Here is a 72,089-nt window from a genome sequence, read left to right on the forward strand (position 1 = left end):
CCAAATGTGCTCCTATACTGGCTGAACGAGACACAGCAGTCCCCATCGGATTCCGGTAAAATTTGTATTTTTGGTGAATATTTTAAAGAAAAAAGTGGCCCATTTTTTCAATAGCTTCCAGGTCTTTGGACCGATTGACTCGAAATCGCTCCCAAATGTGCTCCTATACTGGCTGAACGAGACACAGCAGTCCCCATCGGATTCCGGTGGAATTTGTATTTTTGGTGAATATTTTAGTGAAAGGGGACAATGTTTCATGAGACTGGCTTAAGGCTGGAGTTAGGGTTAGGGTTAGGGTTAGGGTTAGGGTTATGGGGCTAGGGTTAGGGTTAGGGTTAGGGTTAGGGTTCCGCTCGACCGATTGACTCGAAATTGACCACAAATGTCGCCGGTACTGGCGGAAAGAAGAAACAGCAGTTTTTATTGGATTCCGGTGGAATTTGTATTTTTGGTGAATATTTTAAAGAAAAAAGTGGCCATTTTTCATGAAAACCTCGGCCCATTTTTTCAATAGCTTCCAGGTCTTTGGACCGATTGACTCGAAATCGCTCCCAAATGTGCTCCTATACTGGCTGAACGAGACACAGCAGTCCCCATCGGATTCCGGTGGAATTTGTATTTTTGGTGAATATTTTAGTGAAAAGGGACAATGTTTCATGAGACTGGCTTAAGGCTGGAGTTAGGGTTAGGGTTAGGGTTAGGGTTATGGGGCTAGGGTTAGGGTTAGGGTTAGGGTTAGGGTTCCGCTTGACCGATTGACTCGAAATTGACCACAAATGTCGCCGGTACTGGCCGAAAGAAGAAACAGCAGTTTTTATTGGATTCCGGTGGAATTTGTATTTTTGGTGAATATTTTAAAGAAAAAAGTGGCCATTTTTCATGAAAACCTCTGCCCATTTTTTCAATAGCTTCCAGGTCTTTGGACCGATTGACTCGAAATCGCTCCCAAATGTGCTCCTATACTGGCTGAACGAGACACAGCAGTCCCCATCGGATTCCGGTGGAATTTGTATTTTTGGTGAATATTTTAGTGAAAAGGGACAATGTTTCATGAGACTGGCTTAAGGCTGGAGTTAGGGTTAGGGTTAGGGTTAGGGTTAGGGTTATGGAGCTGGGGTTAGGGTTACGGTCGTCTTTTGACCGATTGACTCGAAATTCGTCACGAATGTGGTCCTCTACTCGCTGAATGAGACACAGCAGTCCCCATCGGATTCCGGTGAAATTTGTATTTTTGGTGAATATTTTAGTGAAAAGAGACAATGTTTCATGAGACTGCCTTAAGGCTGGCATTAGGGTTAGGGTTAGGGTTAGGGTTATGGAGCTAGGGTTAGGGTTACGGTCGTCTTTTGACCGATTGACTCGAAATCGCTCCCAAATGTGCTCCTATACTGGCTGAACGAGACACAGCATTCCCCATCGGATTCCGGTGAAATTTGTATTTTTGGTGAATATTTTAGTGAAAAGAGACAATGTTTCATGAGACTGCCTTAAGGCTGGCATTAGGGTTAGGGTTAGGGTTAGGGTTATGGAGCTAGGGTTAGGGTTACGGTCGTCTTTTGACCGATTGACTCGAAATCGCTCCCAAATGTGCTCCTATACTGGCTGAACGAGACACAGCAGTCCCCATCGGATTCCGGTGAAATTTGTATTTTTGGTGAATATTTTAGTGAAAAGAGACAATGTTTCATGAGACTGCCTTAAGGCTGGCATTAGGGTTAGGGTTAGGGTTAGGGTTATGGAGCTAGGGTTAGGGTTACGGTCGTCTTTTGACCGATTGACTCGAAATTCGTCACGAATGTGGTCCTCTACTCGCTAAATGAGACACAGCAGTCCCCATCGGATTCCGGTGAAATTTGTATTTTTGGTGAATATTTTAAAGAAAAAAGTGGCCCATTTTTTCAATAGCTTCCAGGTCTTTGGACCGATTGACTCGAAATCGCTCCCAAATGTGCTCCTATACTGGCTGAACGAGACACAGCAGTCCCCATCGGATTCCGGTGAAATTTGTATTTTTGGTGAATATTTTAGTGAAAAGAGACAATGTTTCATGAGACTGCCTTAAGGCTGGCATTAGGGTTAGGGTTAGGGTTAGGGTTATGGAGCTAGGGTTAGGGTTACGGTCGTCTTTTGACCGATTGACTCAAAATTCGCCACAAATGCGGTCCTCTACTGGCTGAACGAGGCACAGCAGTTCCCATTGGATTCCGGTGGAATTTGTATTTTTGGTGAATATTTAAAAGAAAAAAGTGGCCATTTTTCATGAAAACCTCCGCCCATTTTTTCAATAGCTTCCAGGTCTTTGGACCGATTGACTCGATATCGCTCCCAAATGTGGTCCTATACTGGCTGAACGAGACACAGCAGTTCCCGTTGGATTCCGGTGGAATTTGTATTTTTGGTGAATATTTTAGTGAAAAGGGACAATGTTTCATGAGACTGGCTTAAGGCTGGGGTTAGGGTTAGGGTTAGGGTTATGTGGCTAGGGTTAGGGTTACGGTCGTCTTTTGAACGATTGACTCGAAATTCGCCACGAATGTGGTCCTCTACTGGCTGAACGAGGCACAGCAGTTCCCATGGATTCCGGTGGAATTTGAACCCCAACCCTAACCCCAGCCTTAACCCTCTAGGCGCCAAAGTCGCATTATTGCGACAGGCAACATTGCTCATTAAAACAGCCCATATCTTTAAATCTACTGCCTTGTGCTATTACTGCTTGCTACCACTAGATAGCCAATAGATTCAGCTTCAATCCTGACGTCATTTGGGGGTGTGTTTCTATGCAAAATACCTGAGAAAAAAAAGTTTGAAACCCGACACCGGCTGTCGGAGCGGCAGCGGCTAAGCGGGCAGAGTGGGAGAGGAGAGAGCCGCGGAGCGGTGGCGGAAGTGTGCTGGACAGATCGAGAGACAGATAGCGATTTTTGTAATAAAAAACAAAATGCCCAAAAGACTTTACAGTGTGGATGAGGTGCTTGCACAGATCTTTGCTGATCGTGATTCAGAAGGGGACGATTTGCCCTCTGATGACGATCGCTCGTCAGAGACGAGTGACTGACGATGCTGCAGCTGCGCACACTGTCACACAAGCAGCACACGCTGATCACGGCGAGAGTTTTCTTTTCTTTTTACAAGTTAGATTAGGACATTTACTCCTATCAGATTCCTGTTCATTTACTCTGAGGATGAGGATGAAAAAAAAAAAATACTGTGTAAATATGTTCAGAATTCCGTTTTACTGAATTTTACCTGGTGACATACAAATTAGATTAGTAAATTTACTCCAATCAAACTCCTTTTCCTTTATTTTGAGGATGAGATGACAATATAAATATTTTTTTTCTGTGTAAATATGTTCAAAAATCAGTTTTACTGAAAGTTACTTTCAGTCACCTGGTGACGTCACAATATGCAAATTAGATGATTAAATTTACTCCCATCACAAACTTTAGGTCATTATGAATATTTTTCTCATTTACACTATGAATTTATCTCTCACCACTTCCAAGCTACAGCCTTTTGAAATCTTACAATCCAAACGGAATATTTTCCTAAATAAACTCTGGCGCCTAGAGGGTTAAGCCAGTCTCATGAAACATTATCCCTTTTCACTAAAATATTCACCAAAAATACAAATTCCACCGGAATCCAATGGGAACTGTTGTGTCTCGTTCAGCCAACTGAATTATTTTATCCTCAGACATCGAACTGTACAACACTCTATTAACTAATGAGAGGGAATAATCCTGGTTTTAATAAACTAATAAAATGTAAACAGAAATACATGAATTAAATGATTCATTCATGGGAAATAGCAGCAGAATTACAGTATCTCAGTTCCGACTTTGTCCGTATATTTAAGACTAGTAATAAGCAATAATCTTAATGATGGATTTCACTGAACTCCAGTGACTCGGAAATGTTTTTGTATCCATCCCCTGACTTATACTTTTCAATAACCTTTTCACAGAGTTGCTTGGAGTGTTCTTTTGTCTTCATGGTGTAACTATAGCCAGGAATACTAATAAACCAGTGACACAGGTGTCTTTATACTACATTTACATTTAGCAGACACTTTTGTCCAAAGTGACTCATACATTCACTGATGGTGGTGGCTGTCAACCAGCACATCAACATGCAGACCATGGGAATTGAACCAACGACCTTCTGATAAGAAGACTCTGGCTCTACCCCTGCTCCATACTGTAATCACTTGAGACACATTCACTGCACTCAGGTGATCTCCATTTCACCTATTGTGAGACTATTAACACCAATTGACTGGACCACTGTTGGATTAGGTCAGTCACTATAAAGGGGACACTTATGCAGTCGCTTATTTTACATTATATATTTTTAATTACATTACTTTATAGAAATCTGTTTTCACTTTGACATTAAAGATGTTTGTAAATATTATGTTTTGTATATTTTTTTTGAATATATTTTTACCATGATTCCATTTATAAAAGCAATAAAATGGGAAAACAACAAAAATAGTAGATTTTAAAAAAAAAATTATCTGGATTTGTACTTTTCATTTGTGTTTTAACAAGAAATATATGATATAGTATGGATGGACAAACCTTTAATTTATTTTATTTTTTTAACAAAATATGCATTCATTACACTCCACATTAAACCTTTTTCCCCAAAAAAGATGTTGTGTTCTGGTTATCATCATTTGCAGTTCCTCCTGTGGCCTGCTGATGGCTGCAGAGCTCTAAATTCATCTGCATGTGGAGATCCCAGCTGAGGCACACAAGTGTTAGCCGTGACTAGTCATGCAATTACTGCAGGGCACTAATATTCTTTGTAATTATAGTTGTAAATAATGCATTGTCAGTGCTAACTGTTATTACCATAATAGGTTATAGTTTGTAGATTTCAGTCCACTTATGAAGTATTTTTTCCTGTGGATCTCAGGTCTCTGTGACCTCGCAGTAGCACCCCGGCCAGTAATTACTGGCTTTTGCCTTCATAATGAAACCACAAGCTGGCAACAATTTATGAACTGCTTCATTTCCTTTCACCCTTCATCATTACACTTCACCCTTTCTTATTCCTCTTCAAAATGTTACAGTGGTGATTCTCGCTCATGGTAACTTTGGTCCTCACCCCTCACCTCCCCTGTCCTCCCCCTCCTCTCTCCCCTCTCTGAGGCCGGCAGCGCTGAAGGACACAGGGAATCTCTCACCACCTCAGAGAAGAGGCTAATCCTCTTTGCCCCAACTTTAACTGGGCCACTAATCCTCCAGGTTTATCTAAGCAGTGAGCACCTAGCGCTGCTGACAACTTGGCCTGCCCTCCTCCCTGCAGCCTGTTAAGTAGGGCAGGGCTCGGTCCTGCAAGTGTCACTGTCAGCAACTCTGGAACCGCACACTTGCACAGGAAGTGTGAGCTGTTAACAAAATGGCTCACTCGCTTGCAGCATGTGTGTGCGCTCGCTGCCACAAATGTGTCTTAACAAACCAAGTGACAGCCGAGCAGGATCGTGTGGTAACGGCTCTCATTTAGAAACTACACATAAGGGAAAGTTGACAGCCTCAGCCAAAGGTCTTAAGTAAACTAACCAGCTTAGATATTGGCAGCACAAATTGTACAGCTATTGTCCATCCAGTTAGGCTTTAAGGTGTTTAGGCTGATGAGTCTCAAGCGGATACTGGGCTGGACTCGGGCCAACTCATTCTTTATTCACTAAACAACACTCCAGACTGTCTAATGGCTTCAAGAGCAACATTCATTGTCTGCCTGAGGTCCGGCAGAAAACCTCCCCACTCACAGGTCACACTCTCACTAATCATTTCAACAACTAATATTGCAAAAGAGGGGGATGATTCATTACTCTCTAGGCTAAGAGATAAAGTCAGATTAAGACTAAAAAAGACAAGTAGGTTTCTCACACTTTTAAGCCTGTGCTCATTTTCTGCATGGAAATATATTCCTTGAAAATACCTCCCATAATCCCCAGTGAAATATTTTCCACCAAGGTGTGGTATTTCTAAATGGAACGAGCAATCAGTGGAAGCACGGGGAGATGAGGGAGCCAGACATATATTGGTTAGGTGGCGTGTGAGATGACCTTTCAGTTCATCTAAGATGAAACGAGGCTGCTGAACCCGAAATGATTCAGAGTGTCTAAACTGACAGGCGAGGGCACGGCCGCGGCAGAGCGTCAGCATGCTGCCCGGCCTCTATAGGCATCTCTCATGATTTATTGTGAAATTGCCATGGACTCAATGTGGCGTGCAGGTGAATGAGTTTTGCTAATAAGAGAAGCATTTCTGCTCCACAGAGCTCTTTTTCTGTCTGAGCGAGCGTGTATGAAATCAGTGTGCAGTCTCCCAGTACCACACGCTCTGGTGGAGGCGGCTGGCTCATCAGTCTGCGGCTTATCTGATGTTTTAGGTGGGTGGAGGGGTTGGGAGTGAGGAGAGAACGGAGGAAAAGGCGTCAATATTGAGTTCTTGAAGGTATCTGTGTTGTTAAACATTCTAGATTTGCGTGCATGTTGCGTTCCTTATCTCCAGGAGGTGGACATGTAGTGAGACTATGTCGTACCGGCAAACTCCTGCTAATAAAACCATCAAGACTATTAATGATAATGCAAAACTAAAGCACTAGTTCATCTTTTCTTTTTTGGTTTTTGGGCTGCAGAAAGATTCAAAGATCAGCGGCTGGGCTTTGATTTGTAACAGAGAAATGATTACTTGAGGCAGCTGATGTTCCTTTGCTAGCTGGCTTGAACATCCAGGCCTCAGAGGAGGACACCTTGTCTTTGCCACTTTACTAAATTGCATGTAAAGAGACTTAGCTTGCCTTTGCCTCTGCTTAAGAGCCGTTTGTCCAAGTCCTTATCCAGGAAAATGTCAATCATTCCCACAGTATAAAAAGGGGACTGTCACCTTTATCTTTTCTTTCTTGATTGTTTGATTACCCAAGGTGAGGTTGATTTCCTGCAGTAGCACAAAGGACACTCAAACCCTCATAAACTGGGAAGCCTGAGCGATGCCACACACACTCCTGCAAAGGTGACAAAGGTCAAGTGAACAACAGGATTGTAAGGAGCTGGCATATGGCGGTGATGTGCAAAGTGAATCCGAAGACTAATATGCTTACCTTGGTAACAGTTAGGCCTCGTCCAGAGTCAAAATTATTTAAGAGGATTTTTTTACAGCGAGAGAGGAAGACAGAAAAACTGTGGACGATTACAGCAACACGACAGGCGTAGAAGTCATCTGCTTTATTTACTTATGTCAAACAATAATACATAAGAGAGGAGAGGTCAAATGAAAACCAACCATCTACATTGAAATAAAGAAATTTCAGTCCTGAGATTGACAAAAAGCAGGGAACAGACAAAATATCTACTGTGGTTGTTGGGATGGAAGGGGGACAGTGGCAGTTTCAGCAAATTGAAGATGATGGTTGTGGGGAGATTAGGGGGAGATTGCAGAACTGGAGAGGGGGTAGAAGGTAAGCAATCACTGGGATGCTTGGCTGTAGGCACATTCAAAAGTTGAAAACCCCACGACTAAAGGATTTTACAGCTTTTTTTAATATTCAGACTTCTTATTTCGAAATCTAAGACTCATATATTATCATTTTCAAAAAGAAAAGCAAGGTATTCTTTACATTTTTTCATCCTGAGGAGACAAAATCAATTCTTAAACATAAATACAACACTGCAGGGAGAACAATAAGAGAGATGCTTTATAGATTTCCCATTTCCATATATATGATTTTCTCAAGGTTGCGGCACCCTCAGACTTTGGCAGCGTTGGTGCATTTGAGATCATTCGGGGGGAAAAAAACAGCCCTGTTTGTCCACAGGAACATTCTGAGAGCCACACAAACAATAAAAAAAGGAAACAGGAAGAAAAAAAGCAAAATCCCCAGACTTTTGTGTTTAGATTGGATACACACATATACCCACCACGTAAACTAGATGAATATTTGGAGGCCATAAGCTTTTTCAGCTGAACATACATAGTCGAAATAAAAAGCTGTAAGCTCCTGGAATTACTACCGGCTGCATTGCCTTTTAGAAAAAAGGGCTCTGTGGCTGTGCCTTTGGAAAAAAAAGATCCTGACTTATTTTATGATCTGTGCTGATTTTTTTTATTTTTATCTTGTGTTGCATTTAATAAAAGCTCAAAACAATATTTAAATTGTATGGTGGCTCACATGTGACCCATCCAGTTGGATTCAGGAGCAACTAAAGCGGTGGCGATGTGCTCTAACACAACAAATCTTTAATGACATTGTGCAATACAGTTATAAGGCTGGTGGGGTTTACTATACAAGCCTCCTCAGGACCATCTGTATTATTGATTAAAGTATCTTCTTGCTAGGTAGGAGCCAAATGGAGAGGACTGGCCTCATGACTTTATCTTCTGCAGACGTTAAGGAGGGATGCTGGGAAGGACTCTGAGATGAGAGCCCCAGGGGCCCAAGGGCAGCCAGGGGACACGACTGAGGTTGACCAAAGCGGTGAAGGAAGGGACGTCAGCCCCCCCACCCTCAAACCACCTCCCTCTGTCATCTGTATGTTAGAGAAGCAGCGCCAAGACTCTACAGAGCGAGCAGCTGCCTTTATTTTCTCAATCCCTCCCATCCCCTCTGTTGTGAGAGTGAAATAGCTGACCCTGCTTAGAGCGGGGCCGTCCGCTCCCCTTCCTTCTCAGCAGTATTTAAGGTGCATAATATGCGACTAGACCTTTGCACTGGGTAAAGGTCTTCATGGACTTATTGGGATTTACTTAGGGATTTTTACAGCCAGCATAAGTCAATTCCCCCTCGACGCTGCCCTCGGGCCAACCTCGTGAATGTCTCATTGCCCTTGAAAACGTGTTAACAGTCGATAGTCTGTAGCCGTAGAGATATGTTATAGATCTATACGTCGTCATTTAGACGGTGTTTGGATGGTATAATTTGTCATTTCCTCGGCAACATAGCTAGAAATATTTTTCCATTCGTTGAAAACCTAACTACAAATGAAGCTTTCACTTAGTAGAATTGAGTAAAATGAGGCACAATAAGTCTTTGAGTAAGGAATGTGATTTCCTCAGAGCTTGAATCTGAATATGAGGCTGCAGAGCCAAAGAGGGGAGGCTGAAACCAGCACCAGGAACATGGCAATTATCCTGATTACTGATGCTTCGAGGCTTCTCTGACCCCAAATCCCTCCCTGTATCTCTCTCTCCCTCTTTCTGTCTTTTGCTGAGATCTGTCACATTGCACGGGGCCCCTCAGCCAGGCAGGGAGCAACCATGTATAATCCAACAGAAAACAAATCCCCTCGATCAAACACAGCCCAGCTTTTAAAGCAGGCCTCTGAGCCCAGGCGCCATGGTGCGGCGCTGAGGCCCTCTGAGACGCTGTGGACGCTGTGATTTAGCGACCCCCCATCCCCTCCCCTCCCCTCCCCTCCCCACCCTCGCAAAACCCTGCTGTCCTCCCCTTCAACGCCAGCCAGCCAGTCCTAACCTTCAGTTTGTTTAAGCACTGCTGAACCCTGTTGGCCCCGGACAGGGGGAGGGTGGGCTTAGATAATGACATGCCATATGCCACTCTGCCTCTGCAGCTGAGTGAGCCGCGCATGGATCAGCTCAGGCACAAATCTATTTAAAATTTAATTCTATTATCCTAATATGGCCTAAGCGTCCATTGTCCAAATCGGGAATAGTGGAATGGACCAGAGTTGCACGGCTAAGATGCATCCCATCAATAGGAGCTCATTAATGTGTGTAAAGGAGCAGGAGGGACAGACAGTTTGGAGCCTGTACAGTAGAAATGTAGCTACAAAGCAAAGATGGTAAAAGTAACTAAAAACCACCTCATATTCAATACAGTTCAATTGGAATGGATTTGACCTTAACATCTGTGCTAAATAACAAAAAAAAGCTTTATTTTGTGTCACTGTTTCCCTGTTTGATCCAGTTGAACTTGGCTCAAAATGGCCACATTCCTCTCAGTACCCTAATAGGAAATCCCTCGCTATTTGAAAAGGGTTTGATTTCAACCCTTTGAGCGAATGAATACTCTCCACTGGCAGTGTCCAGCAGCCAGGCGTCACCCAATATTCCCATTAGCAGAGAGGCCGGGTGCCTCAGACCTCCACTGGTGGGAAAGGCCAGACACCAGAAACTCTGCTGCCTCAAGTGTCTCCTCTTCACTTCAACATCATGTGACAGGGTTTAATGCTTGGATGCAAAAGCCAAACGGAGGGGATTTAGGGACGGGATGTATCTGTAAATCTGTCAAAATATTTCTACAAGACAGAAAATATGCTGGAATCACACTGTGGCTGGGGTATTAAGCTGTTGAAAACAACATGAAAAATTTTCACTGGAATGTTAAGGAGGCTTACTGTGCAAATTTAAGCCAAGGGGCTCGGTATTCTTTTCGACTGAAATCTTTGTCAGCCTTCAAACACAGTAGCGTGTCTACAAACACCATTAGCTCGCAATTTAAGGCTCATACTCGAGATTAAGCGAGGGTTATCTTAAGGGAAAAAACAGGTCTATTTATGGAGTGCAAAATGATCAAAGAAACATTATTTCCTGCTTTTCATCTCATCCTCAGTATTCACGGGTAAATCCTGCTGACTATCCTTTATCTCTGGATGGCCAAGGTGTGAACATTTAAAAAAAGATCATCAATTAAATATACCACCTTTCTCAATGGCAGAGGTTTTTTTTTCTGCTACAGGATCACACATCACGCCCCACTGTGGATCTCACAGAGCTGCAGAAAAAAAGGGGCCCAATTTCCCACTGACTTCTAGAGGACATACGTTAAAGAATAATGACAGACTTCAAAGCCAAGATGTGGCTTCTGAATATATTCTTAAAGAAATTTATTTTACACCTCAAAACAAAAAAAAGGATAGGGATTAGGGATGTGGTACATTGGAATGTATTGACAACTGTAGTTTACATTTTTTTGGTGTAAGCTCAGAGAAAAAATGTTAATACAGTCATAATAATTGCACTTCATAAATCTAGACTGATGCCAGTATTTCCCCACAACAAAGCTCCGTCTCTCTCTCTCTCCCGTTACTAAATTCAATTTACCATTGAAATTTGACGGACAAAAGAAATGCTAATTTAAGACCAGAGGACTGCTGCACTGATCCAATTTTTCTCTTTCACTTAAGTCCCACAAGGCAATAAAACATTGCAGTAATTTAAGTGCAGTACATTCAAGGGAATCTCACAGTCATGATAAATATTTCACTGCTCTGAATCATCAAGTTAAGACTGGCCCGGGCTAAATGTGTCCCAACCAGGGGGCTGAAATGGACAAGGGGAAAGCAGTGAGCCTCGTCTCATTTCATCTGATGCCAGAGGACAGGGCATGATTGTTTTCATTTTGTTTTGTTTGCAGTATTAGGGATGAACAGCACCCCCAAAATAGGACTTCCATTTGTTCCCACCTCTTTTCTGTCCTTATGATAACATGTGACAGAAGTCCGGGGATGTAGCATGTTAAGTACAGGAATCATGTGAGAAAACTTGATCTCTACTCGCGCTCCAGAGAATATCTAGAGCCTCCAATTGCAAAAAAATTATCCCCTGTACATTTACTCAGATATGATGTTCATGGGACTGGTGAATCAGCTGTTTTTTTCAGTCTTGGTGTTAGAAAATCTTGTAATGACACAATTGAAAAAAAAAAAAAAAAGTCTGAGGATTTTGAAGAACACAAACTAAATAAAAAGCACACACGCGCATGCACTCAGCCACATACACGCATAAACATACACGTAAGGTTACGTAGATAACCTCCCAATCACATTCTTCATTGTAACATTTCTTTTTCTTGTAATTTTTTTTTTTTTTTTGCGACATTTTCTTTTTAAATAAGTATTTCAAGATTTATTGTAGATTCCAGTGTTGGTTAGGAAAAAAGAGCTCTCCGACCGGGTTCTTACAGAACCAAAGCAGCGACTATGCCTTTACACCAGGACATAAGAGACTGCACATCAGCTTGAGGAGGAATTATTTAAAATCATGAAAACAAAAAGTGAAAAAAAAAAGCATTCGAGACACTTTTCCCCATAGCAGCCGATGCATATAATATACCTACAAATATATAAAACAACAAAAAATAGGTTCAAGTTTTTCAAGTTTCTTAAATATATCATATCCAAACTACCCAATTCCAAACTTCAAAGTTAACAAGATTCAAGCAGTGCAATTTATGTATCAATTATAACAGCAATAATAACTAATATTGTACTATCCTTTTAATTCAACCTTATGATCCTCGTACATATCCACCCGAGTACTGCCTATTATTTTAGTCTCCTTTACGTACCAGTACTTCTTGTATGTGTTTGTCTATGTGTGTGTTTACAGAGTTTTGGATTTTGAGAGCAGCCCTAAAACTTCGGCCCTTTTTTTTAAGACCATTTCAGTGACAACCTACACAGTAGCTTCATCCTTAGTATTTGGAAGGAGGGGGGGGGAGGGGGGGTACGAGTGGCATATGCACTTGATGTCAAAACCTATGATTCTCATCAAAAATGTTCAGGCAAGTAAAACAACAACGAAAAAAAAAAAACAGAAGAAAAACAAATAAATCAATCCAAAAATTCCTATTGGCAAACCACACAATGTAACATCTGGAGAATCTTGAAATCCCTTTTTCGCTCCCACTGGCAGTCACTACCACCTTTCATATTTGGGATTCCCACAGCCTGCCTCGAAGCCACCAAACCTAGGGGTCACACAGCACAACAACTGCTCCTCTCTAAGCTCCCACACTAGTTAAAGCAGTGCCACTCTCAACAATTTGTACCCAGAAAAAAACATTTGTGTTTCTTTAACTTTGATTTTCGTCACAAATTTAACAACTCTTGATTCTCCTCTTCTTCCTCCTCTATCTGTAAACAGGGAGGCGGATGTGTGCATGCTGGTGGTCTAACAGACGTGGCACAGACACAGTCTCGTAGCCTTTGCCAAGCATCTGCTCCTTGATGCAGGGCGGGTGGATGTCGTTGATCAGGTACTCCAGAGACTGCAAGCTGCTGCTCAGCACGGACGTGTTGCACATGCTCTTGCTGGGCAGGCTGCAGCACAAACCTCCCCCGCTGTCTATAGCAGGGTGATGATGATGGTGGTGGTGGTAGAGGTGATGGTGATGGGGGTAGCCCATCTCTCTGTGCCCCGTGGCTGGCCCTCCTGTGGAGGAGCCCAAAAGCTCCTGGGGGTTGTAGCAGTCACTGTCAGGTGTCACCAGCACACTGTTCCACGGTGGGGCAAAGTATTGACCCACTGAGAAATTCCCATGCATACCCACACAGTTCAACGGGGACGAGCTGACTTTGTCCAGCCCGTTTCCTCCGTTGGCGCTCACTGTCAGGTGGTAAGGTCTGGAGGAAGAGGAGGACACTGGGGCCGCCATAATCCCGCCCCCTGGAACACATGTTTCGGGGGACTTGCTGACGGCGCCCCCTCCTCCGCTACCTCCACTGTACATGCGGAGCTGTTGCTGTTGCTGCTGTTGCTGTTGTTGATGTTGTTGTTGCTGCTTCTGCCAAAGGATGTAGTCCATACCATCTGCGTACAAGCCGTTCTTCATCGCCTCTGCATTCTGAGTCGGCAGCCCGGGTCCTGTGTACACCATGTTAGCCTGGGGACCCATTCCAACCACGTAGCCTCCACCTGAGGAGCTAGAAGAAAGCCCCATGACAGTTGTGCCCTGTTTGGAGGGACTGGAATTTGAGGGTGCCGTGGCAGCTCCTTGGCACACCTGCTGCAGAGCCTGGGCCTGGCAATGCTGGTTGATCTGGTAGATGATGCTCTGGATGGAGGGGAGGTTGGACTGTGCAGGCAGGGCCAGGCCTCGGCCCCCTGTTACAGGAATCACTGAGCCAGCTACAGTGACATTTGGGGGAACCGAGAGTCCGGGGCCTTCAGGAGGCTTTGAGGGCCCAGTGTGGTATACCATTTGGCTGTGGCCACTGGCTAAAGTGCTACTACTAGGGGGTGGGTATGGGGCAACAGCTATGTGGGCTGGAGAGAGCTTAGTCCGTCTGCCTTCAGAGTTCTTGAGAACACCTTTGGATGGAATGAAGGTGGATGTTGATGACGACGACGATGAGGAGGAGGCCTTGACGATGGCAAGCAGGCCATGGTAGCCCCCTGTGTGGAGATGTGGGTAGGGACTGTAGCGTTGCCCTGTGGTGTCATATCCATTCACAGTCCGGTTAAGGTGCTTGTGCTGGGGAACCCTGATGTTGGTGGGGAAGATCTTGATGGACAGAGGATTGTTGGCCGTCTTCTGAGCAAAGGCATCAAGTTCTGCCGCGGTGGGGTATCGTGGGGAATGCGTGGGCACCACCAGCTCACCTGCAAGACAAACAGAGAGAGAAAAGTATGAGTGAAATGAATCATTGAGATGGAAAAAAAACAAAAAAACACAGATGGCTGCATGTGTTGAAGAACAGAACAGCAGACCAGGAGTGTAATTACCAGAAATATCGAAGGAGCCGACAGCAATGGCAGCCACAAAGTCAGAACAATCAATCAATTGCAATAACCACTACTCTGTGGCAACAGTGAAACCTGGCAGCATCACAGTGACTACATCCAAAGCAGACTGAGAAATGTCAGTATTCTGTAGGAGCTGGTGAATAAAACCAGGTGCGAGCAGCAGAAGAACCCAAACAGAGTCTACAAATTGTAAATCAGGGCTGACATTCATTTATGCTCCATCCCTCCCTCCTCCATTTGAGGCTTTCTTTCCATCTCATTTTCACACCCTCCTGTGGAAGTTCATCCCTAGACAAATGGATCTTTTTAAAAACTCATTCTGTCAAAGCCTGGTACCTTAGGCGCTGTTAAATCAGTCCATTGTGAAATTAATTCGGACTCTCTTTAGCATTGAATTGGGTTAGCCTTGGATACTAGGCAAGGAGGGATGGAGGGGAGGGGATAAAAGGCTTGTTTAATTGCACTGGCACATTTGAGATTTATAAGTGGTATCACTTACTAGGTCTCACTCTTGGCCACAGAAATTCCACATTTATTCTATCCAGGCGTACATGAAGAGGCCCTCACAAAAAAACAAAACAATTAAACATCCACAGGGAATAACTAGCCTGGTTAAGGTTAACTTAAGAGCCGAGTCAAGAATGCTGGAGAGCTGCTTTGCTTTCTGCAAACTTGGCCAAGGATAAAACTGAAAAAATTGTTTGCTGATGAACACATGCTGAAAGCATTTAAAAAGACAGAAAGGCATTATTGTTGTGATCAAATAATTCAAACATAAGACATGCCAATGGTTTGTCCTTGTTAGGCTAAGAAATGTTTCAATGATGAACACAGAGGAGCAAAAAGACGCCTTCTGAATTCATGCAGTGTTGTCTCTTATTACATATTTTTATTTAACATCTACAGGATAAAACATGGCAGAACAGACAAAAGGCAGGTACAAAGACGTTCCTATTAATATCGATGTAAATGCCTGCCATATATGTTCGCCACATGAAACCAATCCAATTCCAAAATTCAATTCAGCGGTGAACGTGGCGAGTGAGACTAGCAATGGCCCTCCGCTCAATGAGCCAAGGCTTGGCCATTGTGAATCGAGGTGGCAAACAGGAAAATGGCAATTTCTAAAAACCCCACCATGTGTCATTGTTTGGGGGCTGGGCATGGAGGTGAGGGGCCGCGGTGAGATTGGATTTAAACGACATTATTCAGGCAATTTCATGGCTACTTAGCTCAGTGTAACAAAAAGGGTGGGGGGGTTGGGAAAAGAACTCAATTTACAAGCAATATATCAGCTGCCACAAATGACTGCAACCCCTTCAAAAATGACATTTTTATGCAAAAGCTAACAAAACGCACAAAAATTAACTGCCCTAACTGTGCCGTCAGCAAATGTCCTGGCGACCCAAGAAGTCTGCATGGTGCAGGCTGTGACTAGGACTCACTCCATTTCCTTTGCGATTGCAAAATCATTTTAAAAGAGACTCCACAGCCAAGTAGTCACAATTCTCATTTCTTTGCTCCCATTACAGATAGCATGGGGAGTTCATTTCAGCAGCCCTATGGGTCTCCAACTGTGAAAATGATTAAAATCTACAAGATCCATATCATAAAAGAAATAAATTGGGAATTTAACAGCAGAATATCCCAAGTCACATTTTGCTGCAGACAACATGCTCTCTGAATCAGAAACTCTACACTTAAAATTAGAATTTGTAAAAAAAAAAAATATATATCTTGGCTTTAATGACTTCCTTTTAATCAGAGAGAGAGGGAACCTGGTGCCATCCTAATGGGCCGGGCTGAGTGTGCCAGGCCAGCCTATCTTAGATCTAACCAACCTTACTGAGGCAGAGCTCTGCTTCCCTGGTGACAGCAGTGCCATTTGCTTTGATGTTTTGACTTGCAGAGGAAAACTGACAGAAGACTTATTTCATTTGCTCAGAAGAGAAAAACATGCTCATTTCAAAGCACATTGCTGATCCACATGCAAATGGAATGGCAGCATTTTTTTCTGATCTTCTTTACATGAGGGCAAAAAAAAAAAACCCTGTCTTTGATCATCACATGGTCTAAATGAGGAAAGATACTTGGCTTTCAGGCATATCAAGGGCCTGTACCCTGCTGCCCCTACAAGCCCCCAGCTGCAATATGCCCATCAATCCACCTAATTACTGCCACATGAGAAAAAAAAACTATAAAAACAGCCAGGAAATTCATTAAAGGGTGGCTAATTCTATTCCTTCTCTCTGACTGAGTCCATATTTTCCATGCCTGAGCCTGCATTTCTTCTAAGAGACGAGAAAGCCCTCTCCCTCCGTCTTTTCCCAGCTTGGCCCTTGTTTGTCAATAGGCAGAGCCTTTGGCACACCAACCTGGCATCAAAGGGTTTCACACTTCACAGGCCACAGGGATTAGAGGCCTTTCAGGCCTACAAAACCCATCTCAGCTCCACAAAGGCTTCCGGTTATTAGAACCCACAGGCATAAAGGAAGAAGAGGAGGAGGAGGCAAATGAGCATCTGGATGCTTCTGATTCCAGCTTCCTCTTTAAAAAGTTCCATGGTATAAATTTTATAGCAAAGTTGATTACAGTTAGCATGGCCACAGACCGAGGTGTAATTTAACTCTCGTACACACACACACCGATATACACACTGTGTGTTTGATGGTCTCAACATCTCTCTCCTCCAGAGCAGTAAGTCTATAAGTGAGGACATGGAGGTTAAAGGAGAGAGTCTCTTTTTAGGCTGGCGCTCTGTGACTTATTGGTTTAGGCTGCAGTAGATCATAGCTACAGTATGAGCAGCAGCATACAGATGGTGCTGGCTGATAAACAGCTCTGAAGCAGCCAACTCTGTCTCCTTTGTGTGAGCCCTCACCTCCTCATAAGGTAGGGGGTTTCCTGCACCTGTGCACACTCTCCAGCGTGGTCGTGCATGCAAACACAATGCATGAAAACAACATTAAAAAAAAAAGCCAAAAACATACACACACACACACACACACACAAACCTGCATGTGCGGTTGTGTGTCTCATTTGCCATCAGTGGAGCATGTTGTTATCCTCTGCTCAGCGCTCTCTCATGAAATGTAGGGCAGGGACAACAACAGGTGCCTGTGCGGGCGACAGCCTGCAATGCCTCCTGGGCTAAATGCTTCACACTCGCTTCATTTCGACATGCGACAGCCTTGTAAGGATTAATTATTTCCCCTGGGGATGGAAGAATATGCTTTTTCCCTTCCCGAGAGCAGGAGGCTATGTGCACTCACATGCACATGAAACAGCTTATAGTAAATGAACAGGGGAACCTGGGCTGGTGCTGCTTTTACAATAAGTAAGAAAAAAAAAAACTTTCACATGAAAGGAATGTAAACAAACCAGGCATATGATTGAACTGCGTTGGAGATGAGATAAAAGCTCAGGCAAACACATGCATTAGTTCTGAGAGATCACGCGCCAGGGAGGGGAGATGGCAGGGAGGCAATTAATGGCTGACCTTCGTCCTTAATCACCCAGTGCCTGGCACACAATGCCCATGTGTCAGAGCAGCACATCTCTAAATGCCACCCCTCATTAGCACGATGCACGCAGTGAGAGAGGCTATCTGTGCGGTGTTACACTCTCCAGTGGTCAGACAGAGATAGCAAGGCTTGGATAGGATAACATGGCAGCGCAGAGCCGGACTGAGCTGCACTAGGCCATGATATGATCTAGAAATCCCATTTCACTTGGAGGATGGGCACTCTCCTTTCTCTCCATTTTTGATTGGCATGAAACTCCCCAAGCGCAACGTCCTTGGTGTACCCCGTGCTGTCACTGTGATTGCATGTGTGCTTCTGTGTATGCAGGCATGTGTGTGTCTCTGTGTGTGCATGTGTGTGAGAGTGTGTATCTGTGTGCGTTTGTTGAAGGGGGTACCCAATTCTGAACACTCAATTAACACTCCTTTAATTAGCCAGCAGTACATTTTGAATTCTGATGAACTAATTTTCTTGGTGCGAGGGTGGAGGAGGTGGTGGTGGTGCGGGTGGTGGTGGTGGCGGGGGGATGTCTGGTAAAGATGAGGTCCACTGGGTACAAAACAGCAATAAAGAGGGAACTGCTTAGATTAGACTGTAAAAAATCCATTAAATTCTGTGCACTTCTTCCAAGTGAGAGGTCAAATTGTGTTGATCACAAGAAGCAAAGGCAGTCGGAGAGAGTATGAGAGCAGGGAGTTAGGTGAGGTGGAAGGAGGAGGGGGTGGAGGGTAGCAGGGGAAGTGGAGAAAAAAGGAGAGGAGATAGGGAGTCAGAGGCTGTGCGAGGAGTGCAGTAGCAAATCCAGAGGACCATGAGAATGCTTTGCATTTTAATTAGAGGTTTAAATGAATAAGCAGAGGAAAAAAAATTGGAGAGAACTGCCTCGAATGCCCTTGCTCCCATTTATTAGCGTTCCAAGCGTTCTAAAATTATGAGCAGGTTGGAGAAGTTTCTTCTTATTAGTGGAGAAAACGCTCCGACACATCAAAAAGCCCTTGGCATTTTCTCACTCACTCCTGCGAGCCTGTATCCCCACTTACCGCACGCTTTGATCCCCTCTGACCACGTACACTGCTGAGCAGCGGGGGGAAAGAAAGTGCTTGTTTAAATGAAGGCAGAGGACCGTTAGGCCGAACTGCAATTAAGTTTCTGCAGAACAACGAGCGCATAGTACACATTAACTTCGGCCAAACAAACACAGCCGTCTGTGATGAGGTTAGGGCAAACAACAGGAGCAGATTAACCAGAAAGATGAAAGAAAACATGGGGTCAGATTCAGTCCAGCATCAACCTCCATCGCTGGGAGCCATTTCCCCTGAGAGGGACAGTTAGCCAAGAGAGGACATTAGCTTGCTGCACCGATCATGTGTCCTTTCAACCTGCATGCAGCTACAGTATGTGTGCTGGACCTTTGTTCCCAGACTCTTTTGTTTTTAGGGGGAAGTGCATGCAACAAAGGATTCAAATTGAGGGTGCTTCAATTATTCTGAGCGTTTTTGAGCAATGAGTACACACATTCTTTAGAAGAAGGTAGAAGTACTGATTCAACTTCAAGTGAAAGTGAGAAAGTACAGGTTTGGAAATGTACTCAAAGTATAAAAATATCCCTCGGAAGGACTTTTCTACCTGCCATTTCTGTGCAACTGGACCTCACGTCATAGTAACATAATTCAAAGACTGTTAAACTTAAACTGTCAAAAATAATCGATTATTCCCCTCAAATGCAATAAAACTAGTTACAGTTACAAGCACCGTAACAAAGTATTTGTTCTCCGTTACGTCCCAGGTCTGCCAGTGAGCCAGCAGGAAGCCCCTTTTTTTCCACAATCTTGTGCAACATTCCTGCACTAATGAAAACTTTGCCCCTCATTGTAATGAAGTTATTCAAATTAATAATTCATGGCTAAAAACAGTCCTTCATATCAGAATTCCTCAGCTTGGACAAAAGTTTGACCCGTCAGATGTGTTGCAGCCCAGAAAGGGCACATTCAGCTGCATTGTTCACACGGAGGAACCCTTGACCTGCAGCTATTGTTAAGCTCGTCACAGATAGGATCAGGGTCTATGACATCCTCTCCCCACCTCCGTTAGGCTGCTGCAAAAAGGTTGGGCAGGCGAAGGGGGGAGCCAGAGGCAGCTTCGCGTCCTGAACAATACCTGCCTTGTGCTAATGGAGGTGTCATCTGGCACAGGGCTGATTAGTCAGCGATTACAGCCAGGCCTCAATTGCCGTGACAACTGCTGCAAACACAATGGGCCCTGATAGAGCCAGCTGTTTGGTCCTCTGCAATTAACCCCACATCCCACTCGTCTCCGGCAGTGCGCTGCCTCTAATTGACTATTGGGCACACAAAGCAGGGGCTGTCGGCCAGACCCCCTGGACATAGCCCCCCGCCCCGCTGCAGAGGTAGAGATGATAATAATAGGGGCGTCCTGTGGACTCGGCCGCCAGTCAATCAAAGCCTCAGTGCCCCACAGGAGCTTCCTGAGGAGAGAGGGAGCAGAGGAGGCACATGTATGAGCCAGTGATCAACAGGATACAGCAGCCTTGCAGGGGGGCAGACATGTTGAATATGCCCTCAGCCAGAGTACTAATCAATTCAAGTGCACGTTAGGGGAAAAGGGAACCCTGCTGCTTGCTTGATATCAGAAAAGCCATTTTTAGGAACACTCATCTCCCTCTGTTCATCTCAAGGTTGATTTTCTGTGCAACAACACAGAGAGAGAGAAAAAAAAATCAAGGCAATTATTTGTCAGGCCTTTGCTATCTATAATTGCAAAGATAAAAATCAAACTGCAATGATTTCTCAGAGGATAGAGCCGTCTGAATTCGCGGCTGCCTGTGTCATCATAATCATCAAACAAATGCATATCGAAAGACGGCGGGGAAAGAAAATGTCTTCTTCACCAAACTCCGTCTTCTCTAAATCCTTCACGTTTAATTTTTGAGGAGGCTAACCTATTGATTGTAATTTTTTGAAAACTTCTTTAAATCAAACAATAAGTAAGAAGTAAACAAACCTTATATTTAAGTCACGCAGCGTTACTTGTGACTCAAATGTCAGACACTTTATAACGAGAAAAAATAATCAAATCGAATGAATCACAGTGGAAATAAAATCAGTAGTTGGACAACATTTTTCCAACGGGGGCTGCCATACTGCAATCACATATTGGGCTTTTAACCTGCCAACATGTTTCGCAAATAGCAAAGAGGATAATGAGAATGTTAAAGCAATCTGCACACTGATCCTTCACAGGCACGCAGACGTGGCACCATGTCAAAAATGGATTTAATCATTAAAAGAGATTTAAAAAAACTTGGACAAAACTCCCAAATCTAATCTTTCATTTCATTAAACCCAATCTCATCTAAGATTTAATCTATCTATTTCCTGCACAAGCAGATGGAAGAAATACCAAATTGAGAGCCTAATTTGGGCTTCCTCCTCACACAGACTGCAGCATGAGGTCATTTAGGTAGCCTGCAGTGAGGCGGTGCACGTGCGCGTTTGATAGAGTACACGGAGACGGAGATAAGAGGAAGACTGAGATCCGCTTTCACTTTCAGCGCAACATGTTTGTCTATTAATATTACAACTGTCACACATATGTGTGTATATAACCCCACAGTGGACAGCGTTTCAAATCAGAAAGAGCCAATTAGGTTTCCATTATCAAGGTTTTCTCACAAGAAAATTGAAATATTTTAGCACCAGGTCACTGTCATGTTTACATTTCCTCGTTAGAATTTATCTCTAAAGCCAGATGTTACTGGATCAGCCATGAAAATTAATTAGCTGGTTTGATGTGGCAACCTCATGCTCCTTCCAGACAGACCTGGCTTTTTATGGGCTGTGGGGGAAATTACTGAGAATTGATTGATCCTGAAGGACTCCTCTGTACACATGGCCTGCCTGCCAGACAGACACACACAGACATACACACACGGAAACACACACTCGCAGATCCCGCTAACAACAGTTGATTGTTTAGCCTTCGGTTGAACCTGACATCCTTTTTATTTAGCAGCCCAAACATTGATAAAGATTAATTATAAATCCAGAAATCTAACTAAGATGCATAAATCTTTTCTAATTTTTTAATACCAAGAAGTTTGTGATAAAACATGACACAGTTATAATTAGCTGGAGTCAAAAGGACAAAATCTCTGCGACATCTGAACACTGAGAAATTACAAACGGTTGAGTTTCCCTCTACATCTCGTCTCTTGCTCTTTTCGCCGCTTTCTCTGTTCTACCTCCTCTCCTCACTGTCTTTGCCTCGTCTTTTTTGCTTCATCTCTCTCTTCATCCTCCCTCACTATCTCATCGTACCCCTCTCAGTCTCTTCATCCCTCCTCTTCATCTCTTCTCCCCCTCTCTCTCTCTCTGTCTCTTCACCTCCCCCCCTCTGTCTCCTCCGTCTCTCTCTCTGAGTAAGTGAGTTTCATCTGGGGTGCTTGCCGGGCGAAATCACCTCAGGGCGAACACTTTATTATCTGTAGTCAAAGCGTCACCACAAATACCATTCTACACACACAAGTGTCACTTTCCATTTGTCTGCACTCTGGCTGCATTAGCAGAGCCTAGCCGGCCCAGAGCCTCGTCTCAAACGCGCCCGACAGAAGAAAACTAACAGCGTGGGAAAGCACTTGTCCTGCATTCCTGCCCCATTAACACCACAGGCATCACGACAGCAGACCTACTGCCTCTCTCTGGAATTAAAAACACTGTTATCAGCACTAAAGGTAAAGATATTCAGGCAGACATCTGATCGTCCTTGCCTTTTATTCTATTGCAAGAAATCAGAGCGTGCATGAAAGAGAATGTAACACACGATGGAGGAGATATCTGCACGTGTTAATTACTGATGATCCAGCTGACTGTCCAGGAAAAACAACACCAGCAGCAGGATAGTCTGTGCCCTCTTTGAGCCACAAAGGAATGCAGGCCAGCAGCAGCCATGTCAGGCCTTTTGTGGGACACCCGTGCACCAAACAAACACAGAAACTGGGGCAACATGTTTAACTCACCCTACAGACTGCGCTCCATAAACACAACGGCCAAACAAAAAAAGAACGAGCTCCATGTTTGTTCCCATGACAGCCAAAAAGAAAAAAAAAAAAGAAAAAAAGAAACGAGATGGCATTTCAATAGAAAAATATCAACCCTGAATATTTCACACTGTGAACGCAGCCACGACCTCATTTCAGGCGTTTCACCACCAGGCTCTTTTCCATTTGCAATAATTTATGGGGCCTGGATGGGCAACATAATAGATTATAAATGGAAAAAATAACTATATTCATCACAAAACCGCTCTCTGTTTAATAATCAAGTCTGGCCAAAGGGCTTAGCGAAGTGCACAGTTCTGTATAGATGGGGGGACCTAGCCCCCCGGTTTGTGGGCTGCCTGTGATGAGCCAGCCCTTGGGCCTGCCTGGGCCACCCTCATTGTGCATACAGCATGGTCTAGAAAGCAGAGCTTTATCAGCAAATACCCCGAGTCAGCACAAGCAGCGGGGTGGTTATGCGTTGCGACTGGCACACCAGCCGATATTGTCATGTGCGATTAGGCCTGTGCTCATGAGCCTGTGAACTCATTCCTATGGCATCAAAGTCAACCCCACCCCCAGCTCTCCTCCAGTTACATCCCTGCCTCTCTGCTGCCCTCTCCTCCTTCTCCAGGGTTTTCCATTTTACATCCAGCCCTGCCACTTCACAATATACCCCACTGAACCTTGTGGAAGGCTGTGCTCCAGAGCAAGCAGATAAAACGACGGGTTAGACAGCTCTGATTTCCAAAACAAATCTCCGCAGCTTAATTAACTCAGTCCAGAAAGGGTCATCCACAAGTTAGAGCCAGCCAGTCCAACAAAAAGCAGCTGCTGCCAGTTGTTTTGTCTCAGCACACCTCTCCAGATGACACGGCCGATAGAGGCGAACAAAGAGAGGCTCGCAGAAGAAAAACAGACAAACTGGGAGGTCGGTTATGGGAAAACATCAGGAAGAAGAAGCAGAGATTAAACCATTCGGTGATGAGGCAGAGAGCGACGCAGGACACAAAGCCAAGAAAGAAATACAACAAGCGAAAAATCCTGACCTGAAAGATTTATGTTGTGCGCTCCCTGTCCTGTCTTTGAGAGAATATGCCACGCTGTGACACTATTTTCTCAAAGGGCTGCATGTACAGCCGAGAGCAAGCGGCGTTCACAGTCATGCACAAACTCAAATGGACACGGCAACAACACAAACACACACACAGGTTTGGAGTAAAGGGCCCCAGAGGTAGAGATTGTAAGAGCACACAGAGAGATAAGAAAAGGAACCAGTGCAGAGAGCAGAGGAGGAGGAAGAAAAGGAGCGAGTGGGAGAGATGAGGGGAGGCTGGAGGCGCCTGGGCAGGCCTGTCAGACTGGAGGAAGTGCTGGTGCGCAGGCCTGCAGGTAAATGGAAGAAGAAAGGCGCCTGCAGGCTGCCTGAGGCAAGCCTGGGCCCTTCTGTTCTATCATTTAGGAGACAAGTCCTCCACTGATTCCCAATTAATATTTAACACTGCACAGACAACAAGGCACTCGGCTGCAGTACACATGCCAATGAGAGGAGAGGGGAGGAGAGAGAGGAGAGGAGAGGAGAGGAGAGAGGAGAGAGGAGAGGAGAGGAGAGAGGAGAGGAGAGGAGAGGAGAGAGGAGAGGAGAGGAGAGGAGAGGAGAGGAGAGGAGAGGAGAGGAGAGGAGAGGAAAGGAGAGGAGAGGAAAAAGGAAAGAGGAGAGGAGAGGAGAGGAGAGGAGAGGAGAGGAGAGGAGAGGAGAGGAGAGGAGAGGAGAGGAGAGGAGAGGAGAGGAGAGAAAAGGAAAAGTTTTCAGGAAGATGAAAAACATTTTGATGTCAGGGGAGTTGTGGAGGCTGCGATCTAACCGAAGCAATGTACTTTATTTTAAGTATTGCTTAAAGCTGAAATCTTTAATGTTTCTTAATTAATACACTTTGATTTTTATCCATTCGTTGGCGTGTCGGAAACATAAAGACTGTACAGTTATTCTATAAGTTTCTCTCCAGATTCTCCCACTGAGAAACATCTATCTGGATTACAGCTTGTATCTGTTAATTAAGTCGTTAAATAATACTTTTGCTTTCATTTCACGTGGAAGGTCAATGACATTTTCACTTCTTAGCAACGGCAAAGAAAATGAATAAAAGCAGAATACAAATACAGTCCTGATTTTATAGATTTCCCACCCAAGGTCAGAGTCAGTGAAAAGTGGTTGTTGGAAATGTGATCAAAGCGCTAGATGTCCAGAGTTAGAACTGGCAACCAGGGGTCAGCACACGACACACCCTAACCCTGAACCAATAACCAAGCAACTGTGATTCATCACTTTTCAAAACCTAAAATGATGATGCAACCAATTCATGTGAAGAACGGCCTTCATGAGAAATGAGCCCGACGAGCAAACCGCAGGAACTGTAGTAAAATGTCCCACAGGAGCGATGATTTCAACATTGTGCTGTGGTCAGTTTGCACTCCCATGCTTCCTCAGCCAAAGCCTCTCCAGTATTAGAGTAGACTGAAAAACCACAGCCGGGGATGCTATTAAAAATTTGGTGCAAGTTCATGACTGGTTTGGACCAAAAAACAGCGAAGTCCGTCCCTGTCGACTCCGTAGTTTTAATCTGTATGTTCCCGGCGTAACTGCAATCTTTACAGGAGACGACGAGCAACAATACAACGATCAATATTTACCTTCTGTGAATTTCAATCGTGGCCAGAGGTTAAAAAGTGAGCGCCGATTTACCAAATTAGTTATAATTAACAGATACAGAAAAGCTAGATGAATGTAATGTAAAAAAACTGTTAAATCTTGCCGAATGTCTGCTGAAAGACATTTTATACTTACAAAATACAACATTTATTTCGCAGACATTAAGATATCATAAAATCTGTACTCATACTTTTCAACGTGCTGTAATTTCTTGGTGATTTAGGTTAAAGTGACTGGAAAGAAACAGAGTAATTAAAGGCAGGCAATCTACTTAAATAGGGACTTTATTTTCTGACTTGCACACCTAATAACTCCAAATTTTGGACCGAAACTACATTTTTCTTTTGAGTTCTGTAATGGAGAGACCACTCAGAGCATGCCAGCAACGTGCAACACCTCCCGAACGCCTCTCATGGTCAGCCTGCGGTGGGCTCGGCTCAGAGATGGCACAGGCTGCATGTCATTTCCTGCGGGACAGCAAGGGACTGCGGACACTCTCTGTACCCTCGCCCACAATCCCCCAACCCACCCCCGCTCTCTGGCAGGCGAAGACAGAGGGCGTCGATGCCTTGCACCTGGGACGCCCAAATGCCAGCTTGGAGGCTTTGGAACCGGGAACCTGTTTTTCAACCCAAGTCCCGCTGTGACCAAAACTACAGCAGAGCCCCTCTTTCCTCAAGCTCACCTCCCAAGGCAGTAAGATTGCTTCGCCCCCCGTGTTCACAGCAGAAGGCAGAGGGCAGAGGGAAGGCATGGCTCGGTGGGACGCCACCAGCCGGAAATGATCCTCCGTGTGCCAGCGCTGAGACGCCAACATGACAGAGGAGAGCCTGTAGTAAGCATGAGGTAAGACTAGTACGGCCCAATATCACATGGCTGCCCCTCTGATTTAAAGCGAAACGCTCATCTTAACGCTCTGAATTTTTTTTGCAATATAGCACCGTGATAAAAGTGTGAATGACACATTTCATGTGGCTATGCAAAAAAAACAGAGATCCCAAAAATGAGATTGCATAAACAGGCGCCCAGGAGGAGGCAGACCCTGGATAGCTGTCAATCACCTTTCACTATGAAAAATACCTCCTGACCCCTGCTTCCCTGCTGCACATTGTGGGATAATGACAGTCTCTGTGGGCACTCTGAGGAATTCCAAATGGGAGTTAGAAACGAGGTAGTTCAATCAGTGGGAAAAGGTCAAGTGCATGCAGATTCTCTCTCCCTCGCTCCGTCTCCATTCCCTTTCCCCCCACAGCTCCACTTCACGCCCACCCCTCCACCTCCAGGGTACAGAGGCAGTCAGGGGAAAAGGTTGTTATTTCTGCTGCTGCCTCATGACCACTTTTAAATATTCAACTGAAAAAGCTTGGACGTTTTTTTTCTTCCGCGCTGCAATTTGATATGGCCGGCTAATTCCCCTGTTATGTCCCGCGCCGCCTCAGACAACAGCGGAAGAGAGGTGGCTGGAGGTCGTCACCTGAGCATATCCCCGCTCCCTTGGAAGCGTGGCTTAGGAGGAGAAGCTGCTAAAAGCAAGGCAAACTAATGGCTCTGGCAGCTCTGCCTGCAGAGGCACAGGGCTATTAGGAAAAACTACAATCCCCAGGTGAACCTCCATGTCATGTCCTGAGGCTGTGTGTGACATGGCAAGGTTGTCTCTGTCGTTCAAGCTGGAAGAGTGCCGAACCTGACCTGACACAGCATGAACCTGGGATATCAGGCCTTCTGGGAACTTTTCATCTACGCCTCTCTGATTGGCACCTCGGGCCTCCTGGGTGGTGTCAGAGAGGGTTACAGCTGCAGGTGTGCAAGAGGTCTGTGTGTGTTTGTACATGTGAGAAAATCTCTGCTACAAGTCACAGAGTCGAGTCTTCACACCAGTTGATTGGAGACATTTAACAGGAGACAAAACTGGTTTTCCAAAATTCATTTCACCACAGCTGCATTCATAATGGTGTGAAATAGTTTCTGTCCTAATTAGGGTTACATACGTAATTACAATGCAACCAAAAGTATGCTAGATCCTTGTGTGTGTGCGTGCGTAGGGAATGCAGCCAGGCCCTGCTGGGGTTAGACACAGGAGGGAACACCCGGGTTTAGCCCAAAGCCTGACCCAATCACAGGACAAATATGGGAGTGGCAGTAACCTGTGTGGTTAATGAGGGCAGAACCATCAACTGGTCTGAACACAGAGCACAAATGTGCACACCCAGTGTGACAATGGCATGAAATGTCATGCCTGACACAAATGCAAGTAATGAATAAACAAATGAAAACCTGCTGAAATCTGAAAAGATATTATTTTGGAAAATAGCCAGGCAGAATTATTCCCATTAACCCGTCAATTGAGGGGTTCTGGACTGGTTATTCTTTAGCTGACATGTGGCAGAGTAATTGCTGTCTGGGCCAGGAAGGAGGCAGGGTAGTGGTGGGGGCTGCTGGGCCTCCTGTCCAGTCATCTCGGTGTTACTCATCACTGGCCTGGCACACCTCCCTCTCCTCTCCAGGAGCAGGGCTGCTTCGACGCTCACCCCTGCTCCCTGGACCGTCAGACTCAAAGCGGAGGACAACGATCAAGGAGAGGGATGGGTAGCGAGGGAGGTCGCCGCTGGCTGACGGTGGCCAGGGTCAGTGGCATCCATTCACCCCTCTCCCCTTGCAGGGTCTTTTCTCTCTCATCTGTCTGGATGGGTGCCCTCTCTCTGGGGCAAAACACGATGAGAGGCCCTGGCTCCGCCGCCGTCTCTGCCTTTCATGTCTCCATCTAGGGCAGTGGTAGAGAGACGTGGAAGGGGAGGACGAAGGAGGGGGCAAGCTACAAATGTCACCCATAAGGGGGGATTTAATTAAAAATGACAGGGGCTGGCGCTCGAGAGTGCAGCCACATATGCGTGGAATTTGGGCGCAGTGAAAGCAAGTGCCTATGATTTATAATTCAAGTAATGCTCTGCACTCCTTTTAATTCTACGGCCAAAGAAAAAAATATCAAAAGGCCGCCTCTGTGAGGCTAATCCAATATGATATTTTTAAGGGCAGGCGGTCAATGGCTTTTTGAAAAGCCAGCTTCTCTGTCTCCCTCTCTGCCTCTCTCTCTCTCTCCTCTCCACTTGTCTGTCTTTCCCCACCTCCCTCTGCCGCTCCCTCCTTTCTCTCCCCGCTCTACAGTACCTCACCCTCCCACCCCCCCCCCCCACGAGTCCAGACACAGAGCGGGCTGTGATAATGGAAACATCCCGCTCTCCGCCTCCCGTTTCTCCCGCTAAGCTCTGTGCGCTTGGGGGAAATTGATTGTCTGGCGAGCCGATCTGAACGCTTCCAGCTGATGGTAGAGCCAGTTAAGTCCTTTTTTATTGAGGGTATGAGGGATTTTTAATGGGAGTCGCATCAATGAACTGTGCAGCCACTCGGCATCTGCATGCAGGGGCTTTTTTCTAAAACCCTCCTCGCCCTCTCATCCCAACTGCTCTGCCACTCCGGTCCACACACACACATACTTTTGTGTAAAGGACAGCAGATGCAAATGACACAGCTCACCTCTGCCTCACTGCCAGGTAATCCCCCTCCTGCGCTCTCACTCACTCTGTCTCTTTGAGGGGTGTATTCTCGTATTCAGCCTCCTGTTGAGAGCCCAGGTCACCTTACCCACAGCCCCCTTTCCATGTTGGCACAAACTGGGCCACGAACAATCAATCATGGGGACCTGCTCAGCATGGTGACCTGAGTGTGCCCACTTCTGCAGCCAGACCCACTGTCTGCCTTTCTGCACCCCTTCTGGGCCTTGAGCGAACAAATGCCTTATTGAGGCCAAGAGCTGCACAGTGGTGGAAATCCAACACTTGCTCCCCTCCCTCCACCCCCCTCCAAGGACAGAAAGGAGGCTATTATGTTCAAACATCCTCATTATGAACCTCAAGTCAGTCGCTGTGGTAGTCTTTCAATCAAAGGATTTAACAGGTGGAGAAAGCGAGGGGGAGAGAGGGGGAGACGAAAGAGGGAGAGGGTCAGTGAGAGGGAGGGCAAAGGGAAGACTGGAGACTGTTCTTTTCTCTATTGATTCGAGCACTGACTCCCACAGGCTTCTCCTCAATGAAGGACCCTGAGAGGAAGTGGGCTAATCCTGCGAAATTGGAAGGAGAGAATCGATTAAGACGACTGTTGAGGACTCCCTCCATTTCTCCCCCCTTCCTCTCCATCTTTACCTTCTCTAATTCTATTTTGCGCAGTTTCTCTTTGTCCTCCCGTTCACTTCACCTCTCCCTGAAACCTCATTAGCGAGCCCAGTTGAACCCCACTCAGCTTAAGAGCTGCCCCCCATCCAAATGCAACCGGAGCTCTGTCTTGTTCCCTTCCTTGTTTCACACACACTTATACAGCTCCGTATGAAACATCTCATACAGACCAGCAAAAACAAGTCCGGCACTGAGGACAGAGGTAGCACCCGGGCACCTTGTTGTTCGTGACTCTCCTCTCCTCTGTAGGAGGTGACTGGAGTGTGATGTTGAGCTGAGAAGTAGCTAATTGGCCAGTAAAGAGCTAAGAGAGAACACAGGCAGTGCCTCGTTTCCTCACCCAGAACCGAGGCTCTTTAAAGCCTTTCACTGGACTGGTTACAGGCCTGATACAATGTCTCACTGATGAAAAGCACAGAACCTGCATTTCCCACTAAGCCCCTCTAAGCTGAGGTAAAAACCGGTAGGTTAGTGCTCCCCTGCTCTCCATCCCCCTCCTTTTAATCGGCTTGAGGAAGCTTGTAGGCCTGCCATGTAAACAAAGGCCACTAAAGACTCTCGCAGTGTTCAATAAGGAGGAAGGACCTTTTTCTTCCCATCATCAGAAAACAGACTCGCACTGTAAAAGACTTATCCGAAAGCTTCGACAAAATTAGGGAGAAATTCACCTTCCAGATGCCCGACTGCCGCGGCTCTCTCTAATCCCAAACTGGTTGGAACTAGTTTTGCCAGCTCTGTAACAGTTTTCAGCCCTGGCTCATCTCTGTCCCTTTACACCATTTTGTGAGTGGACAGAGGGTGGTGCTCGGAGAGCAAACAGAGCAGCTGTCATGCTTTACAGGCGGCCGGCACAGCCAGGGCCAGACACTGTAAATGTTTACAGACCCTCAGGGTCACCCAGGGCCAGTGAGGCACGTTAAACACTGTCTGTTCGGCCCTGTTGCCACGACTGCACAATCAGCACAGCTAAACAGCCCCCCTCACAATGAGTAGCCAAACAACACGGCAATCCAAGGTCTAAGTGCAGAGCGAATGAAACTGTTTAGAATTCCTCAGAGTAGCGAGGGAACGCGGCGACAAACAACACAAACCGGAAAGTCTATTTTCCTCCGCTTATTCACAGTCAGGGTTAACTACCTGTTTCCATCATTCACTGTGACTGATAAATTAAACACAAATGACAAACACAAGCCTCTCTCATTCCTTAGCTCTGGGCCGAGCTGAACTCTTGACCTCCATCTCTCCCGGTCACTTTGTTAACTCACATTTCCGTCCAAGGGCTTGCGGGGGCTCCAGGGTCTTGCTGGCACACACCGGGTGCTGGGGTGGAGGGTTTTGCCTCCTCTGCAGACAGGCCAGCATGGCGAGGTGGGCACACTACTACAGCCGGGGGAGTTCTGCGGCCAACCTGGAGCAGAAAAAGAGCAAGGAAAAGAGAAAGAAAAGGACATTGAGTGAGTTCGGCAGGCATGATTCGAGGTCAAAGCTCCATGGCTGCGTCCGGTAAGCCGGCAGGAGCTGGCTCTGGGCTAGATGGGCTCGGTTTCTCACCCAGGATTTAATTGGGAACGCATGCCTACAGCTGCCTGCCTCTCCGCTCTGTGTGCTGAATGATAAACACACACCTGCACTGGGGCAGCACGGTTGACACGGGTTCAGAGCACAGTCCAGGCCAGTCACTCTGCAGCTTCAAACAGCATATCCACACAGCCATTCAACCGCATCTCCTGTCTATGAAACCGTCCTCAAAACAAACACACGGGCTCACACAGAAAGTAGCAACACTCAGGCACATTCCTTCCGGGGGCAGTGTGTATGTGGTGATTGATGGCGTTATCTATGGACAGCAAAAAAAAAATGGTAATGCTGAGAAAACAGCAGTCTGTCTGCTACAACTTAACATGCAACAGCTCTGGGGGACTGTCAGGAGAGGCCTGGGGGACTCAGCAGTGTCTGGATGTATGTGTAGTTGTGTGTTGAACCATATAGCTGCACGGGTGTGTGTGTGAGCGAATGCGATGGGTTGGGAGGGAGAGACTGCCAACCGTACATCAGGGCTAGTGACGGCACTAATCAATCTCCCTCTAGGCTATAAATCTCCAGCTCTGCACTCCCCCTTTTTCCCCACAGCCACCTTCAGTCAGGAACAGGGAGGCAGTTGCTGCTAGTTTCCTCTCAAAAAGCCCATCACAGCCCCAGTGGAAACACAGGACACAGTCAAATAAATAAATAAATACAAAAAAAAGGAAACCCACAGCTCCCCTCAGTGAGAACCTCAACAATCGAGTAGCATGGAGGGGATCATTCATCAGCAACATACCGGTGTCACACAGCACAATGATGACTGATTACAAAGTCTTCTACTTGGATTATGTGCAGGATGAGAACAGCTAAAGAAAACCATTTAGGTCCAGAAAGTGCCTTTTATATGATAAGCATCGAGATTCACTCCTCTGTAGTTCACTCAGCGGATACCTCTTTGGTTTTTTGCAGAAAGATAAAACGTGCTCTTACTGTTTCTGAGTCTCGTGGCCTTAATTTTTAGCTTCGAATGTGTTTCGGCTCTCCTGCCCAGAAAATGCATCGACATGAAACACTATCGTTTCCATCTGAGCCGGTCTCCTCCCATATTAAAACAAAGAACAGCGGCAAATATTTCATCTATGCTGTCAGCGCCAGCGTCTCCTGCCATGATGCGTGGCAGATTATTGAAAAATGATTCCTCATGCGCCTGTCACAGGCTTGTCCTCTGTTATTTATTTTCTCAGTGAATCACTAAATGAACATTTAGCCACCTGCCATCAGTCCATTACGGAGTTGTATAGATTATCATTTTAATATGAAAGAGCGCAATTATAATGATTACCAGATAAATTAATGGTAGTCCATAAAAGCTGCAGCTCCTGTTGTTGCTCATTTGAAGGAATAAAAGACAAAAAATAGAGATCAGCGGCGAAAAAACATGAAAATATTAAAGCACTGATAGAAGCAGTCAGTCACACCAACCTTTAATAATGGAAGAACGATCCTGAAATATATGATCAAGATGGAAAACGTAAGATAACATCATATATTTACTTCTGACTGTATCATTATTTTGATTTTCGGACCATAAATCATCCGACCTGAAGCTACAAACCCTCCGAGAAAAAGAATAAAATACACTCATCCGCTAAATGCATAAACTTGAAATGTAGATACTGCCATGTTGAATATAATCTACATTTAAAAGAACTGACTGGATTTTAATTAATAGGTGCATTTCTATAAACTCTCACAGTCCTCTGTACACACATACAGCTTTTTAAAACAGAGCTTTGAGCAGTCGATCCGTGTTTACTGTCAGAGTTTGTCGCAAATACATCGTTTTTTTTCCTTCTCTTCACAGATAAAGTAAAAACCTGCTTAAAGTAGCTACGGGTTGGAGAAAAATGGAGGCAGGAAGCACGACAGACAAACACAACACAATTTACTGCCTATAATTAAGGCTGAATGACTTTCCTGAAGTGAATACTTAAAGATTACAAGCAGGTGTTACAGAAAAAATGCATTATCCCCGCCAAGGATTCAGTCTTTCACTCACAAAAGGCATTTTTTTTAAATAAAACATTTTTCACAAGACATTAAATTTGACCTCAGACCCTCCAGGCTTGTATAACACACTTAACACTCTTGTGTATTTTTAAACCCTGTCAGAAGCAGCACAAAACAACACTTTTAGCACAGACCTGACAGTGTGAAAATGGTGTTCACAAAAAAAAGGCTTCTCTATAATAAATGTAAGTAAATTAAATCTTTAGACGCTGAATTCCTTCTTAATTCAGTGCACTCTCTCTCTCTCTCTCTCACACACACACACACACACACACACACAGACACACACACACAGACACACACACACACACACACACACACAAACACACACACTGCAGATGGAAGAGAGGGGCGACTCTATTTCTCGCCAGGTGCTTGAGCAAAAAAAAGGTCGCTCGCAGTGCCATTTCCTCTCACACACAGGCGAGCCCGGTCCAAACACACTGGCACTTTGAGCTCATTACTGGCTATTCACATAATCCTTTCTCTGTGTCCTCTCTGTGAGTATACTAATTTCACAACGAGTCCATCCTCACAGCCCATTTGTTCAAAAGATAGTGGTTGAGAGAGAGAGAGGAAAAGGGGACGCGGTGTAGATTGAGACTAAAAGCCAGCCTTAACGGGGGGATACCTCCACAGTTTTTCCCCTCTCTGAAATGAAAGACAATCGTGTAACTACCCTCCATTTTTCTCCATTTGCTGCTCACCAAATGTATTCAGAGGCATTATACTTCGCTGAAAGAGACCCACTTTTTTTCAATTCAATTTCAAGAACCAATTTTCTCCTATTATTGCCTTTAAGAGCGAAGCAGAAGGAGCAAGTCTTTGGCTTGTTTGTCATGTCCCCCTTTCGCCTCATCTCCTCCTATTAGGTTATTGTACTACTTAGCAGATGTCTATCAGGGGCAGGAAATTATCTCCAAACCAAAACCCTGTGACCCATTATCCAGCTGCCCTAAAACAGCCTGTCATGCTCAGGTATATCCCTGTGAAGGCGCAGGAGGATGTGTGTGAGCAACACACCCCCAACACAACCCCCTCAATGCCGTTCGAAAAACCACCTTCACTTCACTCACTCATCAAATCCACTCACAGGTCTCCTATTACACCAGTGCGGGGATATCTCAAAAGCCAGGATGTCTATCGGCTCTTTCCCGTCCTGCTAACGCTGCTGCAGGGTTTGCAATGGGGGCGGAAGATCAGTCCCATGAGATGAGGGAATAAGCCGGAATCAGGAGGCGGTGGGCTCGGCAGAGGGCTATTTCTAAGTTAAAAGGTTCTTAAACTGCAGAGGAGATCAGAGGAGATGGCTCCCCGCGCCCAAAGCTGTGTGCCCAGATAAGCATCCAGCCAAGTGCGGGGTGTAACAGGGTGGTCATGGGTGAATAAACGCAGTGTATGTGTGTGTTTTGAGCGACACGTTTCAGGTGAAGGAAAGAAAAAAGGCAGCTGATACCGAGGCTGTGTCTCAAACCTCAATACGTGTGCGTCTGAGTATGAAAAACTGGGAGGATTCGTGGCATTGTTCTCTTTATATTTGACTATACGTTCTTGCATGGCTGTTGTCAAATGAAAGAAACAGCTCAATATCCCAAGAGTCAGGTTTTTATATTAGACATCTTGGCACCTCAACATTAAGACCAGTGCCAACATTCAGTGCTAATGCAGGAAGTAGCCTGCCCACTATGCAGCGAGGCTGAAAGCTATGGAGGCTGGTCAGACGAACGGGCATGTAGCAGGTCTAACTTTAAACACAAACACCCAGAGTCCATCTCCCGTTACGACCTGTGACTAATGTTTGCCTTCTTCATCTGGAATAAGAGCGATCTGGACAAAAACCTGATATCACAATTTATTTGACTGCGATCATGATCCACAATCTTAATTTTTAAAATGCCTTGTAGACCAGAAACAGCCCACGAGTTTCTCCTTTTGCAGAATAAAAACACAATAATGCATCAACGATACACTCGTTCTCTTCTGGCACAAGCTCTTCATCTGCCGTGCTGCTAGCTGTAATTAACGCTGTGCTGTTCACAACGCCATTTCATCCTGCGATGTCAAAGAAAGTGAGAACAAATTCCTGGATCCGTCCGTTTATCTGGAACCACACCAAATGTTTGTGGTGTTTATTCTGGCCTGAGACCCGTCCTCCATCCAGGTTTCATGGAAACCTGCTCGGTAGCTTTTGTGTAATCCTGCTGACAAACCAACTAACAATCGCTGTACTGTCTGATTTTCCTTGCAAGTCAAGGATCATACCAAACTTGCCATGCACAGATGCAAGAATTTCAAAACAGACATTACAAATGTTGTAATCTGGGTTCTTGTTCTTGCAAAAGAGATGTTACAAACACACTACTATCCATGTTAAAACTCAAGTATTGTCGCAGCAGTTGAAGCAAAAGCAATCCCAAACCCTCGCTAAGATTCTCCCTGAGTGATTTTTACAATAAACCAATCATCCAGCTTCTATAGAGGTCTTCCCCAGTTAAAGTGTCCCTGGTGAAACTCCCCCCTCCCGCTGTAGGACCAGCCGTGGTCTGGGAGCCTGGCAGACAGCCGCCACAATGAGCAGAGGTGGGGCTTCAACCTAATTGAATGGTGACCCTGCCGTCTCACTGTGGGACGCCCCATGCAGTGCTTTTAACAAGCTGCTGTGTCTCCCCTCTTAATAAGCCCAAACAAGTTAATCCAATCGACACACTCAAACCCTTTCTTTTTCTTTAACAAGGCACTGCTTCTACCCCCTTAATCCCCGGCTCCCCCTTCTCCGTCACCATACCGTCACATGAATGGAGGGAGAGTGAAAGGCTCCATTAGCAGGGGCTGGCAGTAAACCCCCTTCAGCTCGCCACTTTCCACACACCCGCACTAAATAATTTGCGCTCATACTGTATATTCAAAACACACACACACACACACACACACAACACACACACACACACTAATTCTCACACGGACCTGAGATAAAGCTGGTCTGCTCGGACATGGCACACAATGAGAGGGTTATGTTTCGCCGACCCCGATCCACAAACACACCAACAGCAAAACAACACACAAACAAAAATTCAGAGGGGACGTTTGCCGACAGGCACGCACTCTGGGACATAAAAAAGGCATTGTTAACAAACCCTCCCAGCTCCACAAACAAGAGCCACTGATTCCCTAACAATACAAGCCCCTGGATGCACTCACCCACCAGCTCTGCACAACCTCACACCAGCGCAATAAATAACCTGCACAACAAAAGGCCATTGTGTGTAAAAGCCTACAGTTTAGGCATTATTGCCATGATATACAGTGTTGGAATAACATATTGGCAGCTGATTCTTATATATACGATGCAGCATGTCACCGTTATTGGAACTTATACAGCCGAGCAGTCGTATTTATAAGAGGTTTCTCTGCAGATGAAGGGCATCTTGGCAAAACACACTCAGCTGTTAGCTTTCCATATTCCAGTCAGCTTCAATAGCTTCACCCATGGGATGAAGGGTGAGGAATGTCTGGCAATCCAATAGCAGAGAGTCGTCTGTCATCTCTAATCAAAACACGCCTGCCTAGACTAATGTCAACCCTGTAATAGCAATGAGGACTAATTGACTTCACAGCCAACTGCTGCATCTTTTTGCTGGGCTAAGTTTCATTAATGCTAAATAAACTGGCTCAGAAGGCAGGGAGCTATTATGACCATGTGGCAACCACATTTTAAAATGTAGAGAATGCAGAGAGCTAAAGGAAATGAAGATGAATGAAATGCAGATTAAGATTCATACAGAGACAGTTCAGGCTGGCTGGATGTGTTATTGGGATGAGGACCGCCAAGGGTCCAATAAAAATTTGAGAATGTGACTCATATTTTAGCCGTTACCTGAGCAGCAAGTCTCATGATGGATAACAACAGTCACTTCTGGGTAGAAGACTGCTGGTTGATTTGCATTCTGGAGATACGTGAAACTGGAAAAACTTGTACTTCTGTTGTTATTTACAGCCGTAACTGTGACGTGTAATGATATATGGTTAAAGGTGCGGTATGTAAGAATTGTCCACCTTGAATTCCTCCCAACAAATAAGGGCAGCATATTACCAGAGTAGCTGCTTACTGCTGCTAGCTGTTCTTATTATACATCCATGACTTTAACTGCCGTTAGCTTGTTAGCACAGTTAGCTGTGCAGCTAGCTGGACTACCAGGGGAGTGTAAGGCAAGGCAAGTTTATATTTGGATAGCACAATTCAGACACAAGGCAACTCAAAGTGCTTTACAGGGGCATAAAATTACATTGAAAGACATTAAAAATTGCATTAAAAAAAAATAGGAATACATGAAGAAACAAAACATTAAAAACAAGTTAAGAAATAGGAAAGTAAGCTAAAGTAGAACAGGTTTAAAAAGAGACAAGCCTAAAGAATAAAAGTCACGGTACAGTTCAAAGCCTTGAAATTGCTTCAGTGAAAGGCTGCGGCGAACAGAAAGGGCTTCAGCCTTGTTTTAAAAGAGGTGAGAGGTGTTAGTGATTACCCTGCAAGCTCAGGAGCTTTGGACCACTGGGAGCAAAGGAGGTTTTCAGGCCCGGGGCTAGCTGGTTAGCATGCTAACTTCAGTAGATATCTCTTCAACACAGTGGCCTACATACTTTGACGTAATGTAACAATTGTGGTTTCTTTTCTTACATATTGCACAAACAAAAATGTTTGTCCGCCCTGTCTAACTTTTGATGATGTGCTTATTTCATGCATTATATTAATTAGCTAACATCTTTTGATATCTACACAACAATGACATCTCTGAGAAACTAAGAAGCTGCTGGTGTTTGCAGGAAAATCTTTAGTCTGCGACCCAACAGGTGAATAAGTTCTCCCAACGTTACCAAGTGTTATTAATATTATATGAAGGCATCAAACATGCATTTTAGATGAATTAGATTTATACACATTGAAATAACATCATGAGAAAAGACAGCAAATGCACGATGCAGGGGTTTTCTACCTGGAAGGTACTGTAAACAAACACTGTGATTGGTCTACAGGTGGTTCTGGTGGATTGTCCAGGTCAGACTCTTGTTGCCATGGATTCAAACATACTTTGTCCTGGAGAGTTAGAAATAAAAGAATATCTCCACATATTTGAAACAATATGTTCCTTCACTACCACTGCTGCCAGAGCTACTGAGGAAAACAATGCATCTTCCACTGCAATCCTCGGAAACAACCAGAGACTGTAATTCTCTCAAGTATTACATGTGCAGCTTTTGGTTGGGTTTACCAAAGGATCAGTTATGTAAGTCGCTGCATACTGCTTTTTTTTTTTTTACACCTACACTATAAGGTGAGAAGCGTACAGGGGCGTACAGTAGGCTAAGCCCTTATTAGCTTGACCTTGACATCGGTTACTAACAAGTGCCCTGAGCAAATATAACTCATGTGACGGAGCAAGAAAATGCAGGTTTAACATGTAGCTAAATGAGAATTTGATATGTTGTGTGCTGCTCTTTCTTGAGTTGATTCAAAGGGACGACACTTTACATTAAGGTCCTTCTAATAACTGTTAGTTAATAGCTAATAAGGCCTTTATAAGATGCTTATTAACATTAACAAGACTATATAAGTGTTAATGATAGCATAATAAACAAGATATTTCTAAATACTTTTATGGACTGCGGCCTAACAAAAGGATTTATCATCCTTAAAAATTGTTCCTGCTTCAAATCCGGCAGCTGCATGAAGCAGTTAACTGTTTATAAGTCCAAAATAAAGGATATCTTAACCCTAACAAGGTGTTGTTCTTTCTTTAGATCCAGTAAAAAAGCAAAAAGCAAAGTTAACTGTTGTTTATGTGTCACACTACAAACTTGTCAGAAGTGGAAAATGTCTCGAAGGCAAGGAGGAGCCAGACTGAAGAAACCGGTACAGAAGATTTCAATAGAGTCGATGAGGGCAGAGATGTCTTCACCATGAAAGAAGCTCAAACGAGCATAAAAAATTATGTTCAACTGAAGCCAACTTTACTCTCGTTGAGCTTAAACCTCAACGACACAGTACAGTAAAAAATAAAATAGCACTTTGGCAAGATACTAAATGCACCAAAGTAATTTGTCACTTGTAGTTTTAAACAACATTTTCTTGAGTGTATGAAAATTGAAACCGAGCGAAAAAGCAACGAGATGTAAAACACAACCACAACAAACAGTCATAACTGACTTGTAGCCTTGTGTTTTTAATTGAATTTAAAAAAAAGTTGTGTATCCTGTGCGCTAATTACCATCCTCAAACCCAACACATGCCTGCAGTCCCACGCTGGGAGAGTCCCCCCACCAGTAAAAATCTGTTTTGTTTCCAGCACAGCGCAACCAAGGTGCTCTTACAACACGACTGAGCCTCGACGCTCCTGCCGGTGCCAGCGAGGGAGTTTGAGCAATGAGAGCGTGGCTTAAGATTGTCAGACAAACCACAGGGGAAACACATCCTCTTCTCCTCTTATTGCCTCAGCCTTTCTTGTATTGTTTTGTAAGGCGGTGGCATCAGTTGTCATCTAATACCACTTTCACACAGAAACCCTGTGCATGTTGTGACATACCGAGCAGATGTGGAGGGTAGCTGTGCAGTTTCTACTAAAGAGTGTTGATCACAGATACACCAGAGGACTGCGGTTAATTGAATACAAGTCTGACTGCATTAAAAATTAAATTTCCCTCTAAAAACAGGCTATTATCATGATTATTGCTGCAGTTGCGACCTCACCAGTCACGACTTTCAAACATAAATCACAAACCGTCCTCTGTTACTGGAGCCAAATGTGAAAAATGAGCTGTGCTTTCTTGGTTTTTCCACGCTAGGATTTATATTTTCTCAGTAAACCTTATTACACACATTTTGTAAAGCATTGTTGATATTGCAAAATTTCTTATCCCAATGTGACACAATCCTTTATTGTCCCAGACAGGTCCATTCACGGCTTAACACAACAACAATAAAACAAGGGTTGCTTTTTTTTTTTTTTTTCCTTCTCTCTACCCATCCTCACTTGAATATTCAAACAGTGTTCATTGTCTTTTTGTGTTTTGTTCATTGTTTGTTGTGCTGTCATTCCTCAGCTTGGCTCCTGAACTTCAAAGAAAGGCTTATGTCAATTTATGATGAAATGGAGTGAGCAGGCGAGAGAGACGAGCGAGACGGAGAGAGGGGGAGAAAACCTTCGCGCAAAATGGCCCTGCCTCGAAATGTATGCTTATTAATGGGTGTTCAATAAATCAATGGAATATAATTAAATTCAAACAATGTGATTTCTTCTCTCGCTCGCCGAAAGCCCGACTCCAAACATCGTTCTCTGCAGGGCCTAAGGTGACCCCAATTCCCATGGTCTAAAGGACAACTCCGCTCTGTCTTTCACTGGAGGGTGTCGTAGATCCGATAGTCAGTCATGCATAACATTAGTGTGTTGTGAAGCCCACAAGGCAATCAAACGGTGCGCCGTTAAAATGTTGACATTGATCTCATTTGATATATCTGAAGTGTGACAAAGCCACTTTTGCTCAGCTGGATATTACGGACTATAAAAGAGAGGATGACACAAGTGCTCACAGCTAAGCTAGTTGGGAGAGGAAGCAGGCAATTTTCTCCACATATTTCCTCCTCGCTGCAGTTTCCGTCACTGAGACTCGGCAGCCTTTTCCTTTATACTCCATAATGTGTGTGCCATCCAGCTGTTGTCATCCAGCTCCCTCTGAAATCTGGCCCTGACCATGCCAGCCGGGAGAATCCAATTGGACGGAGTGGGAGGTGAGGCTGCAGTTGATAATCACCTGCTGGCTAAAGGCACAGATGGCACAAACACCAGCAAGATGTTCGTGCAGCAGCAATCCAAGAAGTCTTTTCCTGACAGGCTGACAGACAAACACAGAAACCTGAGAAACCCACAGCGAGCTGAGGAATTACCGCATGCAGATTTGATGCAGAAAACCTGGAAGCCTTGGCGGCAAGTGAGCCACCTGAGGTATAAAGAGTTAAAGCATCGATCTCTTGTTTTCACCGGCAAGGTCTTGGTGTCACTGCTCAATGATTGGGGAAAGTGAAAAAGTGGGCAGGTTGTAATGATTTAAAATGGTAGATGCTTTCCATGACAAAAGCGACCCGATAAGGGCTCCCGTTATCAGCGAGTCTGACCAGCCACGGAGAGAATCGAGAAGCGAGGTCATCGCGGAGATAACGGCACATACGCGCAGACTGATTATCTCCTCCCTCTCAAGGATTTTTGATACATCTCGTTGCTCCTGTGATTTATTCGGTAGACCAAAGTCTTGCTCGCCGTCTCAGGTCTCAGAACTACACTTCAAGGAGAGCCAGGTTGGTGTGCACCTGTTAAGATTTACTCTCGAGCTGCCATGACTTTAAATCTCCTGCCACACTGAGAGACAGTCAATTTAAGTTTCCACCGGGATTAACAGAAGATGAGTGCTGATACATTTAACCACAACGTTCGACTGCCGCTGAAATCAGGTGGCAGAGCTGTTCGCTTTTCTCTCCGAGCTCCAGATGAAGGAAGCTGGACCAAGTCATTTAGTTTATTGATGTTGCAGGCAAAGATTTTTTTTTATGGTAGTCAAGCCTCCCAACACATCAAACATATGAGAGTAAAAACGCCCCGGAGACATCCCTCTTTCCTGAAGACTCCCCAGCAGTTGAGCTCCTTCTGCTCTGTGTGTTACTGCTTGGTGCCTTGGTTTGTCCTTCACAAGAGACAGGTAACACTGCCAAGACCCAGTAATTAGTGCAGATGGAGACTGTAATACTCTCTTCCCCTCCCTGCAGAAATGCCAAGGGAGGCAATCTATAAATTCCTGCATATTAATGCAATTTAAAACCACTCCAGACACCTTGCTGGAGGCAGGTGATAAAAAGGTGAAAGGCAGACTACCTAGCACACAGCTGCTGATATGGTGGTGACATCAGTCCTGTCAGCAACTTCCTGACACCTCCGACGCGCGCGCACACACACACACACACACACACACACACACCAAAATAACTCGATAATCTATCTCCTTTCTCAGAAAATGCTTTCCAAATCCTGACCTTAGGCCTTACAACTGGGTCTCTATCAATAATTAAACGGTAATCTAAAAACCCATTTGAGTTGGGTCATCTTTCTGCGCCATTGTCCCTGCTTCTCTTCTTCCTCCATCTATTTTTTCCTCTTTTCTGTAAGATCTAGTTAGAGATTCCATTAGCATGAGAAAGCAGGCTGGTAATTGTCTTCACCCTACTGAGTGATCCCTGGATAGAGGATTAGGCTGAGAGAAAGCCCTATTTCAACTCCGAGCACAGATGCTGCCCACAGCCACCCACTCCAGATTAGATTAGACTGCAGAGGGGATGAAACCGCCCCGGTAAACTTCAAGCAACATTAAACAGAGAGCGCGGACAGGAGGTTAAAACCAATAAACTTTTGTTCACCTTCCACTAGCAGCTGTGACCCCCTTTATTTTCTTTTTTCTCTGCTTTTTTAGAAATTTTCCTTTTTAATCTACTAATATGCTTTTCTGTTGAAAATGGGGATTGGGGGGAGAGGCAGCTTATAATTTTCTCTCTCTTCTCTCTCTTCTCTCTCGCTCTCTCTCTCTCTCGTTCGCTGATATACACAGAGTATTTAGAGCTGAATCTCCCTAAATCATCCCCCTGGGCCACCCTGTCCGTCACTAATCTGCCGCGCCGCCCGCCCACTCATAAGGAGGTGTCACATTTCTGGCTCTCCTCCACGGGATAAGCACTTCAAACACCAGAGCCTCTCCTCTTGACCTTTCCACGGAGATGATCGATTAAGCCCATTGGATTTATTCCATAAACAGGCAGCCATTACATCAAAAAGGCAAAGGAATTTACCTCGGAGGCAGAACTTCAATCCATATAAGCTTCATGAGGGTTCCAATTTTTATTGGCTTTTTCAATCCACTTCTCGCGGCCCATTAATAAACACGGAGCCTTTTTCAAAAGGTTTCCGTATCTGAATCACTGCAGTTCTCTACCTGTAATTATTGAAGCAAGTCACAATGACAACAGAGTGAAATTCAAGTGCTATCTGTACTCCATAAAACCTGCGGTGCATAAAAACAGTTTAGCTCGCTCCCCTGCCAGAGCGGGATAAAGCAGAGTACAAAATGACTGAAAGGTTTAAAAGTAAAAACAGAACAAATATGGCTGCTTTGTTAAAAAAACAGCGCATTTACGGTGGAAAGTCTTCACTCTGCTCTCCACCTGTCCAGGAAGCTCTGTGGGGTAAACCCAGGATTACAGAGGCCAGTAAAAGGTCTGCTGCTCGCTTGCTGCATGAGCCATTAAGTTACAACACTGCAGGCTTCCTGTTTTCATGCTTGAACACCTTCTACATGCTTTCAGCGAGGACAAGACTAAACAATCTCGAGTGAAACACCAGGGAGGAGACACCCGAGAAAGACAAAGAGCATTTTTTCGGCGACAGAACGCTTCAAACCACAACAAATCACACGCCGCTTCGAATCCCATTTGTGAAAGTTTAAAACAGGAAATCTGAAATCAGTTTCATTTCACCAGAAAAGAGGGTTCCCTCCGAGGAGCCCGGAGAGACTCCTCCTGTTTGTGATCACAGTGGCCAGAAGCTCTGCCTCAGCTCTGAGGGACTCCTGCTCTATGGTAATCATATCCTATTTGAATAATGAGGCAATACCACCACTCCTGCCGCCCATTCCCTCTGCATCCTTGACTGGACTCTTTGATAGACACTAATTCCAGCTCCATCTATAAAGCTCCTCTCATGCATTTTTAATAGAATCTATTACTTTAGGATTAAATTATAAAAGACTGTCCTCCTTAAATTTTTAATAGTTTGCATAATTGGTATCAGGGCCTGAATGCGAACCATAAAAACCCAGTTTGTACAGGACTGCGCGGCGGAACGAGCCGGACAAAACCACACAGCACCGCTGCACAAAAAAAACGACACACATGGCACGCCACTATCGCAGGCGAGCACACATCTGCACACGCCTGTGCACGCTCATGCAACAAGGCCATTATAGCTCTGGGTTCATAGCCGTGGAGAATAGGGCGGTGTGAGTTCAGCACTGTGAATGAAGGGGACAATAAGGTCAGGGACCATGAGAGCTGCTTTTGGCTGCTGAGCTCTCGCAGCAGCCTGAGGCAGGAGGAGTCACCTGATGGAAACAGGAGACATAAACCAGGTGTCCACAGACACCTGCTGCCACTGATGTCAACTGCGACCGGGACACTCACCGGGGCAAACAGCAAAAACTACTTAGCAGGTTTACAGCCTCGCTTAGTCTCCGCAGTCACTGATAACTCTTTTCGGTCAGCTTCAGTGGAAACGCATTTCCCTTCTCTGTTCTCCGTTCCAGGCCGATCGGCCATGAGTAAATGTCAGCTGCACTCTTTTTCACTCTCGCTCTGCATTTCCAGCTCAGCTCTTTCCAATAACAGACAGTGAATACAGGAGAGCAAATGTGTCTGAGGCATCTCCTCTAAACTAGATCCCCCTTAGAAATCTATGCACGTCACCATCCCCCAAATTAGCACCGCAGGGACACCCCCCTCGCCGCCCCCGCCTGCTGGCGGCAGCTCTTTGGCATATCTGTACCGGGGAAAATATTTCACACTGTATGAATTATTAAGTGCGGGGCCAGTGCTAAGCAGTGTGGAGATAGACCAGTTATTCACAGCTCTATTGGGACGGATGCGTCGGAAACCCGGGCCGCTCGCCTATCAGATCGTTTGTCACGAGCGATAGACAATTTACAATGAGAGAGTTTTTCAATTTATTCATTCTGCTGTCACTGCAGTTTTCTACCTCCACTCATTCCACTCAACAACCCCCTCCTCCGCCAACTCTGTCTCGTCTGGTGAGGGGGCTCCACGCTTGAACCAGCCGCCTGCTTCTTCGTCTGATACTGTTGCTCACTTTGTCTTTTCTCAGCCCCGAGGAGAGAAGTGGAGGTGAAACACTCGCGCAAGAAAAGACATGAGGAGAGAGTGGATCCTGCTTCTTTAATCATCTTAACTGAGGTAAAGGTGTGTTGGGGACATCCTGTGACAGCTGAGGGGTTCAGTTCCCAGTGGTGAAGCTGCGACTGTGTGATAAAGGAACAGAACAGGAAACAAGGCAGACGAGGGCGCTTGAGTGTGCCTCTTTAGGACTTTAAGCTCCTGGCAAGAAGAGACAAACCAGGAGGACCACCCCATTAGATAGAAATAAAAGAAGAACAGCAGTTGACTTCTTTACTCTGTCAAAGGCAAATTAAGCCATGAGAGAGAGACAGAAAAAAACATATAAAAGCTTAGACATAATAAATATGTTCAACTATTTCGATCTGTATTGCAATAAAAGACAAAACCAGCCCAAACACAGGTTTTAACTTTGACTGGATGGGAGAGAAAAAGGATCCAAGAGGCCAGGATCCCGCTTATTTTCACTTAAGAGAAATTTCCAAATAACAATGCCCACGCAGATAGAGAGAGGACCTCAGCACAAACGACTGGCAGACTGCAATTTCAACATTAATTACTGAAGGTGAACCAGCAGTCAGAACCGCCGCAGATTTATTTCTGTTTTTGTTCCCAAATACTCTCTGTTAAAGAGAAATAAACCACGGAACGGGCTAGCAGATGATGTTTTTTCCCTTTCCAAGCTGAATATACGAGAGGAATAGCACATGACATCAGCAGCTTTGTTGGTCTAAATGCTCAGTGAGAGCAGTTTGACCTGTAAAGCAGCCCAGAGTGTTTCTCTATCGGTGATGTTCTTTGAAAGCCTGACGCAGACGGGCTGCACTGAATAGGCCTTGATGTGAAAGGCAGAGATGTTAGATAAATGTCCTCACAGCCAAGGCCTCTGCCCTCTTCCTGATGATGCATTCTTATACTCAAATACCCACTCCCCCTTCACACACGCACACATACATACACACACACACACACACACACACACACACACACAGAAACACAGACATGCAGTGCCAACAATCCCACTGAGGGCAGCATTTGTTTGGGGACAAGGTGACCCTGTTGCCTAGGGGCCTGTGAACAGGGACAATGAAGGCCTCTCATCCTGCACACACCCAGCCGGCTGTGCTGGGCTGATGACGGGGCGGAGGGGTGGGGTGTGAGGGGCATCACAACACCCTGCTACTGCAAGTTTTAAAACCCCTATTCAGGAAGCCCCCTGAGATAGCTCCTTTCACACCCCGCACAGACGGAGCAAAATCCCTGCTTGTAACCCAGAGTCACGCAGTCAACAGATGGAGCGGCTATTGAGTGAAGGATTGCGCCGGCAGAGGCGGCTCCTCATCCATCCCCGCTGGAAACAATGGGGCAGCAGGTCAAGAGTGCCGTCTCCAGGAGGTGGGGTCAGGGAGGAGGGGCGTGCTTTGACACAGTCGAGCTATGTGAGCGCTTTGAAACCGGAGGAACTGAGAGAATCTCTTTTGGATGGCGAGGCGGAGGGGTGGAGGCTCGTGGCTGCCTGTGAGAGCGCTCAGGCTTCGGGATGAGACTCAGGTGGAGGGGGGCTTGTGTGTGTGAATCTGGGACAGCAGTGTTTGTGTTTAACCTGCAAACAAGAACAAAAAGTCATCCCTGCGTGCACACATTTCGCATGTCGAGGGGGAAGCACAGACTCGCGGTTTAACGCACATTTCAAGGACCAACTGTTACCGAGGCTCACTCATCTTCGTGCACCAAAAGCTGCACTTAAAGCACAGAGAAGTTCATTGTTGATAGAAAGCACTTCAGCGAGGCTATACAGAGAGCAGAGGAAACCTTTACCACTGCAGAACAGTTGCAGTGCCCTGAGGACATTTTTTCGTAAAACACTGAAGTGGATACACTTGAAACTGATGTTAAATATTACACAACCACAGGCCACAGCTCATTCTAGTTATTAAAGCACACAATTAAAGAGCAAAATGCTTTTTACTTTACTGATGCCTTATTTTTTTAAATAGCAGCGGCACGATGTGAGATCACAGGTAGCGTAGGTGCCTGACTAAAGCCTGTATAAATAGCGGTGTTATGTTGTTCTGAAGTCATTATTAATGGATTGATTTGCCGTGTTTTCAAAGTGAAGGAGCGACTGTGAGACCAAAACGCTCATGCGTGTGTGCATGCACGGTTGCGTGATCATACAGCTGATCACAAAGCAGTCATAGCACCCTGTAGGGGAAAGTATATCAATTTCCATTGACCAGCAGTCTTGCTATCATGTGGCTCTGACCCGGGAGTCAATTAGTCATCTGGGTTGCCCTGCCTCACTGGGTTTTCCATGGCCAGAGACGAGACAAAGACACGAGGAAGGTATATAATGATCCCATAACTTCAGGATCTTTATAAAGGTATAAACATCCCCACCTACAGAGACGCCAAATACTGCCGCCACATGTTCCTCGTACTTAAAAAGGTTCGGTTTATGGGGCCATTCTGAATAGGAAGCCACTCATTACAAAGCAGAGGGTGTCAGGAGCATTGCAGCAATTCTCCATTAACAACCACTTGACAAGAAAGAACAGAGACTCAAAAAAGACTTCCTACCACTTGGGAAATAGTCACAAATCACACCTAATTAAACACAAAAGCCGAGTCCATGAAATCAGAGCGCAGAAAGCCTTTTGAAAGTAGGGGCGAGATGGAGTTTTCTGAGTTGTGAGACGCATATGTTTGTGCAAGGACACCCTCATTTCATTTCCTCAAACAAATTCTCACATAAGTACAGTGGGGCAAAAGGTTGAGCTGCTATTCTTCCTTCCCTAGGTCACAGCACAATACATCTATGCGTCAGTCATTTGCCTTTTCAGTATACACAACTCTTATGTGTTTTGAGGACCGAATTGAAAAAAATAAATAAGCCTATTCCAACCATGTTGAAAGGGATCAATAAGTGCATAGAAAAAGAAAATGGCCATAAACACAGAGGCTTTTATTCAGAGTGCCACGATGCAGATGAAAGCACAGAATGCACCTGGAGAGCGGCGCTGAGAGCGAAGAGAGCCTGTAGAGTTATCATGTGGGGCCAGAGAGCGCCGGCTATATTCAGACCCCGGCAACATCTATCTCCACAGCAGCTATTAGATTTCTAATATTGTTGGTTTTTAGGGAGGCTCGGCTTTCCTGCCACAATGAGACAGATTCAGCCCCAGTTGCCCCCTTTTTTCCCTTTCAGTGTGGTCTCACAAGGTCCTCTCGGTTTTCTGCAAACAATACTGCTGGGCCGCTGCCCTTATTTAAAAGATTAATAGGATGCTGTCTTGGCAGAGCGGCAATCAGTGAGGTTTCTGTGACAGCAGAAAAAGTGTGAAAACAAGGCAAAGAGGAGAGACCATTGTCACGGTTACCAACTGGCTGCCGCAGCTCAATTGAGATAGCTGTGGCTTTCAAGCCCGGCTGTCAATCACGGCAGCGAGCATCAATGGGGCGAATTTGAATGATAAAACGATAAGTCATGAGCAGGCGATTTCACTGTCATCAGGACAGGGGCTGTTTGAGTGTAACTCAGTATGGGTGGAGAGATTTCACTGCAGCCATATGGAATTTGGTTTTGCCTCGAGTTGCTGGCTTCAGCCCTCAATCATGACAGAATGTGTAATCACCAAATGTCTTCCTCTCAATCCCTGTTACAATTGGCAGCACAGTGCTGTCACTAGAGATGGGGGAACAAAATGGAAAGCTGACTAAAAGACAAGCTTTAAGTGACACTTAATTTGAGATACCCAGGCATTCTCTCAGCTCCAGTAAACAGGATCCATCAAACTTCGCCCAGAGCCTGTTTGAGTCTGCAGCTGTCTGTGGGGAGAGGCACAGTATGCCTGAGAGGCCCCTCGGTTACCAAGAGGACTGATGAAGAAATCAAGTCCTCTAAAAGTTCCCTTAGAACAACAAGTAGATACTCGAAATTTCATCTCGTCCACGTCTACAGCAGCACTCACAGCATTTCCTCTTTTAAAGACAAGCCCACCGAAGGAAAAAAAGAGTATGACAGAAGCTAATGACAGCCTCAGAGAAGACGACAGAGAGGGTAAAAAAAAACACACACACAAGTGAGCTGGTGAAGAAGAAGAAGTAAGAGAAAAACACTGAACAGCTGCTTTCTCCCTTCCTCCCTTTGCTCATCCTAGGAGAGAGTCCCATGCGATCTCCCTGATCCTAGTTTGTGGCTGACAGAGGGGACCGCGGCTCTGTTCAGCTCCCCACTCACATGGCTCTGTGCCCCCCCCGCCGCCCACCTCACCGTCACTCCGCTGCCAGGAGGAAAAGATGGTGGGGAGGGGGAGCGAGGGGAGCGAGGGGAGGGAGGGAGGGAGGGAGGCTACATCAAGGAGAGACTCTCCCAGTGGGTTCTCGTCAGTTCCAGGCCATTGCACCTTGCTCGCTGGGATTTTGTTTACACACACACACATATCCATGCAGAGGCAGATGACTATTAATGGATGCGATAATGTGGTGTGTGTTCTTTCTTTTTTTAGGGGTGGTGGTGGGGGGGGGGGGCCTGTACAGCCACATGTTTTGTTTTCTGCTCCAGACAGATCGCTGTAACTTGGTAACAAAAAAATAAATATATAACAGTGTGACGCCTCGTGGAACCCATTTAAGTGGCACAGGAGCAGATAACGTTCAATCAAAACCCAGTGATACGGTTGATGCGGTCAGCGGTAATGTGCAGCCAAAAGGCCTGACACACTTCCCTGGTCTTCGGGGACGAGCAGAGAACGGCAGGCTGCCCCTGTGCGCTCAGTCTCTGCAGATGTTGCCTTGGAGAACGGCGGGCTGCGGTGACAGCTGGACAGCTGTTCCTATAGACGCAGCCACAGAAGCATGCCACGGAGATGGGGGGTGGGGGGTTCGTGCTGTATGTTTAGTTTATCTGTAAGTTCCCAGGACGTGCATAGCTGTCAGTTTTAGCAATGGTGCATGAGCCTGGATAAGGAAAAGACGGCACTGAGCAGGATATGGAGAGAAAGCACAGATGGGTAACTATCAGACACGGCTGACATTATTTGAAGAAGCTCCAATAACAAAAAAAAAAAAGATTTTTTTGTAAATTGTAATTTGTCTTTCCATAAATGAACAGTCTAATGAAACACCAACTGGCACGAGTCAAAACATTTCATTTGATCCACGAGGTCTGTTTGAGCCACTTGTTTTTTATCGCCACAAACAAGTAAAAGTTTAATATGAACTTCAGAGGGAATTTTTAATTTTCTTTATAAAAAGCGGGGAAGGGAAAAAAAATCTATTTTCAAAAAGCAGAGAGGATAATTGGCTGAGCATTAAAACGACTCTGGACTTCGTGCCAACATTAGTGTCTGCTGGTGATGAAAGGCAGTTTAAATTGGGGTCGTGTTCAGATATTATACCTTTATCCTGCCTCTTAAAAACACAGTTACCTCAAATTATAGAGACCTGCCTGGAAAACAGTACAAGGAAAAAACGACAGCGTACAGATTAACGTCCTGACTGAGGAGTAAGACTTGAAAAAAAGAGTATTGAAATGTTGGAAAACACTCAGCAGTATTAAACGCTGTCACCTGCTGAATAAACACACTGCAAATCATGTGTTAAACAGCTTGGATTGACGCCAGTCACATCTGCCAAAACTCTCATTTTTCCTAAGCAGGCCGGGCTATTCATTATGCCACAAAAGGTCAGCAATTTGTTCAACTCAATAAAAATGTTAATAAAACTAAGAGCTCACAAGAAGAAGCACTCGTAGCCTCCGGTCGCCCATCAAAAAACGGGAATATGTGGATGTGTGTGCTCGTGCCGATGCATCTATTTGAATGCAAACGTTAGCCTCTGCGGCATTAAACGGAGGTCAAAGGTCGTACAGCAGCAGCTATCTAGCAGGAAATATAGCTTTGACCCGTAAAGTCGTAATCCCCGGTCAAACTCCACCAACTGCTCAAGCACGGAGCAGATATAAACACATGCTGACAAACACGCTGCAACAATCCTGCAACCTGCAGTAGCTACTGCAATCAGGAGTTGATAAGCGCGCACATACACACACACACACACACAACCACACACACACACAACCACACACACGGACCAATATCTCCAATTGCTGCTCGCACCCTCAACCCACTCTGCTAAATAAATGAAAAGACCCATTAGGCAGATTTCAAAGGCCCGGCTCTGTGCTTATAATTATATACGAAATCTTTTAGAGGAAAAAAGTGATTACTCTGGATGCAAGTCTGGAAGTAGGTGGGGGGTGGGTTATTGCTAAGCAACCAGTCATTATCCTCCAGAGTGGAGCGAGGTGACCGGCCATCCGTCTAACTCCGGTGGCTTGCCTGGCTCCTGTGCAAACCCCCCCCCCACCCTCCACCCCTCCACCCCTCCACCCCTCCACCCTCCTCCATCCTTATCCTCCGCCACTCTCTCCCTCTCTCTCTCTCTCTCTCTCTCTCTCTCTCTGCCGTCTCCCCGTCCGAATACAAACAGAGATAAAGAACGCTGCAATCGCTCTTGACACACAAATAGGTTAACACAATAAAGCCGGCTTTGCCTGGCTCACTCGAGGGAGGAAAGCAATTCCAGCAGCAGGCAGGAGGTAATAAAACAGGGCTAGGAGTGTGTGTGTGTGTGTGTGTGTGTGTGTGTGTGTGTGTGTGTGTGTGTGTGAGTGTGTGTGTGTGTGTGTGTGTGTGTGTGAGTGTGTGTGTCCATACATGTCCTCATGTCAATTCCTATGTTTTTGTATGTGTGTGGAGGCAGGCACACAGAGGCTCTTTGGCCTGAGGGCCTAATATCCCGCAGATTTTCAACCCTTCCTCGACACAAATAATAACAGTGGAGAAAATGACGGAAATTCCAGCCTACTCCTCCTTTCAGATTAAGGAAATGGTGGCTTTATATTAGCAATATAGCCGACCTGCATCAGCCCTACGCAAACGCATAAACGTCTCCCCGTGGGTCTCATGCACGGCTCTCTTGTAAATGGTCCGCGGCTTGGTTAAAATTCAACGAGTAAATTGAATGAGTTTTATCTGCGCGAGGCTTCAGCTTACTCTTCCCCCGATGCGGGCTGCCAATGCCTGGCAATAAATGATAAAAATCTCCAGAGTTTTATTAAATCGTGTTGCATTCACGCTGAACTCGGGGAAAATGGCGAGGTGGGTTTCGGCAATTACAATGCGGACCAGACAGCATTGTTTTCTACAGTCGGTGGAAATTTCATTACCTTACAGCAACTGCCTTAGAATTGGGTAATAGCCTCTTTTTGTCACAGACACAAACCGTCTGCGGGAGGTGGGACACCCCGTAAGTGTTATCCATTTGCAACAATATGCGTCTAGCCGGAAACCGGTCCGGATGCTGGTCAGCATAATGTGCACTGTTACTCACTGATACGGAGGAACTGAATGGAGACAATAACGGTCAATAGCTAATTCCTGGATTGACTGTAGCGTAATCAAATGCATTGAACCTTCATACATCCATACGGCTGACGTATCCTTCCTCAGGCTATTATAGACAGATGACGTAGGTCACATCTCTCACATGTCAATAAATAGAGACAGGAGAAGCACGTTTTCCTGTTGAATGATTGAACTGTGAAGAAACCCCAATTAAAGCTTCTGGGGGAAAAAAAAGTTTCACACATTCTGATCATACAGAACAGCTATTTGTACGTGTCAATCAATTCTCCCCGCTTTTTACCGGCTGCTCCTTCGACCAGGTAATCAAACAGCAGAGATGTAAAGTGGTGGCCATTGTCAACAGGGAATAAATTACCAAAGCATGGAGAGAAAACACCTTATCAGTCTGATGTATTTCCTGCTTCTGCAGAAAGCTACAAACCCCGAGGGAAAGCAGTCAACCAAAATGCGGGGAGATGGAGATTAGGATGATGTGCGGTTCCTTGTTCCATTAAAGTTTGATCTTCCTCAATAGCCGAGGAGAATCAGATATCTCCCATTCAAGATTAAAGTACACCAGCATAGAGGGAGAGATTAATCAGAGGCCTGCATGAGATAAAAAAAAAAAACTAAAAAAAAAACCACAGCCTTGCTTCTGGCATGGAAAACAGTGGCAATAAAGAGTTCAGCTGATAATGTGAAACATGGCGAGGCACAATAGCAAATCAAACAGCATGTACGGGCCTCCAAAACAAATCAAAGCGCCGGCTAGACTGCGATACAGTGGCTGGAGAAGTACAGCAGGGGCTGATCTGATAGTAACCAAGGCCTTCATTTTATTACTGGTTAAGGTTGAGGAGGGCACACTGAGGATTTTTCCCATGTTGCTCACTGTCGCCAGGCTCTCATTCCCTCTCCTCCTCCTCCTCTCCTTGAGATCAATGGCACTGGAGTGATTTCACAGCAGCCTGCACTGTCACCCAGAACAAATCAATGTGACCATGAGGAAGGCAAGAGCGGCATTGTTTTTAAGGAGAGCAAATTCGCTGTTGGAGAGCTTGTCAGATTTGCTTTATTCTCTTTCTTCCCCCAAGAACTCTCTGGACGCATGCCTCCCCTCACTTCTCTGGCTGGTTGATGGAGCAGACTATAAACTGCACCGTCCATCTATAGCAGTGTGTACTCATTAACCACATATAAACTGCATAGTTCCTGTTCAAAAACAGACCAGCCACCCCTAACCTTTCCAAATTAAAAGGCTATACATTAACCTCGGGGCCCGGAGAGAGACGTGACTTCCATTCAGTCTGACAGGAGGTGAGAGGGGAGAGAGAGGGAGGAGATCGGAGGATCATCGCTGTCCGTCATGTGGTAAGTGGCTGCAGATAACCCCCCGATGAAGAGCTCCTGATGTCGACCAACCACCAGCAGGTAAGATCACATGAGCGGGAGCAAGTGGTCAGGTAAAGCTTGTTACCACGGACGAGGGAAATCATCTGCGGAGCGACAGGCTCGCTAACATGTAGCACTCATCAGAAACACTGCAGGGGAGCATGTTTGTAACGACATGCCTGCGGTCCGCTTCAGATGACACACCGCACGTGAAGCTGTGGACAATTTAGTGGAGATTTTATATATTCGTTTGTGTGATATGAATTTTATATATTGCACCGTAAACATGGAGTCTTATGGGTCATCGCACTATTAAGCAAGTATCCATGAAATTAGATGTAAATTGGCATGATCCAACTCACCGGGACAAGGTCAGCGACACCAGGGAGGCTGGTTTACACATGGATCATATGTAGCTGACTTGAGAATGAGCCCTTTGCCAACAGTCACCCTAAACTAGAGCCGAACCAATATACCGGTTGGCTGATACCGTCAGCTGAAATCAGATATGTATCAGTATCGGCGTATATAATGTGAAAACTGTGATTTTAGAGATTGCAAAGCAGAAAAAGATGCCTGGGCAGTCCATAATTAATAAATTCCCAGTGAAGCTTGCTGTCAGCCTACTGACGGCATCTTAGACAATAAAGTTTATTGTTAAACTGAAATATATGCTGCCTCCGTTACATATCTTTGTTTGATAACCACATTTGAAGGATCATTGCAAAATTGGCAACTATATCAGTATCTGCATTTTCAACTCTGCAATAGCAGCAAGAGTCTGTGTTTGACCTCGACACTGGACAGTGGAAACATCAAGAGACCGCGGAGACACTGAGAGCTGCTCATCTGATTTTGTAAGTCTAATAAGACTGAGGGTCAATCATGCAAACATCTCATGTGCAGTTTGCCAAAAACACAAACAGAACCGTCCCTGCTGATCCTGCCTGTAAATTTAATGTTAAATCCCATCAAACGCCATCAAACTACTATTTATTCACACCGACTGGCCTGAAGGGGTGTGTTTGTTTCTCCACAATCATTTGTGGGAGGATGCGTTGTGTGTTTTATGTTGCTTCTTTTCCGTCTCCACATCCTGATGTGCGAGACAGGTCTGTGTTGCTGCCAGGACAACAGGGTTTGTATAAAATCATGTAATATTGTTAAGTACAAGAAAGGGCATGTCTCTTCTGTTTGCCTGCACATGAAAAGGTGTTAAAACAAAAGAGCGCTGCAGACTTTACCTGAAATGAAACACTTTGATCGGGTGCCTAACGAGCTGCTGTTGACATGGCTCTGAGAGAAAACGTTCACGTCCGATGATATTTCCAAGAAAGGAGGCTTCGTGCTTTTTCTAGGATCTCGGCTAATCTGGGAACTGTTGTCTTTTCCTTTTCTTTGACAGCAGAGGAAATGTTTTTCATGATTATTTACATCTGCAGTATGTTTCTCTATAATTGGACTGAAATTTGTTTTAAAAATGTTATTTCAGAAAGAAACACATCCATTAGTAGTCCACACAAGAATGGACATGCTTATCTTCAACACTTCAGGGGCGGGTAGATCTTTAGAAGCACACACACATCCTCTCTCTCTCTCTATGTGTGTGTCTGTCTCACACATGCACACACACACACATCTGTATCTACTATTTTAGTCATCTTAAGTGCCAAAATGAGTTTCGCTGCCTCTGGGTAGGTGTTGAGACAATCAAACCATGCAGGGATTAAAAAAGATTAATACACAGTGCAGGAAATTAAACTTCAGCGACTTTAACGATATTCATGAGTGGAGCTCACTTATTCACTTCAGGCAGGCACTTTAATAAGCAAAGAATACAGTAAGGAACCCAAACGCTATCAATCAACCGAGCTGATATGCAATTGGAGTTGCAAATTGATAAAAAAAAAAAGCCAAGCGTCTTTTAGTTAGAAGCCAAAATAAGTTCTCCACCTTCCAACTTTCCCCGGCACAGCAGATCAGATTAAACGTCAGTGATTTAGCTTTTTCAGTGTCGGTGTCACAACAAGTTTCCAACCTACAAAGCGTTCACATTTTTCAAGATTATCTGTGGTTTTTGGTCTTTGTTAGACAGCTGGTAGTGGAGAGAAACAGGAAACCTGGTGAAAGCCAGAGGAAGATGAAATGTGAGTCTTGCAGCAGGACACTTGAAGGTCCTATGTTGCAGGAAAAAACAAAAAAGATCTAACAGCAAGCCAGAAAAATAAAGAGGCAAAAACAAGAGCTACAAACTCTGAAAGGTAATTCAGTGACCCAGATATTAAAGCTTTTCTGCCATTTCCTTCTCCCCTGCCTTGTCCAACCATCATGTTGAGTTAAGGCAAGCATTATGCTGGGAAGACTATTTGTTTAGGTGAGGAGCAGCCGCAGAGCTAATATGAGCACAATTTGCTCAGCAGGTCACAGGCGCAGAGTGGAGGAAGTAAATGAGGCAGTTCTGCCCCCTCGGGTGCAGCCCCTGCCTCATACATCACTGGATGTTTTATTCAATACAGCCAGGAAGGCTCTATGGCAGGTGCCCTGACTGTGGGGGCGCCTGCCCTGCTGTAGGGGCCCATATTACATTCAGCGAGCTGCCTGTCTGCAGGGCTGCTGGAGAGAGAATGACTGGAGCCGGTGAGGAAGACAAATTTTGAGGATGCTTGTATGGTCTAATGATAAAACATACTGTGTGCAGCTTTTTTTCCTCTCCGCGCAGTCAGCATAATGTGCAGGCTCATTTATGTGCAGTGTGAGCGATGGAGTTAAATATTGCAAAGGCGACCTCTGCGACCCACGAGCTCAAAGTTCACAGGAGTGGCAGCAGCCTGAACTCCATCGGCCAGCATTCACATCCAAATAAAAACTGGAGGAGCTCATCACCGATCACCCTTTGTATATTTGTATTCGAGGCCCCGGCTGCTGAGGACAAATTTGCTGAAGAATTCACAGGACAATGACAAATTGCCTCCAGACCTCAATGCAGCACAGAGCATCATCCATGTCGCCGAGCACAAAGTGAAAAGTTTTACAGTGTTACGCACATTTCCATGAATTTTATGAGTTCCTTGATAAAAGCCTGTCACAATATGCAGGCGCGCAATAAAAAGAGATTGTATGTCATTATCACTCCAGGGTGAAAAATCACTAATTGCAGCAGACACTGTAGTCGCCCTCCCCACACGCAGTGACGCACGGGGGCGTGCAGATGAAAAATTCGCACCTTTTGCTCTGAGCCGCAACTCCTCTAGTGCCACACTATTTCTGCCTGCGGTGCCTGCGGTGCAATACCCTCGACAATACACTTAATTGCTACCCATACTTGAAAAGACCAATATGACACATCAAAGCAGTTCCTAAAGCCATCCGGGAGCGGCTCTCTAACAAGTCGATTTTTACAACACTTCCTTTTTTTTTTTATTATTGTGGGTCACGCAAAGGAAACAAAAGGGTTTTAAATCTGAGAGAAGCATCCTGGGAGAAAGGAAACATTTAAAACATTCGTCATTTTCAGCTGTTCCCTCTATTTTACCCTCCGAGGAGGATTCAGCGAGGCTCTGACAGGATCTACGTGAATGGTTACCAAGAACGACCCAAAACCATTCTGCATCAGGAAACAGAACATTTAGAATAAAAGATATTTACCATAAATTGCTCCGTAGTGCAGACTAGAACTCCATGCAGATTGTAGCATTCACTGAGCAATCTGCTTCATACTTCTGTGCTCCAAATTAAAAAGGATTCATTCTGTTCTCCAAAATCCAGCCGCCGCTTTGTCGATGTCAAATGTTGATTAAGTTTATCCTCTTCTTCCGATGGTATGCAAATACACCGGTAACCCTGCGAATTAGATTCCACACTATAGCCCCTAGCATGCAAAGTTAATAAGCTTTGCCTTTTTTCTCGACTCGGCTGCCAATTTTTGTCGAGGGCAAAAGCGCAGGTCGGCAATTTTAGGAGCGTCCTCGGAAGGATTGCGCACCAAGCGCGCCTCGGGTTTTCAACGTTTAGCCTCCGGAACACGGTAAAAAAAGGTCCTGGTTGCTCTTCTTCTCGCTTGTATATAGCTCCAAATAACAGACCTGTGAGTCGAAGGACTGGATGGTTGAACTGCTACGCAGTATTCCAAAATCCACCGCTGTTACGCATGGGTTTAAAGTGGTCCGCCTGCTCACTACGGACGACCTTAGGTAAATTAAATCATGCAGATGTTTGTAATATTATCTAGGCAATATTGTGTGAAGATACCCTGAAAGAAATCAAGGCTGGGCCGAAGCAGCTGCCTGAAATATCCTAAACTGATGCGATGTAATATCCCGGTGATCGGCTCTGCTCCGTCCGTCACTTTCTCCGCGGTGTCGGCAGCCTCTCTCTCGGATGTCTTGCCTCCCGATTCAGACTCAGATTTCCAGCTGAGGCTGTGAAGTAACCTCGATAGCGATGCTCCGCGCTGCTCTCTTTGGTGTATTAACCAAATCAGAAATGGTTACGTGTGAATAAAGAGCTCGCAGCTTCAGGCGGCTCCGGGATGCGGTCCTGCCCTTGTGCCGAGCTGCCGAGACTGACAATAACCCGGAACGCTGCAGACTGTCAGGCTGCACAGACCGCCCACCGACCAATCACTGCACTGAGGGAATAGAAACATTCCCACGGGTTGGCCAATCATCGGTAATTGAGGACTGTTACCATAGAGATGCTCGGCGTCCAAGCGTCTGAAACCACGTTGTTTATTCGCGGAATAAGAAAAGAAAAAAAAAAACCGTGTGATATAAATTGCGGTGGCGGAATGCAGATTGAGATCTTTAATCACTCTTTGATTCTTATCAGCAGCCAGTTAAAGGTTGAAGGCGCCCCTCCGTTAATGGGAACACCGGGCTCAAACCTGCAGGCAATCTGCTCTGCAGACGTGCCCTTGAGCAAAAAAAAATAAAAAAATAAATTCACCTCAAGCTGAGGGGAATGGTGCTCAGCGGCTGCTCCACAGGGAGGCATAACGTGTTATTATGCAACCAGAACACAATTAACTGTGATTAGCATGCAGAATCAATCTACTGCTTATGAATTGTTGACTGTAAAATGCTATTTAACTTAATTGGTTTGAAACTCCTATAGGACAAATATACTGCACACAGATAGATTATAATAACAGAAGTTTCACCCAGAGACAAAAAGTTTATTGTCCTCTATGAACGCAGATTTATTAAAGGAACATTTACACCAGAAAATGAAAATTCACTTGTCATTACCTGCTCAGTCCCGTCAGGCCGATGGACTGTCAGGTGAAGACTCAGAGTCAACGAAACACTTCGGGAGCTTCACAGCGTTCTCTTAAACAACTAAAGTAGATGGGGACTTGTTTTAAAACATTAAAAAAAAAACTGTAAAAACATGAAACGGCTTCATAGAGCTCATCGGTGTAATCCAAGTCTACAGAAGCCCAGAGATCCCAAACTGATATGAAAAGACAATATTCACGCCATTTTTTAAGCTTAAATCTTCACTGTAGCTGCAAAGCTAAAGCGTTAGCGCATATGTCACTGTCTGAAGTGGGTGCATGAGCTCGACTGCACTTTCTTTTCAAATTAATTTGGGATCTCAGGGCTTCTAGAGACTCATAGAGGGTCATTTCATGTTTTTTTCCAGTTATTCTTTTAACGTTTTAAAACAAGTCCCCACCTACGTCACTTCTTAAAGGGAACGCTGAAAGACTGTTTTGCTGCGAAGTTCCAGAAATATGAAAAACGTCACCTGACTTTTCCATCAGATTGGGGACGAAAAGATAATGACTGAACTTTCCTTTTTTTGCTGAACTTATCCTTTAATTGATCTACACTGTAGGATGCATCACATGCACTTAAAATGTCCCTGAACATGGACCATGTCATGCATCATCTCTTGTAAGAACACATCGGCTCACTCACTTTAAATCCTTCTACCTTAAAAATGTTAAACTACCTAAATATATTCCAATGAGACAATCTTTGTAAAGCCCGACACATATGTGACTGTCTACTTAACTTTGCAGAATACTTTCAATGACACCTCCAGCCCACATGAGTCACAGTAAACCTTCCAATACGTCATTACAACAGACGGGAAGTGGAGGGTTTACTGTGACACACACACAATACTTAAGTATTCTTCTTCTTCTTCTTGCCAACTGTGTCCGGTGCACGCAGACCTCGGGACACACAAAGGCAGTACAAGCAATCACACATCATGGACTCTCATAATAAGCTGACGCTGGGAAGTGGGTGATGCAGCACTCAGCTTATGCCAGTGCTGATAAGAGCCTGAAAGTATTACCTCGGTCTGGCAGCCCGCTCCAAGAAATCCATCCTGAGCCAGGTCATCAATTCTGCCCTATCTGATTGCTCACCAATCCCTGGCAGCTCCATGTCGCTGTCCTGGCTTCTGCCTTTGAAATTCTCTCTATGACTTGCACTTTCATGCTAGTTCTTTCACAGGAAAAAAAAATAGGTGCATAGCGTGTGTTCACATGGGGTCTTTTATGTGGTCTTACAGCTACATGATATCAAAATAGAACAGTGGAGCGGTCGGTGCCTGCCGAAGGTGAAGTTTCCACAGCGCCTGACAATCCCTTAAATGTATTCACCGCAATCACATCTCCCCCTCACTGCTGCGGCGGACCTATAGTGCATACATTAAAGCCTGTGGAGTTCAATCATATCACCTACGCCCGTGTGGCTGCACAGTCAATCAAACAGATGAACAATTAATTGAAAAATATTCAACCAGAGCTGTGTTGTGCTCCGGTGAGGCAGGCAGGCAGGCAGGCAGGCAGGCAAATAAGCCATTTGATTAGCTGATAAGCAGATGACTCAACAAACATTCAAGGCATGTTTACTGTGGTTTGATTAGAGTGCGCCCAATACGCAGAAGATTGGACACAAATACGTTGTGAAAACACTCAGCTGTTCCAATCCCCAAGGCAGCATGAGGGCACATAAAAACAATGAATTATTTATGGGGGAGACTAGCGAAATATCACAGTGGATAATTTTCTGTGGGCTATATTAAATGCAGTTTTCAAAATGATATGTCTGAGTCTGTGCATTTCCCAGAAATCACTCCCAATGACAGGATCTAAAGCCTCGAGATTGGATATGAAATCACATTAAATATCTCCCTGCCAAAAGCAACCTATGAGCGCTTTACTGAAACACCAAAGCAAGGGTTATTCACATGCTAATTGGGGCTCCTTCATTCTTGGTAAACATGATCAAAGGGTATTTGCTTTGTCTCTGTTTTAGGTATTAGCTGCAGTTCAAAATGAAAGACCTCACTATCAAGGCGAGCCTTCAGCGTGCCTCATCTGAAAGAGGGGTTCACAATACCAATAAATCCAGGTTCAGCTTCAGTAAAAACCACCGCAGCTTCTGTTCGAATGGGGCATCTCATAAATAAAGCTCTTGTACGCCCTGTCCAGAGCTAACATTAGTGTCTGTCTCCCGAGCTGAAAGCCTTACACTGCTACAATTTGTTCCTGAAAGTGAACTCAGTTTAATTGAGCAAAGTTCAAGTCTCCACAAACAGCAAAGTAACAGAAAAAAAAATCGATGGCAGCAGAGGCATGGAAAAAAGAGATAGCATTGATTTATCTGCCATTGATTCGCGTGGATCGCTGCATTGTGCCCCGCGGGTTGAAATGCACGCTGTCTGCCAACTGATGGGGATGAATCTGAAAAGGTGTCAAGTGGTTAGAGGACACAGAGGTGGAGGATGAGATCGGGGGCAGCCGGAGGTGGCAGGGGAGGAAGAGCAGACTGGAGAGGGAAAGAGGGAGAGAGGGCACGAAAGTATCAAACAGATGAAGGCGGTAGACGGAAGGCTTGATAAGCAGGGATAATGTTGCGAGGATGACACCACCACTCTGCGGGGTTGAGTCTCCATAGTGTTGCGTTAAATGTCTTTGACAGGAGCGAGAAGAGATTCACATGAAAGCAGAGAGCTGAGCGAAAGAGCAGAAGGCCTGCAGCTAAAACCATCAAGACACCAGTTAGACACAAGACTTCTCCGTCCTGTTGACAGTATCAACATCCTAAATGAATAGAACACTGCTGACCCCTATTTCAGCACTTATAAGCACCGCAGGAGGCCAACTTCAGTTGACGCACTGTGAAGTCAAAGGCTGCTGGCTCCAATAATACTGTATGAGTAAGCATATATCAATTCCCGCTGTTGCAAGTGCTTGACAAGACAAGCATCTTTTGCAATATTTTAAGTCTCAGCAATTGGCAAATAGATGTCTCCCCGGAGACTTTGTACTGACAGCCAAATGTTGTTGAGACGAGGGGAAGCCAGGACAGAGATCAGAGGCCAGAGCACCCACACAGACCCAGACGAAGAAGTGTTACTCCCGAACTTTGGTATTTTTACAACATCCCTCTGTCTCCTCTCTGGCTGTTGGCAATATCACGTCCGCACTGAAACTACAGGAGAACTATGTGTTTGCTATTGCAGCCCTTTTGCTTGTGGAGCAACCCTCAGAAACGTGTTTGGTTGGTAGGTCAGAAATACCAATAAGACACATTCTTTTCCAATGGCCTCGCTCGGGCAAAGAGTGATATTTCAATCAATTTCCTCAAAGTTTGCTCTGTTTATTTTTCATCAGTTTTGTGTTAAAGGTAGTTTGACTTAACAAAAAGTCTGTTTCTATTCAAGAAGGACAGCGTCTCTCTCTCGGTTGAGAGTGATTCTCTGTGAAGTGCTTTGTAACCTTGTTTTGTACTCAAGGCAGCAGTTGAAGCTGACTTGACATGACACAGGGATTGTCACATGTTTATGTCTTGGAAGGCTGTTTTCTTCAACAGTGTTTTGGTTCATCCCTCAAAACCATCTGGTTTCCTGTGTGACCAGTCAGCGATGTCTTCATGATACACAACCCGGAGCCTGCAGATACACACAGGAAACAGTTTGCAGACAGGATGAGTTGAGGTTATGTGGTGGTGCCCCCTTAATGTTTGGGACGAGTGCGCTTTTGGCTGGTGACTGTTTTTTTTGCGATGCACTCGGCCACAAGAGCGTGAAAAGCACAAACTGAAATCAGATAAAATCGATTTCTAGCGAAACATGCAGACAGTCATGTGGTTTATCTCACATCGTCAGGTCTTTACATTTCTCCATTAAACAGGAGCATAAATGTGCTTGAGTGGGCCGGGTCAGTCACCTCCGTCACACCTGAGCCTGTTCAACTTCACGGCAGCACTTTCTCCTCGTAAAAACTGAAGACGCACGGGAGGCGACACCTATGCTGTAAGAAAATAAATCACTTTTAACACCTTTGTCTAGAGTTTCTCAACACCATTGTGCAAATACTTGTTTGTCAGATGAAGTTTTGTCATCCACAAAACATTTCTGGAGCATTCTCTCACTTAAACGTAACAAAACAACCCCCCCCCAAACATAAAATGGCTCCACACAGACCCCAAGATCCCAAACTGATTTGAAAAGACGTTATTTTGACCCTTGCGTAGCTTGTGCACCTACATTACTTCAGAGGCGGTGCGCACTAACACATTTAGCAGCTACAGTGAAGAATTCAGCTTGTAAAGTGTCATTATAACATTTTTTCAAATCAATTTATGTTTTTTGTTGTACGTCTTTTAATCAGTTGTTGCTGCTGCAACGCTGTTTTGCCTGACCGACTTCCCATCAGCGTGTGGATTAGTAGATAACGACTGAATTTTTTATTTTTGGACGAACGGACCCTTTAAAGTAGCAACGTAATCGATGCTGCTGTCTGTCAAGGAAGCCACTCACAATGTGTTGCTTTTCCTTCTAACGGCAGCTGGTACAGGCAGGTCCGCCAAGAGCACAGCCATCCTCACTGTTGTTTGAGAGCTCCACATATTGTTATCTCGCCTCTCTCCATACAAAGCCGGAGTCAGCTCAGCACTGGTGTCTGTGACAGGTGAGGGGCCGCTGAATACACTTTGTTTGTTGAGATTTAAATTTAATGACTCGAGGAAGCAGCTAAATCACACGTTGAACATTTAAAAGTCACAGATATCCACCCATACAGTTGACATACAGGACATCTGTGTGGCAAATTAGATAATGAAATAAAAATTGATGCCAAAATCATATGAAAACGTGACTTCAAGTTTAAAACAAGTCCTTCACTATGTCCTCATTTCATACGACATTATTCTAAGTAGGTTTCAAGTATGTAGCGTGTTTATTCTGGAGCAGTGACAGAATTAAGTGCACCCAAAAAAATATTGAATAACTTGATTTTTGTGGTGTTGAAGGACGCTTTCATCCCACAGTGTAATGAAAACAAATCTAGAGGAGCTGCTCACAGCTGGAAAAAATAAAAACAAGTTGTGAATGGAAAAACAAAATCCAACTCAAGGTCCAGTCCAAGTTTTCAACTGCACCAAAAAGTCTTCTTAGCCGTCATGAAGACGAATCTGCTGACATGTGAGTTCGCGGCTGTTATGAGTCCATATATTGCACTTTTGGAAGGTGATTCTTGACTTTGAAGTCCACCGAATAGCTTTTTTTCAGGGCTTTTAACCAAATCACAAGCTCCTCATCGTCATTTCGAGAAAGTATTTTAAGGTCCACATATCCACAGAGCAAAACGTTTGCACACCTGTGGAGGAGAAGACCAAGGATCGACAAAATCATTCACCTTCACCTGTAATATCTAATAACAATGTTAAAAGGATATTTTACAAAACAAAAGGAGAAACCATCTTAAATATGTTGTTTGACCCACCAGTCAGGTCACACTACAGACTGACTACAGATGTTTTTCTCCTCCGTTTGATGTAACGCCAACGTCACCTCATTGGTCCAGATGTGATTCATAGCAGGGACGTTAATGATTAACCAGAAATACAAAATACTGGTATGAGAGAGTAATTTGTAATTCCCAAATTACACAAAGGCATTCAGACTGACATTATTACATTTTAGCAGTTCAGTAGCCTAAGTGTGGGTTGAGTTTGTCGGGCCAGCTGTTGAACAGCGACAGACGGGAGCTCTGGCATCGAACACACATCAAGCCGGCTGAAACAGTTTTCTACTGGAAACAATCCAGCATATTTAGTATATTATTAATGATTATACCAATACTCAATTGTTGGGACAGCCAACTATCAATAAAAGAAATTGCCGACAATTTGCATCCCTAATTCATGGTATTCTGAGAGATGTCAGCCTGTAGAGTGACCTGATTGGTGGGCCAACCGACCAATTTAAGACGGCCGCTCCTTTTGCTTGTAAAATGAGATGATGAAAGTGTAGAGTTTGATGTTCACGCTCTAAGATTGCGAGTTCGCACTTTCTTGGATTTTATAACTGCACAAACAGTAGCCTAGACTATGAAGTCAGTAGATACTGCAGTACGCTCTGTACAGTTTGTTGATGCCGATGCATTCACAACAAAGCTCTTAATTACTGAATTACCATTTTCAAAACGGTTTAAAGGAATTGTTTCACATTGCTGGAATTACACTGATACGCTTTCTTGCCACGAGTAAGATGAGAAGATTCACACCGCTCTCATGTCTGTCTGCTGAATATGAAACTGGAGCAGGGAGACAGCTAGCTTAGCATAGCATTAAAAAAAACTGGAGACGGGGAAGCAGCTCGCCTGGGTCTGTTCAAAAGAGGACAAAATCTGCCTGCCAGCAACTCCAATGCACGCTAATTAACATATTGTATTTTGTTTGTTAAATCCCCACAGAAACCCATGCTCATGCACGAGCACAAGCACGGTGTGCAACGTGGACATGAAGTATAATCATGCGTATTATGCCGCCTTGCAGAATCAAGAAATCCAGGAATGTGAGAGGGTCGTCTGTGAGCAAAACCACATAAAATAAGCCACAAAAAAGTCAGTAAAGTCATGTTCAAGAGGGGACCGTGCTCAGGCCCGGTTGCGGCCGGAGCAACGTGAGTGCTGGCCAGCTGGGAGCAATCGTGCTTCGGCACAGTACGGAGCAACTGGGCCAAGTGTGAGTGCACCCTGAGTGCAGGTAGGTGGATCTTTTGAGCTGCTTCCACTCTTAATGCTAAGCTAACCATCTCCTGCTGCATATATATATACCCTACAGACGTGAGAGTGGTATTGATCGATCTCATCTAACTCTCAGTAAGAAAACGAGTAAGCGCCTCACAAAATGTTGAAGTATTGCTTTAATGGTACAAGTAATGAAAAGAAGAAAAACAACAGCCTAATCTAAAGTCAGGCTTTTACATTTATGGATCAAACATTTGAACATCCGGTGGGTTTTCGTCGTCCTTGTTGTTGCCAGTTACTGTATTCTGAATTCCTCGTGTTGCATTTTTGAATTGCTCAGCCTTGTTCATTTCAAGTTGTGAGGCAGCTGGTTGAACACTTTCCATGTCTCTCCATCTCAGTCAGTCAAGCTCCAGTGGACAGAGGGACCATCATCCTCTGCTTTGCGCAGTGCTCAGCTCTGCCCAATTTTGCACCTCCGTTCGCAAGTGATAGAGCACTATCAGTTCTGACAGCTCCCCAGAGCCACTGGGATTTGAGTGCTCCCTCCTTTTCACCTACCCTGCACCCCCAAAACACACACACATACATACACAATCACACACACACACACACACACACACACATGTTCACCTCTTCTCTACTGTCTGTCTCTTGAAAGGACAAGGGCTGGAAATGAAAGGCGGAACAAAAGCTGTCAAAGCAAAGAAAGAAACAGAGAAGTGAGGATATCTGTAGGGATTGCTAAGGACAATGAGATACTTTGTCCCTAGTTTCATTATTGGCTTGTGTTTAATTTGAAACAGACAGCTAATCACATTAGAGACAACCTCTCCACAACACTCAAGCACCGCTGTCTCCTGGAAGCAATCACCACACTGAAACTGTCTCATTGGATTCTTGGTCCAATTACTTAACTCCATACAAATCGTCCTTGATGCGACTGAATAGTGAAGCCAAAATTATTACAAAGACGTTGATGCTATAAACTGATAAGTTTTAACTACAGGAGGCAAAAAACATGATGTTAAGTTTACCTGGCTTGTTGTTTTGAGCCTTCACATATGTTTTTGACTTTGATTTTTCTTTTGTCCTGATAGTTTCTGACTGGAAAAACTGTATTGACCAGGTTGAACCACCAGACTACAGAGCAGCTTCTTTCCTGTGCGACTCCTCAGTTCATCCTCAGCAGTCGTTCATGAAAATCGGTTTAATTTTATGACTTATCCGGCCCAGAGACATTATGAAAGACTATAATAAATAAACTGACATAGCCAATCTCCTCGAGAAACCGTTAACATAACGCTGACATATTAAGTGTTAAGGTCAAATGGCAAACCTGCTAGAGAGCTACTTGCTTCTGGCCACCATTAACTCTCTTGTAGCTCAGTTGTGGTCAGATCCTCCTGAGTGAAACGTCACTTTAGCAGCTAAATGCTCGAATTTGTTTGCCAGCTAGTTGCTAACTTTGTCTGCCAGTTGATGCTGGGCAGGAAGCATGCAGTGGGGTTTTTAAAGCACTTACATGGTGCTATGAGAGCTGTGAGAGCGAAACCAGAACAATACAGCCGCTAAAAAAAGCTATTGTTTTATAATATGTAATAAAATTTGACCTATCAACCTATCAATGTGCTTCAAAAAGCCAGCAGAGTGTGAACATGATTACGACATCAAGTTCTGCCGTATGATTCGTCAAGAAGCTCCACACAGTTTCTTCCTCTGGGTAAATAGGCAATGGTTGCAGCCAAGTACATATTTTTAAATTTAAAAAAAGTTCACAGTGAAAGAAACCACACAATTTTCGATGAATCATCTATTCTCAGACTAAGCAAATGCAAAATTGAGACTTTAAATGAGCCAGACTGACACTTAAGGCTCTCCTGAATCAAATTATGCGTGGCACTCGATGCTGATTGCTGGAATAGTGTCGGAAAAACAAAATAAACACGGTCAGGCAGCACATGAATTGTTCTGGGTCTCTGATGATAAAAAAAAAGTCCCGTACAGCTGACAGGAAGTGCAGAGTCCTGTGATAATCACCTGTTGGTTCATCGTTACAATTAACCTCTTTCACATATGAGTAGTCACATGATTCTTTGGTAAAATAAAAATTCTGATTATAGCTTTAAAGTTGCAGTGAAACTGTGTTAAGCAGCTGCTTTTACAGACACAAAAGCTCATACTGTCAGTGAAAAATAAAGCAGGAAAATAACACAGACATGAACAAAAATATGGTAGAAAAATAAAGTGTTTGGACGTGACCATGACTGAGAGGGCAGGTTAAAAGTGTGTGTTGAAAGCTGTTTAACAATCCCAGCAGGACATCTTAACTCGAAGCACAAAGAATAAATGAGAACAGAGAAAAAATGTTTAAAAAAAAAAACGAGAGCCGGAGCAGAATAGAAACAGGCAGTCACCTCACATGGGAAGAGAAACCAGCCGAAATAAGCTGCATGCAATTAGCTGGAGCTAGAGGTTGCTTTGTAAAAATTAAATAGTCCATTTCCCATTTCGCCATGACAGAAATGACTTTTGGATTGATTTGTATTTGCTCAGGCAGAATTACTCTCTAAGAAAACCGGATATGAAAAAAAACCTCCCTCAGAAATCCAGGTGTTCATTTACATGTCCGTTTGCCACTTTCATGTCTGCACGTCAGCCGCTGGTTAAAGAGTGCCCAGACAGAGGTGAGGCACTCCAGCTAGACGGCGAATGCTGGATGTGGATTATAATAACACCTTGACCTCTGTCCTGCACCACACACTCGTCTTCCTCCAGCTGTTCTGTCTCCACTACGCTTCAGTTCCCCTCACATATTTTTCTTTCTTCTCCACCCACCTGACTCATTTCTATCTTTTTCCTCCATAACTGCTTCTAACCTTTGACTCTTCCTACCACTCTTAATCCCTTTTTTGTTTCATGGAAGGATCTCGACTGCATTATTCAATATTCATATTTCCATCTTCATAATTCCTCTTCACTCAACTCTGACCTCAAAAAGAAGCTGCCTTTTCTCTTGCTTGGTGAATTATTATCCCATCTTCTGTGAGACCTTGCCAATCTATTAATCTAACTTGCCATTTACTGTCTTTTCTCTCCGGCTCTGTTAAAGGTTGGCTGCCTCTCCTCTCACTCTATCTGTCACTCAGTCTTTGTGTGCAAATCCCACGTCTTTCTCCCCCAGACTGAATTATTCAATTTAGATGCCATTTGTTTCACAGTTGGCAATAGGGACTTTGTGCACTCTCCTCTATATAAACTGTGGTTCTAATCGCCCAACCACACGCACCCCCCCGCCCATTCGACTTTTAATATCTCTCTCGCAATGCTACCCCATTTCGATTTCACATTCATTTTCTGTCCTTTTCCTCTAAATTAGCAAGCATATACGTGCGAAGAGGGTTTCAGGAGCTGTTGTCTCCGGGGACGACTCTCTGTTTCACACATGGAAATCAATTTGTCGAGACGAGCGATTCAGTGAAAGGTGCCGCTGGGACTCACTATATTAGTGAGGGAAGGGGTGAGGTGTCTGCACCCGTGACCTTACTTCTTTTAAACGGGTTCCTCTGAAGGGACCACACCTGCTGACTGCAAAGAAAGTAGAAAAAAAAAAAGTAGATGATGCACAGAACATTTTACATTTCTTTAAACAGAACATTGAAACCACAAAATAAACGAAGCAGAATAAATATAACGAAGGCAACGGACACGTCTATAAATAATAAAAGATGTTTGACTGTATGTAAAGGCTGGCTTTCACAATTTATGATAAACATAAATGCGGCAAAACCTGTCTTCAGAATCAGAAGTAAGTTTACACATACGAGGAATTTGCTGTGGACTTGAGGAGCAAAACAACATACGGTACAACATACGGTAGTGTGAACACGTCTTGTTTTCCTCTCAGATATACATGTTGGACTAATTCCAAGTCCCACCTTGGTCACCCTATAGTTGCTCAGGAAAAACATCAACTACACATTTTACTCAGGGGCCATATAAAGTTATGCCAATAAAGTAATCTGTAACATATGACCCAAATTTTACCTGCTGTTGATAAAATGAAATCAGGGGTGAAAAATCCAAAACAGAGCAGAGAGACACAGGGCGTGGCAGGACGAGTGTGTGCAAGGTGGAAAAGAGAACAGAAGGGAAAAGCAAGGTGAGCAGATTGAGGTGGTTTGTGAGGCAAACACTAAATAAGGTGGAGGATTAAGTCAAATTAAAATGCTGAAATAAGAAATAATCACCTCAGCTGGGAGGAGAAAAAGTCTGGCGGAGTCAGACGAGGCCGAGTGGTGTTAAAGGCGCTGTAGGACTTAGTGGCATCTAGTGGTGAGATTGCAGATTGCAACAAAATGAATAGCCCTCGCCTCAGCCTTCCCTTCAGAGCATGCAGGAAAGGCCCTCTCTCGAGCCAGTGTTGGGTTTGTCTGTTCTGGGCTACTGTAGAAACATCATGGTGGTGCAACACGGCGCCGTCCAGTCCTTTTTAATCAACTTTTGACTTCATAACTAAGTGAGGCCGAGGCTACAGGCCTGTAATCACTCAGAGTCATTGTGGATCCTTTCCATGGAGCCTTCTGGAGGAACAAACACGTGGAGTCACACCAGGTTCTGTTCGGTCTGATCCGGAGCCATTTACCAACAGGAGGAGAGATGACTTTTTAACTCAGTGATTAAAGAGTGTATTTATCTTCCCTACCGTTTGTCAACTGTAGCAGCGATCTGTGGAGGTGACCTCCATTGCTGGGAGTTTATGAACTGTAATAGTGTCTGCCAACTTAAACTGAGAAATTTTAACTTTTCTTTATGAACATAACTTTACAGAGAGGACAGGGGAAGAAGAGAGAAAGTTAGAGCGACGGGCCAACAAATTAAACTCACTATTACATTGAGTAAATTTGTGGATTTCTCTGGGTTTGAACAGTGTTGGAAAGATCTAGATTAAAGCCCAACTTCACAAAATTTAAAATAAAATCTTAAATACTGTATCCGTAAACATATAATTAAATAGGGCCTATTTGATGAGCACAGCGGGACAGCCAACAGCCACCACTGTGTTATATATGCTCAGGGCTTGTTTTAGCTTTACAATGCTTGAACGTCTTCACAACACCTTGTAAAGAGAAGGAGGAGACGGGCTGACTGGAGTTTATTGGTTGTGTTTTAAAGCAGCAGTTTCATTGCGAAAAATAATTCCCGTCAAATCTTGAATAAAACATTAAACTCCTGAGCCGGAGCCCGATCTGATGGAAAAGCCTTTTGTGTGAATTGTTGATAATGGCTCTTTTCGATGCCTGTAATTCACTCTACTACCTCAGTCCTGACAAACATGTACAGTATGCGTCTAATCTAATCCGTGGTGCCATGGTTTCCAACTGCTCTAGTAACACCTCTGCTCCAACTGCAAATGGAGGCAATCAGTTGCCCAGGCAACAAACTTCTCTCCCGGCTTCTGTCATGCAAATCCCTCAGAAGAAAGGGCAAAAAGTTAAGGAAGCCAATCCATCCACTTTGCAGAGTGGTGTGACAGAGACAGGATTCAGTGAAGGTGGAGAGACTCTTCTCTCAACAGAGCTGCAGGGTCGTCTCGCTCTCATTTTCATTCTCTCTTCTCCTGTGTTCTCATCTCGTCCGGGGGAAGAATAAAAAAAAAGGTCAATATGGTGTGGAAATATTACAGCCCA

The 72,089-nt window shown here is 44.8% G+C and overlaps 1 protein-coding gene across 1 annotated transcript; it reads right to left on the reverse strand.

Annotated features, from left to right (window-relative positions):
• Window positions 1–11,848: 11,848 nt before the first annotated feature.
• On the reverse strand, window positions 11,849–58,967 carry fam222aa (family with sequence similarity 222 member Aa). Its single transcript, XM_073466510.1, has 3 exons — window positions 58,050–58,967; window positions 31,283–31,425; window positions 11,849–14,357 (listed from the first exon to the last, which is right to left on the reverse strand). The coding sequence occupies exons 2-3, from the start codon at window positions 31,377–31,379 to the stop codon at window positions 12,886–12,888; spliced, it is 1,569 nt and encodes a 522-aa protein (XP_073322611.1). The 5' UTR covers window positions 31,380–31,425; window positions 58,050–58,967; the 3' UTR covers window positions 11,849–12,885.
• Window positions 58,968–72,089: the final 13,122 nt, after the last annotated feature.

This window comes from Pagrus major, chromosome 5, assembly GCF_040436345.1.
Source record: "Pagrus major chromosome 5, Pma_NU_1.0".
NCBI classification, from domain to species: domain Eukaryota; kingdom Metazoa; phylum Chordata; class Actinopteri; order Spariformes; family Sparidae; genus Pagrus; species Pagrus major.

Bases quoted from the DNA above. Each gene is read 5' to 3' on its own strand.
- fam222aa (XM_073466510.1), bottom strand. From the start codon at position 31,379: ATGCTGGCCTGTCTGCAGAGGAGGCAAAACCCTCCACCCCAGCACCCG. The intron at 14,358-31,282 runs GTGAGTTAACAA...TTTGTCTTGCAG, and splicing joins GCAAGCCCTTGGACGGAAAT to GTGAGCTGGTGGTGCCCACG.